Here is a 72,089-nt window from a genome sequence, read left to right on the forward strand (position 1 = left end):
TTTACCACAGGAAAAAATAAATATGTTAACCTTAGGCTTGAAAATGCTGCACGAGGCCTGCCTCGGGCAGGATTTTAAAGACCTCGGTCGCCGTTTTTCACAACACGGACCTCCCAACCGGCAAATAACATATATGTACTGAGCACGTAAACATAGTATACAAGTTAAAGGAAGCTTTGACAAAACAGGAATAGTGAAACAATAAAATAGTGATACATGTCAATAGCACGACTCAACAACAACGACAACAACAACAACAACAAGAATGATCACTATATTCTCATTAACATTTTCATTGAGCATAGATCTGTCTGTCACGGTCGGTCTGGCAATCTCGTTTGATTTTGCGAATACTGCAATTTTAAGCGCTCTCTCAAAGACGACAGACTAATTTCCCCAGAACAAAAATCACATCAGTTAAAAGCCAATCCCTAAAGGAGTTTGATCTCTAAATTTCGTTTAATTTGTAATAAAGGTAGTAGGGAAAATGTTTTTTTTTTCAAGTTAGGTAGCGATTTTCATAGAGAAACATGGGGATTTCTTTCAAATCTCGCACAATGTCAGAATATCATAGAAATTACATTATAAAACTTGGAAAAGTTGTAGAATAAGCTGATTGCATGTGGATATCTTCTGGATTTATACTTAAGACATGCAGTTTTGCGGTTTTAAGGCGAAAAAAAATCAAGAAAACCGAAAAGCTTAAAGACGTAGGTGACTTTCTCGTAATTTTGATTTCTACGCATGCTCGAGCAAAAATGTCGTACTGAAACGCGATGCTAGTGGAAAGAAAGGCATGCTGACATGTTGCAAATGCCTTTTCGAGTAGCTTGCAGCTTATTATTTGGCCCCATATCCAGGCTGAAAATGTCCAAAATGTCCAAAACCTGCATTTTTGGCTAAAAGGTCCGGGAGTCAATGGGTTAATTCACAAAAAAATAACTCTTGCACGCTTAGCGTGCCTACGTTTGTTTCATGTGTTTCGCTTTAGCAGATATGTAGATGAAAGCTGAGAAAGGTATTTATGATTGTGATCGTGTATCAGTCACAACAGCGCGACCGGCGAGGACAAAGCATTGATACAAGACAAAGTTAGAAAGTGAGATCGTGTTTAGCAGACGTCGATATTAGGCTCATAGCTTTTTTTTGGCTAGAGAATTTGATGGTTTCCACTCGCTTTCTCCATGCTTTTTGTAGAGTCCAAGGCAAGCCTAAGTTCTTGTTAAGATTTGGCTTCATTGCTTCTGTATTGTATTGTTTTTTATTTACACATTGAAATTCGGCGGTGCTCATATCGGAAGTTCGAAACCCGTGATTTAATTTGTATTTTAAAGCTAACTTCAAGCCGCAAAAAATTCCAATTGTTTTATCTTTCAATTTTGTTGCTCACACTACAGTTCTTCTCTATTCTATGCAGTTCGACCAGAGTGACCATTTATTCACGGATGGTATAGAAGTCAGCATCCATGATCGAGTAAATATACTCTAAAATTTGAATGATGGATATTGACAAGTTAACATCCAAAAGACTGTGTATACCTACTTTTTGCGAGAGAGAATTACTGTCCAGTCATGTCAAACACAAGCCATGTCAAACACGCATGGTGGCTGATGTATGTAGAGTTTTATTTTGTTTCTAGAAACGAGATACTGAATAATTTGAATCAAAACTTGAAATAAATATGAATTGTACCTGTCAACAATCCTTTTGAATATTTCTACATTGCTTGTGAATTAACACAGTCAAATGCCAAGATAGGAATAAAATACTGCGACTTCCATTTCCAAGAAAGAATATTATTGTTATCTTTGTTGTCTACATTACAATCTGCAATACCCTTTTTATTTTGTTATAGTTGACTAAAGGTGCACTTTTTATCAGGCAGGAGGTATGATAAAAAGGCGGGGATTTCGAACATAAATAAATTGCAAATTTGTCCATGAGAAGAGATGTAGGTATCCAGCAAATGTAACAATGGCCGCCGTTACTCGAAAACAATCATGTGAAATACTATCCAGTCTACCTCTCAGACTTCTCATGTTCACAAAGATCTGTCACGTGACATCCTGTCCTCTAACCCTCGAGATAGTCGCCGGCTATATGGGATTATGTAATATATTGCATAATCCCATTACCGTACATCTTTTCGCACCAAATGTAAGTTATTCTGCTTTTTATCCCAACTCAAAATATGAAATCATATTATTGGTTGCTATAATATTTTTTCATTGCTTAGTGTTGCCATCGAAATGGTATCTCTAGTTTATAAACTTTATTCTATTTACTTCTTAAAAGTATTAGTAGTAATGGACGCTTATATGAGCCGTAACCAATCAGGAGCCGAGAAAGACAATAGGCTATTGTTTGGAGAACAATGGATTCTGTTGTTCTCCAAATCCAGGATGGCCGCCACAAATTTCAGCCAATCAGGAGCCGAATTAATAATTCAAGATGGCGGAGCCCACGAAAGTCGGCCATGTTGGAAAACAGCCCACCAGCCTCGACGGAGGACTGGGATCAATCTCACGGATTTCCATGGCGACACAAATCACGCCAGGGTCACGCAAAAATTGTCGTGCAACTTCAAACTCGATACTGACAGTGTCCTGTGGCCCTAAACGACAGAGGTCCGCCTGGTAAGCGGCCAGACTGAGAGACTTGGGTCCGACTGCAGCTTAGATAGGGTGGTGCAAAGGATCCTGGGACGGTGACCTCATCGGGAACCAATCAGAACAAATTAAAGTACTTACAGTGGTTGGCTTCCCCTGTCCCCCTCTGTCAAGGAGTGTATTAAACCAAATATCACACAATGTCAAATGTCACGAACTTTAATATCAAACTTTTTGGCTAACATTAAAAGATATGACGTCATTGCCATTTTGATCGAGTAAAAAGACCGGTTTCTATCGTCATCACACAATTTTTCAAATGAACTTTAATAATAAGCGAACACAAAAATTTATAGGCTAAAAGGTGAGAAGAAAAAAAATACAATTGAAATACTTCAAGTGCAAATGAATTGCTAATGGCAGTTTGCAATAAAATCTAAACTCCTTGATCTCGACTGTTCCCTTGAGAAAAGCATCATTCAAAGGAATCTTGAACAAGCAAAAGGCATTTTGAGCGACCATTGAAGAATTAACATAATTAGTCAGAGACGAAACATGGAATAAATTAAAACCGAAAAGCACATGTTTAGAAGCTGAAATCATGATAGACTGTATCTTAACCCTTGAGAATAAAATCAAAGGAATTTCAAACAAACACTGCAAATCGCTCCTAATTCAACAATTATAGTTGTCTAAGCGGGTTTCCAATAGCGCCAAAATAAATCACGTACATCAAACATAGTCCTTTCCTCCAAAGCGTCACATAACTAGCAATCGCTCAACTCCATAGCCACGAAGACAGGAAAGAATATTACGCTTAGAAAAGAAGACGTGTGCTGAACGTTGTCACAAGTAAAATGAATTCTATCAAGACCGATTGACTTATAAACGGGTATTCACAAAACAATAGACAATGTCACGTGGTTAACAACCAATGAGTGGATGGGGTATAGGGGGTACGCGATATCACGTGGTCAACAATCAATGAGAAGACGGGGGGATAATGGGTTATACCGCACAGTAATGTCATTAAATTGTTATAAGCAAAAAAGAAGTCTGAGTCTTTATAACGTTTATTGAATAATAACTCAAAAGAAAGAATTGATCATAATTTTAACTCTTAAAGTCTTGACCGTCGGTATTCCACAAAGTGTTGGGAACTAAACTCGTTTCCAGTGTTTCAGATTCTTGGTCCCACCTCTTCCTCCTTCTTCACCTCCTCCTCCTCCACCACCACCACCACCACCTCCTCCTCCTCCTCCTCCTCCTCCACCTCCTCCACCTCATGCTCCTCCTCCTCCTCCTCCTCCACCTCCTCACCTCATGCTCCTCCTCCACCTCCTCCTCCTCCTCGTTCTCCAGCTCCTCCGTCTCCTCTTCCTCCTCCTCCAACTCCTCCTCCTCCTTCTTCTCCACCTTTTCCTCCTCCTCCTCTAACCCTTGAAGTATTTCAATTGTATTTTTTTTCTTCTCACCTTTTAGCCTATAAATTTTTGTCTTCGCTTATTATTCGTTACCCGTCAAAGATTGCATTCACGCTGGATGAAATTATTTCGGTTCCATTTCTTTTGATAGTGTTATCTTATTTGAGACACAATGACCAGCTTTCTGTAATTTTAGCGCAAACGTTTTGGACATTAAAGTTCATTTGAAAAATTGTGTGATGACGATAGAAACCGGTCTTTTTACTCGATCAACATGGCAATGACGTCATATCTTTTAATGTTAGCGCAAAAGTTTTGATATTAAAGTTCGTGACATTTGACAATGTGTGATATTTGGTTTAATACACTCCTTAACAGAGGGGGACTGGGGAAGCCAACCACTGTAAGTACTTTAATTTATTCTGATTGGTTCCCGATGAGGTCACCGTCCCAGGATCCTTTGCACCACCCTATCTAAGCTGCAGTCGGACCCAAGTCTCTCAGTCTGGCCGCTTGTCAGACGGACCTCTGTCGTTTAGGACCACAGGACACTGTAAGTATCGAGTTTGAAGTTGCATGACAATTTTTGCGTGACCCTGGCGTGATTTGTGTCGCCATGGAAATCCGTGAGACCGATCCCAAGTCCTCCGTCGAGGCTGGTGGGCTGTTTTCCAACATGGCCGACTTTCGTGGGCGCCGCCACCTTGAATTATTAATTCGGCTCCTGATTGGCTGAAATTTGTGGCGGCCATCCTGGATTTGGAGAACAATAGAATCCATTGTTCACCAAACAATAGCCTATTGTCTTTCTCGGCTCCTGATTGGTTACGGCTCATATAAGCGTCCATTACTACTAGTATTAACATTGAGAGGAAAAATTGGATGCTGACGTTCATGACGTACCATTACTAACAGAACCCACTCTTGTTAAGCTCTAATTTGATACTTGCAGTAATCAAGAGAGGATGAAAGGTATAGCCCTTATTCCTTCCAGAATTATTTTTACACATGATACCCATTCTTCTGAAGATAATGTTACCATGCGCGTTGCATGGATGTATTTGTGGAGGATAAAATGCCTTTAAAGCTTCTTGGGGTCCACGGTGCACGTGTGCTCAATCCGCGTCACACGATTGGTGATTTCTAGAACCTACCAAGATTATCAAAGTCGGGATTGATTTAAAAATGACTCGAAAGCAAGAGATTATTAAAGTAAGAGAGTGAATCCTCCATATAGGCCTTATATCCAAGGTAATCCCTTTTAAGCTATTTTCACACATTGTACCCAGTTCTTCGGCGGATATTACTCGCGCGTTGCGTGGATATTTTCATGGAGGATCTGTTTATGTTTCGCTTCGTATCATTTCAAAGGAAAGGAAAACCTCCAACGCTGTGGAGATGTCTTCTTTGATATTTTGATTACGAGCAAAGGAGCTTCGGTTCTCGGTATGTTTTAATACATTTCGAAACTTTAATAGGAGTTTAAGAGAAGAGAGAAGGATCTCTCCTGCACAAACAATAACAACTGAATGAACGGCAGAGAAATGTTTAGACTTTCGAGAGCAAAGCAAACAAACGCCCAAACACAAGCTAGGCAACCGAACAAACAGATGATCGGCAGACGCTCGTTACGCAAGTAGCAAAAAGCAAGCTAAAAGCAGTTTAAGCAGCAACGCAACAACGCCAAAGACAACGTCGATTAAAAAGCGACGTAATATTTAACCTACGAATCTCGCTAGAATTTAGATTCATTCAGTTTGTGTATACTGTCAGAAATATCCCAAACAGAATATGTAAGACAGCTTTAAAATTCGAAAGAGAAATTTTAAAAATTGGCCGTCGTATAGTTCACGTTCTCTCGAATATGCAGAATGTGGCTATTTCACGTTGTTGTTTTGTGGCCTTTTGTGAACAAAGAAATGAACAAAGAATCTGACGCACGCTTACACAGCCATTGTACTCGTTGCCGTTACCGTTGAAGTCTGTTTAATTAAACTTCCTAAAACCGAATAAAAGGCAATTGTAAACAACTGGCAAACAGTAAATTATGTTTCCCTCGTTAAATAAAGTCTTATTATTATTAACAAAACACAAACGAAAGCCCGGCTGAACAAAAAGGCGGCTGAGAGTGCAGAAAACATCTCTAGTATGAAACGAAACCAAAACGTATAAAATGACGTTCCCGCCATTTCGTCTGAGGTAGTTTCGAGAAAGTCGCTTCGGCTGTCCACGCATCGCCTGAGTAACATCCTCGGAAGAACTGGGTACCATGTCTAAAAATAACTGAAGAGGGATTACCTTGGGCAGAACGCCGATATGGGGGATTCACTCTCTTACCTTGATAATCTCTTGTTTGAGAGGGATTACCCTGGGAATAAAGAGTATATGGAGTTCAACATTCCTTTCTTTCATCCTCTCTTGCCGTAACGTAATTGTTTACCTTCCATAGTTGATATGAACGTTTTTCCTTTCCTGTCCTTATTTGTTGAAACTATCTGGAAAAACTCTCTTAACTTTTCATCTTTTAGGAATGTCTGTTTGTAGAAAATGAAAAGCACTCATAATGTACATAAAAATAATGCAAACGACGTTGACAATGGACATAGAAGTAGACGTGCCAATGTTCCCTGCCTATCCAGGAGCGTAACCAGGGGAGGGCCCTGGGGTGCCCGTGACCCTCCCTTTTGTAAGACTTTTTTAAAGCAGAAGGTCACTTCAGAAATCGTATATTTTTGTCAACGCTAATAAAAACCTCACACTAATTTTAGTCACGCACCGAAGTTTCAGCTTCTAAAGCGAAGGTTTTCCTTATGAAATTCGTCTCCAAAGAAGCCCAAAATTCGACATCGTTGCGTCATTTTGAACAGTACTCAGCAGCCAGGCCGCGTTTTCGTGACGTCATTCTGTCCAAGACATTTTGTGCAAATGGCTTCCGACAAGCTTTTCAGCTACCACTCTGGGCTATGGCTGCTCTGAAGCCGTGGTATTTGTGACCAAACATGCTCCACACTCTGAAGATGAAAGCAGCGAAGATAGGGAAGTGGATAATAGCTTGGAAAAAATAATACATTTTGCTGACCTTGTGAGGAATGCAAAGTCAGTTGCAGGTTTTTCTCCTTCCCGACAATTTCGAGTCGTACGGAATTACGTCACATAAACACGGCCTGGCTGCCAAATACAGTTCAAAATGGCGGCCTCCGAAGTCGTCTCTTTCGAGAAGAATTTCTTCAGGATAGCAGGCACTTTAGCGGCTGGAACTTCGGTGAGTGAAAAAGCTGAATGTTTATTTGCCACAGGCGAAGACAAAAAAGTTAGCTTTTTGGAGTGACCTTTTCCTTTAAGTAAACAACCTACAACAGGTGGGGAAAACGACATGACAATCTGGTGAGTACCCTCACTTTGACACAGTGTGCCCCCCCCCCCCCTTTGAGAAATCCTGCCTACGCCCCTGCTATCTCATTACTTCTTAGTTTACGAGTCAGTTACCCAGACCTCAGTGTCAAGTAACCAAAAGTTACCGAATTTGATGAGAGATACTGAGACAATTTGCTACCTCAATTCATTGCGGACTCACACAATTCTTAGATAGTCTGATTTCTACTACAGACTAACGCCAGTGGATGTTTGTGTCATACTATTAGTAATAAGTACAAATAACTTACCTCTGGTGTGATTCCTCTGAAATGATTATTATAGCTGATGTCTTCCTCTCTTAAATACTTAATAATGTGATTAGGGGCAGACCCTAACAATTTAGTTGACTCATAGTCTGAAAAAGGTAAAGAGGCGTGGTCAAAAGCTAAACAAGCTAAATCTGATCAACGCAGTCGCTTTTTACCTAGAAATTCGCTTTTAGATCTATATTTTAAAGTTATTTTACCCTCGGTTACATATGCGCTACCAATTTGGTGGTGTTGTACAAATAAGAACGAATTTAACGCTTTGAAACCCATACATTGTAGGGCTGCTAGAGTTATATATAACCTCCCGCGCGACATGCCCTCTTACTTAGTGGGACTCTTTATTCGACACTTATAAGGTTAAAATAGCCACCTTAATTTATAACATTTATAATCACATACTCCATCCTGCTTGGAACATTTAATGCAAAGGAAATCCACCTCCGTCATCAACATTGTGTTAGCGTACAACGTTTTGAAACTTATTATACATAAAAACTACATAGCATACAGAGGATCCATTGTTTGGAATCTTTTAGAACCATCCACTGTCAGCGCCCGAGATTATGCTTAAAGGGCAAAAAAGTCTCCTGCCCTCAGAAACTTGAACTATAGTTAAGAGTCACCGCAAATGGGTCCCCAAATTGACGGTAATTTAGTCTTTATTGATTTTATTCATATCTTTTTTGCATTTTTCATTTGTTTTATTATCCTATTAACATTTTTTACACGGCCCCATAAGTTATCGTAGCTTATGTGTTTAAATTAAAGACGTTGTCGTTGTTGTCACTTCAAATTGTTAATGCCTCTTTCTCTGAGGACACATACAACGTTACGTACCATACCTACGGTCCATTTATTTTCATTATTTAAAGTCTTATTTAACTATAGTATGGGAATTAAATGGTTCATTACCTGGAGGCAGATCAAGCTTCAAGCTTATGTTCCTTGCATCTGTAATGCTGAGAAAAGACTGGTCGTACTGGCCAAGACTTAAGTCCCTACCACTGACTATCATGGCAATTAATTCAAGTCCGAGACACTCACCCCAAATAGGGAACACTTCTCCTGTCTCATCATATGCCTGGTAGAATATGACAGCAAGCGACAGCGGTTAATTCTCCCGTTACCGGTTTCTGTACATTTATGAACACATGTTAAGAACTAATCACTCGGAGCACACCGCCTTCTTCCGCACATTACAACTGTAGTATTTGTTAATACAAACTAATCGCGAGCTGTCCCCCTGGAGATTTTCCGCCCCGGCACACACTTTGTTATCCTTACTATACTATCTTCAGTGTCTAAATCATACAGTTACAGTGTCCTGATTTTTTTTTTAAAATAACCCTTTATTTTATTTATTCACTGAAAAAGGTAACATACAACACAATTTCAAAAGAAAAAAAAATTACAGAAAATTAAAATGTAACAACTTACAAAAAAAAATTACAACTAGTTAAAATAGCTAACTGAAAAAATCTACGAATTACAGTCTTACAAACGCTCACAAGAATCGAACAACACAAAAGTGCTTTAAAGAGTAACAAGGTCTCGAATCTTATTTTTGTCTGTCCCGGGCTTTTTTTGTTTTTCAAAACTTTGAGATAGGAAGTAAAACAGAAGGGGTCTACATTTTTTGCAGAAATATAGACGTAATTTCTGGCCACAAGCAAACAGTAGTCAATGCCTAAAAAAGACTGTTTTCCGGGATGAAAAGCAAATAAAATATCACGCTGTTTGAGTTTGATTTGCATGTTTAAAATCGATCCAAAATACTTAACTAAAATCACATTCAACAAAGAGATGGTTCAGTGTTTGACTGCCACTGCAAGGGTAACATCTGTCGTTCTCCGCTATCTTATCTCTTAAGAGTCTTCTTTTTGTGTACAGAATGTTGTGGTTAATCTTAAATCGACAAACGGACATGTGAAATTTCATCCGCAGAAAAACCTGCCTTTTCAAGCTTTCCCACTTAGGTGGGCTTCTCAAAAATCTTTTTTGTCAGCGCAGTATTTGTCTAAGCGTCCGCCGGCTTACTTGAAATATTTTGTGAATCAGTAATCTTATTTTGGCAGTCGTTAGTTTTATTTTCCTCGTAGCTATTCTTTAGTTTCTTTTTCCAGCTCGCGGGAATAGCGTTTAAAAGCCCTAAATACTGGAAAAAATTTGTTGTAATGCCGAAGGTATGCTGGAAAACATGAAGTGTCATAAAATTTCTATCCTCAGTTAACAGATCTTTTACGTATTTAACTCCGGCTTCATACCACGATCGATAGAATACTGACTTTCCTGCAATTGTAACAAATTTATTGTTCCAAATAACCCCATTTTCCACCTCATTCTTGCTTAAGGGAGTGTTAGCCACTATCCTTTGCCATGCATTGAGCACGTGTTTGTAAAATAATGGTAAATCAGATAGATGCGGGAGAGTTTTAAGTGAGAAATTGCAGTTGAAAATAAGTTCTCCTCCAACGTCTCTTAGATACTCAAGTGGCGGTGATTTCCATATAGCGCATTCAGGAGTGGATAATCTTTTAACCCTAGCTGCTTTAAGCGATTTGTTAATTATGTCAAAATCGGGTATACCTGATCCCCCTCCTTTTTTCACCAATCATCGTTTTTTTCAATCTTTGGAATCTTGTTGTTCCAAATAAAATCACGATTTGTTTATTAACACTTTTTATAAAATCTTCGGGAATTGGAAGAACGGCTGCGACAAAGGTCAATTTAGAGAGTGCTAGAGATTTTACTATGTTGATTTTCCCATACAGAGTCAAGTCCCTAGAAGACCAGACGTTAAGACATTTCTCCAAGGAAAGCAATCTTGATTCTTGATTTGGTCTGTTGTAAAGCATATGCGAAGTACATTGACATAATCTTTGGGCCAGCCAATACCAAAGGGAGTATCGGTTCTTAAATTAAAGATGTTGTTGTCGTTGTTGTCACTTCAAATTGTTAATGCCTCTTTCTCTGAGGACACATACAACGTACCGTACCATACCTATGGTCCATTTATTTTCATTATTTAAAGTCTTATTTAACTATAGTATGGGAATTAAATGGTTCATTACCTGGAGGCAGATCAAGCTTCAAGCTGAACCTAACCATAATGCCTCTGTTTTGGACCTATTAAGCTCGAGCCCCGAACACAATCTAAACAAATCCAGCTTTTTAAATAGATTGCTGGCCGATGAAGTATCTTCAACCAGGCAAGTAGTGTCATCAGCATACTGCGATAATTTAAATTCTTTAGAGTTAAGCGATAGACCTTTTATCGATGTGTCGCTTCTAATAGCGCTTGCTTGGAACTCCACACCTATAACAAAAAGGATTCCGGAAATGGGGCACTTCTGTCTTACTCCACGCACCAGAGGAAAAAAAAGGTGTTGCAAAGCCATTGTTAGTAACACAACTTTGTGGTAAAAGGTTTGAATCCAATTTTTAACATAACCCGTTTGGTCACTGTGAATGATGTCCGGTAGTATTTTAAACATTCTAGAGGCTATTGCTCTTGTAGCAATTTTATAGTCAGTATTTAAAAGCGGGATCGGTCTCCAGTTGTCCAGTAGCGTTTTATCTTTATTCTTCTTTACAATAAGAGTGATTATTCCTCTTCTTTGAGAAATAGTTAATTCTCCGCATTCGAAACCATGATTCAGACTATCATCTAGTTCTTACCCCAAACTTTCCCAGAACGCTAAGTAAAACTCCACCGAGAGACCATCCGAGCCAGGAGATTTCAGTACCTTTTGCCATTTACTTCAGAGACGTAAGGCACTCATCTTTTGTTAATAAGTCTTCACAGGATTGCCTTTAATCCGCAGATATTTCAGGCAAAGCCGGGTTGTTGTTAGTCTCCTCCGCAGCCGTTTTTTTGGGTTGTCACGCAACGCGTTGCGGGACATTCAAAAAACGGCTGCGGAGGAGACTAGGTTGTTGTAAAAGGCGTCAAAACGGTTGTCATCTGGACAAGCACCAGTGGAGGTGTAAAGCTCTTTGTAGAAACGATACTCTCCATTTAAAATCTCTTTGGGTTTAGAAGTAGTCGTTTTATCTGAGAGTTTCATGTACTTATATTAATTAGTACTGCGATTTCTTCTCTCCAGGAGGTAGAAGTACAGTGTTCTGATAGTATAGAGTCTGGTACAAAGATTTAGCCCTAGAGCACACTAGGAAACACATGAGTTGATTTTCTCATGGTTATCATGGCTAGCGGTATTGCCCGTGGGCGCGTACGCACGACGACGGCGACGACGACGTCGCGCAACATGGCGGCCAAACTCCAGCTAATAGGTTGACAGAGACATGTATCTTTGCCTTATAGCGTACTTCTTTGATATCGGACATCCATGTTATGGTCAAATGACACCTGTCAAAACAAGATATCCGCTGACCAGTATCACGTGACAATATTGCGGGCTAGTAGTATGAGAAATAGCGGTTTAATGACATGAGACCTAAAAAATGGCCTTTTAGACCCTCTAGAATCCAAAAAAATACCCTCGCCGGGCCCCAACTCGAAAGATGCATTTTCAAGCTCTTAGAGCATGTCCGCTCGTGAGCAAATTTCATGTCTTCCGCCCCTCTAGAAATCAAAAAATGGCCCGCCATTTGAAAATGTATTTTTCAATAATTTTTTTTTCAAAAAAACAGCCTTCGAATTCACACCCCTCCAGAAATCAAAAAATGGCTCACCATTCATAAATCATGGCTTTTCATTTTAACCTACGTTTTTACCTTTTTCATCTTAAAATCAAAATTTGCTTCACCATTTGCTCAACATGAAGTGATATTATCATCCGTCAACCCTCAGTCACAAGTCTTAAAAAACCATATATAAAATTACCCCTCCAAATCATACTTAAAGAAAAATCGACACATACACATTGGTAGTAATAAGTATGAATAAGAAAAATAGTATAAAAATATATAACTATAATATAGTAATGATGAATAAATCAGAATTAAAGAAATTATCAAAATCTCAACTTATTGAGTTATTAATTGAAAAGCAAAAACCAATCCCAAAACCTCGCATTAAATCTAAAAAACCAGTGCCAGCACCACGTAAAAGTGTTAAACAAATGGTTCAAGAGTATGAAGAGAATATAATTTCCCCTCCTCCTGAATTTCAAGATAATTACAAACCAGTTCCAAAACAAAGAACTATTAAATCAAACCCTGTTCCTGCACCAAGAACCAAAATTACATCTGTTAACAAAGCTTTAAAAGAGGCTGTTGAAACTTATGACATTGATTTGAGAACTAAAAATGATCCATTAATTCAATTACAAACTACTAGACAGTCAATTAAAAATTATTTTAAAAGTAAAAATGATCCATTAATTCAATTACAAACTACTAGACAGTCAATTAAAAATTATTTTAATAAATCCCACTTGGAAAACAATAAAAAAATCAAATTTTATGAATCTTAAAGAGTAACTTTTATCAAAGAAGCTCCTGATAATGAAAAAAATGATAACATGTTGAAATCGATATTGATAATTTTGGTGGAAAACACCATGTGAAAAGAAAAACAGCTTATTTCAATAGTAAAGCTCAGACCATCATAAATATTACTGGTTTAAATCAACAACTAAAAATGGCTAAAGAAGAGATTCGTAAAAAAATTGAGGCATGGTTGAGTGAAGGATCAGGATGGATGGTTGATAAAATTAATGATCATTATTTGAATATCATTAAATACAAACCTCTTAAAGGTAAATCATATTTTCAACTTCCAAAAGAAATAAGACATCCTATGAAAGGCCTTATCAATGTACAAAATAAAGATAACGAACGTTTTAGATGGTGTCGTATCAGGTATATCGAGATCGGGCGACATCGGACACGTAAGAAAAACTACGAACCGGCGAGGGGTTTGGAAAGAATTGTCGTGTCAAAAATTAAAAAAGCATGTGTGGGAGAGGGAGGGAAGTGCGAGGGCGCGTTGGATGACACGTTTGGGATTAGGTAACGGTACGATCACGTTGCGAAAAGCGATTTGAGAAAATACTTCGCAAAAGAAGCTAAAATTCTCCGACTGTCGAAAACAAGTTCGGCCAAGTTGAAAAAAAATCTTACGAGTTCGTTTTGGCTGGTAGCTGGGAAATTTAGAGACCAGGCGAATTTTTGGATTGCGTTCAAAATGTCTGGAGTGGCTCACTTGCCTCCTTTGTCAATACAGTCCAAAAGTATTGTCAGTAAAATACTGTAAATAAAACCCCTATCGACCAGTTACCTCTATTAAGCGGGCGCGGCCACATTTGGTCGTACCGATAAGGGTTTCTCTATTGTCTTTACCCCTATTAAGCGGCCACTTAAAATTTAAAAACTTTGTTTTGGAAAGGGCGATGGCAGATATAGTCTGAAATTGAAGGGGACGAGTGATAATTCAAACGCACGTCTCTCATGATTGTCTTGAATTGACTCCATGTTCACTAAGAAATTTATAACCCGATTCAAGGTAAACCAAACTCTATTAAGCGGCCACCTCTCATTTTCCCGAGGGTAGCCCACTGTATTATATGTAAACCAAAAATAATTGTACCGCGCGAAAAGACCTAGGTACGAGTTTAGTGTTACAGTATTACGCAGGGCATGTAGGTACCGGTGGTCGAGTAAAAGATCAATCTCGTTCCCAGAGTCCCCTTGACCAGCGGTCGGAAAACGAGAGCTCTGGGAGCAACGATTTCAGGCGTGCGACATAGATGCAGACTGCGCAGTGGAACCGGATGGGCAGAAAATGGTTGCTCCCAGAGCTCTCGTTTTCCGACCGCTGGTCAAGGGGAACGAAGACTCTAGGAACGAGTTTGGTAAAAGATGGCAACGGGGGCAATGGTAAACTATTCATTCTTTTCATTTCTTAATTCAATCTCTTCCTACTCAACAAGATTGTGTGCTCCCTGTGGTTCCAAGCCTTACGGAGCCTTACGTATTAGGATAGAAATTATCCAAACCCTACCCCCTAAAATGGGATGACAGCATTGCGTGACGAACAAACAAGGAACCGCTGCAAGCAAGGATTCAAGCAGCAATGGATCAAACGATGATCAAACGTAATATTTTGGTTTAGTGCAAAGCAAGTAACTACCTACAAATGACTTAGCTGTTTTTGACTTAGATGCAGTAGTGATCATATGAGTCGAAAGAGGCTCATAGATTCATGGTATTCGACCATTAAATAAGTTGACAGTTGGCGATGTACATCGGACGTTGTGTAAATAAAGGCAAACGTTTGCTTTATGTGCGACCAATGGTGAGAGAAACACGTCAAATCTTTGGACCTGCCTTTTACAGAAAATAAGATAAGAACATTTCGAAATTATCGGCTCTGATCTATTTCAGCTTAATATAAGTCAAGTCGTGTGGCGCATGCTAAAATATATGTCTAACCCTTCAATTGAAATTTGACAACGGATGGTCAAATATTTGCATTTTTAACGTACTTTGAAAAGCTCTCGCGTCGCTCACAATCATTTGCCAAGAGATATTTTTACAGGAATCTGTAGACCATCCTTCTGCGATTCAGCCACCAGAAGCTTAATCCATTTGAAGGTTTCGCACACGGTGAAAATCAATTATTTTTACTAAGTACTTTTAAGTGAATGAAATACATGTCTTCGAAATTTAATTATTTTGCACCCAAAAGACAACGCAACATTCCCTAAAATCAACCTAGTACACATTTAAACATTGCAAAAAAATATTGAGTGTTCTAAAGACGGAAGAATGATGTGGTTTTGCATGCGAGGCTCGCAAACTTGTTTAACAAAATGGTGCGTCAAATGACAAAATCAACTGAATTTGTTAATTTGCATATTTCTTTGAAATAAAAGGATACTTTGCCAAGAAAAACTATCCAGTTGTCTTTGTCATGTCCTAGCCTATCTACCATAAGAATATGAGCGAAACTGAATTTTCGACCCTTGCCGATTTCCCATATTTGTGGACAGGGACTCTTAACAACTTTGACATTCAACGATTTTTGAGTTTTGTTTTTTTGTAAAAAGGAAACACATTATAGTCGGCATGACAGGTGTATGTTGGCTTCTGGTTGGACAGATGTATGTATCTCAGACCAATTAGATTGAAGCTTGTATGAGCAACTAGTCCAATTACTGCTTGCAACAGTTGCAGTCAGCAAGTATGTGCCGATTCTTGCGACATCAGCTAAACACTGCTTCGGCAATCTCGAGGAGAAACCATCATCATTTGATGGTGTTTCCCGTAATATTATGATGACGGGAATTGAAAATATGAACTTATATATGTTGTTTTGGAGAAAAGGTGTTTTCGAAAGAGGATTCCTACTGTGAGTGCTGTGGAAATACCAACAGAAGTCACTGAAACCAGCGAAAACGTTAGCGTGAGTCGTTCCGCTTTGTTTTACGCTGGATTATGATCCAGGGAACTGGAACTATGATCCAATATTTTTCTGGAGGAAAGGCGTATATAAATAATTTGTGTGTATTATCCGCCGTTTCTCCGATGTTCAAAGTTGAATTGTGCGAAATCCTGCAGTTGAAGTTAAAGCTTAATGCTTTTTGCGGGCGGTCACAATGTAAGCTACCACTTCGTTTATAATTTTTTTATTTTCTACACTGTCTAATCTTAAACTCTGCGAAGTCTCAGAGCGGTACAGAGGTTTCGAACTTTTTTAAGTCTAATGACAACAGCTAGTTATGAATAAGACCACTGAGTTTTAAAACTTGTTTTTATTGCTAGCAAATGTAACGAGATCATTTTATTTTTAGGTAAGCCTACAAACAATAACTTGACACTTATTTTTCAGGGATGAATCCTGAGCATAGAACTGATGAATCAGTAATTCTTCTTGTTATTTGTGTTTCTCGGGGAATTTTGATATAAAATTTGTCGCAAATATTTTAAGTATTCCAATAAAGGGAATTTCAAAACAATCATATTTGTCATATTTGTCAGAGTTTTTCTTAAGGTTTTGAATTTTAGTATAGAAAGACTCCATGGCGGTAAGTTGAACCGCAAATTAATTAAATCAGACTTGAAGGCCAGCCAATTGGAAACGTAACATGGCTCCTTGCGCAACCTCTGGGGCATGGGACATTTTGAATTCTCAAATCATCTTGGATGCAAAATTAGCCTGTTTAAGGATCTCAATGGAAGGGGAGGGAGGCGAGCATGTTGATGCGTATTACATGTGGTTCTCTACTAACTGAACTTATGGCATGGGTGTGACCAAAACTGGTGTTGAAATGCTCCACTTAGGGTCATATTTATAGGCTATCTTATCTCAAAAGTTGTAAATAGTGATAACTCAGTGCCAAATTGAAAACGATGTTTGTAGCAGACGTTTCGGGCCTAGCCCTTCCTCACTGCTAAGTTGAGTTTTGAATGGGACACGTTATTGAATAAATAAACAGTTGTACGCGCGACTCTAACGGATAGCGGATAGGATAGCGACGACATGAAATGTGGTAGACCACATTGCTGGATTTATAGGTGAAATGCTCCCTTGCGGTGATGTTGTGTCGTGGTAGGGCTGCCCGGCCCTATTCATTGGGGAAACCGGGCGCATGCTCAGAGAACACACTGGTGAACACCTTCGAGCCATTACGAGAAACTCGACCGATTTCCCTGTTGCGGAACATTTCAACAAGCCTGGACACGGACTAGACGACATGGAGGTACGCTGCGTGAAACAATGCAGGGGACACCGTGACGAAATGCGCTTAATTTTTCATCTTGGCACCCTTAAGGTCCGGTAATACGAGCAACATTTTTCTTCAACTTGTCGCGCATCATTGTGGCATTGCAAGTTGAAACACATTGTTGCGCGTATTACTACGTTTGTGACCAACTTGTCTCGCAGCAAAATACTGGCACGGAAAATTAAGAAGAAAATGACGGCCAGAAGTTGAAGTGGAACTTCGTCGAAACGTTAAATTATATCAAAGAAGGGGCCATCTTTATTTACACATTTATAACTGTACATACCTTTATACCCTTACACATTTATACATTTATACCTGTAGAATTCGTCAGACTTGCAACACTGTATTTTGCTGCGAGACAAGTTGGTCACAAACGTGGTAATACGCGCAACAATGTGTTTCAACTTGCAATGCAATGTTCTTGTCTGGGTAGGGAGTGTGGAGAGAATGTCACGAGATACAAGTCCTTTATATCTCATGTGCATCTAGTGATGACTCTCTGATACCCCTGGCCCCCTAGTTCAATGTTGTGTAGGTGCTGTGATCTGCGTAATCTTAGAAATAGGAAAATCAACATTGTTTGAGAGGAAGGGGAATGTTTTCAGGGCGATCGAAAACCAATCACACTGGAGATTTTATTGAAGAACCAACCAAATTATCGGTTAGAAAATGGGAAGGTATGTTGTGAAAACAGATTGCACAATTAAGGTAATTCCTCTGAAACAAAAGTGACAATAGATTTTTGTTCAAACTTTGTCCACTGAATATTTGTCATATGATAACTTCAATTTTGAAATAAAAAAGGGGGGTGCCCATGCTCATTAAGGAGCATTGAGGCATTGAAAATGCCCCATTTTGGCATTATTTAATGCTTATTATAAAAACGTGCCTATGTTTATTTTTGATAATGATGTTGGATACATCGAAACGTCGAATAACTTTACTCCTTGTATTTCTTGTATAATGCTAAGTTTGTCATACTATAAGATATAAGGAGCTTAAATGTACTCTATTTATTGAGTGGAATTCCTGTGAATAGTTGGGCACTCCAATAAGCTTTCTTTGTTATGAGACGTTGATCAACTCGCATGCTAGGCAGTGTGACTAATTTAGTCAATGCATTGATGAGAAAAATATTGTAGCGGATTTTAGATACTTTTAAAGTGAACGGCGACTTCAAGAGATTTCTTATTTGCGACTGTGAATTTCACTAATAGTTTGTCAAGTTTAAACAAAGGAAATCATGGACTAGACTTTCTAAAAGTATTTTCCAATAATTGAATAAGCGAAGGATTAAGCAAAGTTCGACTTGTGGCAAGTTTCAGAGCGGAAACACGTACTGCACAGCTTTCTGTGCATCCCTAGCCCTACTTGCGGGCTCAGGTAATGATGCAGGCTGCAATGGTGGAAGGAACGGCGGATTGCTAATAAGGTACGCGAGGATATCGGGGTCTACTCCAACAACGTGAGCCAACAGCAAGTCATCTTGACCCTCTGGTGAGTCCACTTCGACATTAAACGATTCACCAATTTCTGTGGCGATCGTTTTGTTGCTAAATTAGTTCTGACAGTTAAATTCTTGAAAGCGGCAACATTTTTCAGTTCAATTGAAACTTAACTCAATTTTTTTGTGAATGCTCTTAAAGTTTGAGCTCTGATTTCCAAAAAAACTAATCACAGGTCTTATTTGACTTCAACTTCACTGTAATATGTGATTTATAAATATATTCCATGTTGCCGTACGTCTGTTTAGTAATACATTACAGATGACATCAAAATGTGGTAAGAACAAAAAAGTGGCACACGAGGCGATAGCCGAGTGTCACTGATGTTCTTACCATATTTTGACGTCTTCTGTGATCTATTACTGAACAGGCATACGCAAACATGGAATCAATTTGCTTTACATAATAAAGAAATAAACTATACAGGAAAGCTTTTTTAATTTCAAAATCTTTCAACATAACTGGAAAGCCGGGCCTATGTCCACTTTGGCATTCACGAAAATAGCAATTTGACGTAATCTATTGTCTATACGAAATGGAGCAAATTCATTGGTTCGTTGCTATGCGTAGCAAAGAATTGTGATTGGTTCAGGGAAATCACGTCACTGTCATACTTGAATCAAACGTTGCTTGACTTGGAAAAGAAAACTTACAGCGAAAAACGAATCGAGCTGCGAAATCAACAAATCTTATACAAAATGCTCGCAAAGGTAAGTCAGTTTTTTGCCATCAGCACGCTTGTGAACCGGAGAAACCTGGATGCTTCTCTTGAATATTGCAGGAGTTTAAAAGGACGCTCGGAAAAATTGCCGTTGCGATCAACATGGACCCGATGGAGACCATTCGATTCGAGCTTTGAATGAAAGGAACGTTAGTGACGGTAGCTTTTTACTTGTGTAGTTGGGGACACTTTCAGGCTGCGATACAGACGGCCGCGAGCTGTAGTGAGCTATATCTTGCTGGCTGCTGTGCCCTGAAACGAACTGCAACATTCTCGTCGGAAAGCAAGGTTGTATGCTTATTTTAGGAAGTGGTGCCGTGATATTTCTTGAGTAAACAACTGATTTTTTTGTGACAGAGAAAAGTTGAATTTTTTAAACTAATCCCATAAACATTTTGCTAATTGGGTTTGTTAAATTCGAGGCAAATTTCAAGACCAACTTTGTGGTTCGTTTAGTCTCGCTCGACTGCCGACTGAGACAGCTCGGGTATTTTTTCGACTTAGTTTATAAAAAAGAAACGGCTTTTTCTTTCTTCTTCCTGCTTCTCGTACTGTTCGTAGCCTCGACAAGACGCTTTCTACCTTATCCTTCGCCCAGTCACGTAACATATTATCTAAATTCCCTAAGATTTCCGCCATTTTAATAAAGGGAATAAAATGTTTCTTATATTGACGTCATCTATGCGTCTGTTCTCTTATAGATCATGGGTGAGAACCAATCAAAATGAGAGAATAATCTGACTTACTATATAATTAACAAATTGAAGTCAGTTTTTTATACGTCTACCCTGTTATTGATGATAAATTGCGTCATAACATTGTCAAAGTGGCTGTGGAACCACTCGCCTGCGGCTCGTGGTTCCGAAGTAAACAATAACAAGATCCCAAAATAGTCAAATGCCGGGAATAAATGAGGGGAAAAGACGCCATAAACAAAATGACGCGAACATTGTCGATAGCTTTTCTCACTTTTGATTGGCAACTTAAAAAAGTCCATAAATCTCATTGGTTAAAAAGTTGACAGTTTGACAGCTGAAAATTGAACTTGAAAGCTTGCATAAATAAAAGTTTTATCCGTCTGTACTCTTATTGATGATAAAAATGGGGCAATCAGCGCGCGAGAAATTAGACACTTATTGTAAAATTAGAAATAGCAGTATCAGTGTTGTCAATGTCTATTTGGTTATCAACAACCAGAGTTCTGTTCTAAATCTGCAATGAGATTAATATAATTAGCTGCTTCCACTGCTGCTACCTGTCTGGGTCGGAACGAGACGTAATGAACTTAATGTTCTTAACCGCTACTGCTACTGCTGCTGCTTTTCTTGGTCTGCTGCTTGTCTCTTCCTGGATTTCGTGGCTTATCGCATGACAACGCCAACGTCTGTCAAATAGAGCTTGTTGGTTGAAAGAGCTTAGTGACAGATCGACGGAACAACATAAAATGGAAGAAAACGGACAAGGACACAAAAAGGGCGCGCTCTGCGTTCACAAGATAACCCTTTAGGTTTTCCGACAAAGTTTCTGAGCAACCATCTAGAGAGAAAGCCGGAAATCGAACTGTAAGTCTTGAAACGTTTGTTCAGAAACGGAAGAAGAATTTTTTAACCGAACTGTTTTGCCTGCTTTTATCAAATCGCGCTCTACTGTGACCCTTCATACAGTTAAATATAGATGGCAAATCCTCACAGCTAATTTAAAGTACCGGAGAAAGGTTTCATAGGCATGGTTCACGTCCTTCTACTGTTCAAAGTTCAATGGGAGGGAATATGGGATGTAAATCTTTACGACTTTTGCACGATGGAGTTCGAAAACAAGAGCAATTAACTGCGTCGTGAAAGGCTTGTCTCGACGGTTTGATCAAGTCTATCCCGATCAAGGTCACTGAAGCGGGGGGATAGTTGACAACTGGATGGGATGACAGCTGCGCCTTAGCCGGTAGACTCTATCGCATAATCGTCAGCTATGTAAAAGATAACATTGGTAGTAGCAGTAAAGGAAAAGATAGGGTATTGTCAACGAGGAGATAGCGAAAGAGCTTCATATGGTTTACTATAGCTGCCAAAGTACTGTTCTATCTTTCTTTCTGTCGAGGGAAAACCTCACCTGACATGCTTCCTATTTGAAACGCTTTTTGAAGAAACTGTTATTCTTAGGCCATTTCAACTTTAACAGAAATAACATACACATTGCGGTTATAAATATGACAAAACAACGTCTGTTGTAAAAAACTTTGAGTGATGACTTGACGTTTCGTATGCTTTAAGACACATCCTCAGAAGTGACGGTTGGATAGAATACAATTCAATTTAAATGCTGCGGAGAAAGACTGGAACCTAATTTTAATAGAAATGACAACGACGAGAAACCTTTGTTTTGTTGGCATAAGAGAGTTTGGCTATTATAATTTATTCGGAGCATGTCGAAGCGAAGGAAATCACCGTGAAACTACTAAAGATATTCAGAGATACTTTCAAGAACACAACTTACAGTAAAGCAATAAGATTTCGCGTCACCATGCAATATCAATAATTTCGATGGCATCGAAAATGGCGGAGGCTGACCACGGTTCCTCAAAGCCTACTGGAAAGAAAACGTTTCTCACTACCCAGATTTTCAGTTAAAGTTGGTTTTCAATCCCTAATTAATAATGTCTCATTAATTCTACAATTAATATTTGATGACCCGGTTGTTAAAATTTCAGAATGATCCCATTTGATATTGTGGCTCGTTGAAGTCATATGGTCTGCAATGGCTGATGCGTGACAATTCTTCGTGAGTGCTTTAAAATGTTCAGTTTTACTATCATATAAACTACGCTTCGTTTCCCTTAAATAAAAATCGTCAGTCCCAGCAGCTTGCCTTCGGTACAAGAGGCCGTCAAAACCGATCGAGCTGTCCCTCCGAAACGACACGATAATAGTCTTTTTCTTCGCAGCTAACAAAAATAAAGATAGTGCTTAAGTTTCTTCGGCCTCTTTCAATGCTTAACTCGAAAATTCTGTGTTTAATTTGAGGAGGAGCAACTGCATATTTTGTTTAAAATAACACAGCTTTTATCCTACCTGGCGACCCGACGAGCGACGAGCGAGTTTCCGGATGCAAGTGACCCTATATTTGGTGCCAAATTAAAAGCTTGGAGACACACAAAATGTTTCATACTTTTCACTTTTTACAATCTAATACGTGTTTTTGAATTATAAATCTCTTTTCGTGAATATTCAATGTCGCCTCTAGTGAGAATCGTTGCCCGACTTCAATGACTTTCTGTACAGTTGTTCCCGCCGGATTGGTCAATTCCAGATTCAGAGTCACCGGCCGTATGTAAGGTTATACACGCACCTTGGACATGAGAGAGTGGCCTGAAGTCTGTCCTTGTATGGGGAAAAAGACGAGTGTTTTGAAAAACAATTTTTGGATTAAAGCAGCCATATAACTTTTAGATACAGGATTTAAGTTGCTGTGCGATGACACTAAAATACTATTCTTGGAAACCCGGGCGCTGGTCACCAGGACCTGCAGACGTCCCGCCCTGTAACTAAGTCTTCTTTGGGATAAATTTCCTTGTCGCCTGTTGTTTGAGAAATTCTGTCTTGCGTGACTTATTGCGTGACTTTTCTGGTTTGATCTGCACGCATGTATAATTTTGTGCTCATTAACCTACAGTCACGTCATATTCACGTCACGCTATTGCAAATTAGACATGTGACCTGAATGCAGCTCCCTGATTGGTTAAGCGGATTGGCTACGGACCAAATCTCTCCTTTTTACTACTAACAATAAATAATTCCAAAAGTGTGAAACATAAATCATATTTGCTACTTTTGAAAATGATGTAGAGCATGGACATTTTGTAATTAGAGCTTGTCATTTCCAAATTTTAAAGGCGTTTATGAGGATGATGCAAATATCAGACTGAATTTTTAGTACAGTCGAACCTAGATTATCCGGACCTCGGTTATCCGGATTTTTTTTCTCTTGTCCCAACATAAGAAAGGCGAGCGGGCAGTGAATCGGAAATTTATTATCTAGGTTTTTAAATTTACTTTTTCAAAAAGAAGGCCACTTGAGCGACGGGAAACAAAACATCTAATTATTGAGATGGCCTACATGCAAAATCTAAAAACTAGCGGTTAACCATAACGGAAAAAAGCAATGAACAAACCTTAATGGCGAGCTGAAGTAACTTCTTTCCAATCTGTGTATATCCAGAATGATTTAGCTTTACATGACCTCCAGGAAGTATTACCCTAGTTACACATAAAAAAATTGTTAGAGTTTTTGCTGGAATTAGCAAAGACTGCATATTTCTCAACTTCTACGTTTACAGATATTAAGAACAAATGTCGCCAAAAATCGAGAAAAATTTAAAGTTTCCCCTATTCCCTTGTCACTTGTTAAATAGAGAAGCTGACTACAGGACAGGGTACGACTGCTGCACTAGATGACGGACTGTAGTGCCTAGCCCAGCGTCCTGTGAGCAACAGACCACTTTCGTCAGGGTTATTGCAACCAAAAGATACATACCGTAAATCCTCGAATTAGCGCCTGGGGCGCTTATTTCAAATTTAGGAGAAGATTGGGGGCGCTTATTCGAGGGAGGTGCTTATTTAATTTTTTCCAAATCGTGGCCTGACACGATCATTTTTTTGAAACATCAGCTGCGCGTAAACAACAACATAAGCTGTTTATCGACACAAAAAGCTGATCCTTAAGTTTAAATCGCGGCACCGTTAGTACTTAACGTGTTCAACGTGTTCACTTAACGTGTTCTCAAACTGAAACAATGTACAAATCTAATACCACACGACGAAAACTATGCATCTTTTGTTGGCTCAGTACTCGTCTAAAAAATGGGCGAAGGTAAGGGGGGCGCTTATTCGAAGGGGGGGGGGGTGCGCTTATTGGGGTGCTTATTCGAGAGGTGGGTGGGTGGCGGTGGGGTGCTAATTCGAGGATTTACGGTATGTGAAATTACACTATCAGAAGTCCATCATCATCATCTTCATTTAAAAAACACGGTAAATACATCAGGCATTAACAATTTAATATAAAAGTTACAACTTGTATAATAAGATAATAATAACGTGCCTGCTGCCCGTCAAACTGACAGGACCACTGGAATCCCAGGTACGTTCGATTGCTTTGTAAAATTTAGAACGTCTCCAGAATCAAGCAATGCATGCGTATTATTTTGTCAGCTCATCGTAAATCCTGTACTCAGGACATGCGCAGTAAGCTAGGTCTTTTATCATGAAGAAGTCGATGTCGTTTCTTAAGGACGTTCGCGCGAAAATTTTCCAGTCGATAGATTTTTTTAAGATTCTTACTGCAGTCAGATGATGAGTTACTTGTGTTAAAAATGCAAAAAAAAATTGGGGGTAACCGACTTCGTTTCAGAGATAAAGCGCGTGGAAAACTACCCTGATTTTGAAAAATTAGCGAACGTAATTCAGCATGGTCTACAGGGGTTTATAGCTAAAAATATCGAAGGCGAGACAACGGAGGCAGACGATCTTAGTCATATTTTGTTGAAGTGGGTCTGTAGCGTAAATAATTCCAAATTTTACCAGCGTTTTCACAAAACTTAACCCTTCAAGAGGCATTTGAGACCGTCGCACAGATAAACGAAGAGCTAAAAAAACGGAATTCGATGGTGCATTTTGCAAAAAAATTGAAACTTCTAGTCGATAGATTTTCTTCATTTTTTCGCTAAACGTAGAAAATCGGTAGAGAAAATGATCCACCAAAAGAAAAATAGGGGTCACCGAACGTCCAAGATCGTTAAATCCAGCCAAAGCTATAGCAATGGCCATCTGCCCTATCATTGTTCATTTTATTACTTAGCGCGCGCACTCATGCATGACGTGGCAAGTGAATTTCCGTGCGCAGTAAGGATGCGCAGAAACAATTAGCGGGAACGTCCTTAAGGCTTCAATTAGTTCATAAAATTGTTAATAACAAAAATTGTCCACACCAGTTAAAGAAGTATTTAGTTAAGTGATCTGAGTCACATAAAAGATCTTTAAATGATACTACCTTATTAGATTTAGGGGGAGCTATGTCTTCAGCAATGGGGCAGTCTTCATTTAAGTATGCTGCTACGAAGGACTGAAATGATATTCCCAAAGCGTTAAGGGAACTCAGCTCTGCTCGTTAGTTTTTTCTGATTTTTAATATTTTCCTGACATTATTGCGTGGATGTATTTTTAGATGAATATATTTGATGTTGTTGATCACCGGTTTATACCAGCTGCTCCCTTAGTGTTAAGCTGATCGGTTTTTTATTAGGATCAATAAAGATTTTATTATTATTATCATTATCATCATCATCATCATCATCATCATTATTATTATTATTATTATTATTATTATTATTGCGTTCGACGAAGTGGAACGCTTCAGAGTTGGTTTCCCTGTGCACGGTTATAGGCCGAAAAAACCACATTCCTGTAAGGACACCAAAATGCATATGGCCACCCCGCTTGATTTTTGCAGGGGCATGTCACGGCCAGTAAACTGGTACCGTTTAATGCTAAGACATGTGATAAGACATGTGGCGAACATGTGAGTATGTGAGCAGGCCATGTGAGCTCGTCTTTCCGATGGATCTTTCTTTGACTTCTTTCCATTCAGTCGCCCTACGCTTCGCTATTACGTGCTCTCAGCGTTAGATTTGGCGAATTTTTAACGCTTCGACGGTAGCATTTATCGAAATCTGAGGGAATTGTCCTTGTTTATTGACACGACTTAGCTTTGGGATGATAACCGTGGAACAGCTACATTTTGATTGCTTTTGTTGATTAGTTCCAGTCGCGACAGATAGCTCAGTCTTTATCCAGCCGAAATTTTATTGTTTGGAATCGGTGGAAAAGTGCTCTGAAGGCAAGATCCATAAGACTACTTTATTCATCAGGGGAATTACTCCAATTAGTCGCACGGAGTTTGTTTACGATAAACGACCACGCGAAACGTGCACGCGATTGCAAATGTCAGCTTAGAATAATGTATGTAATTTAGATATTCTATGAAACTTGAGAGTCTACAGAAACTGGCAGCGTCACGCAACGTATCAACAAATCGTGACCTCTTCACTAGCATGGACTTTGACACTATGCATATCTGACTCGCACTCTCACAATCTCTGATTACTACTAGTCACTAGTAGTAATCAGAGATTGTCCGTTTTCACACTAGTGACGTATAATCCGTCTAGACGGATTATATATATATATAAAAGAGGCTTATTGGAGTGCTCAGCTGTTCTCTTTGGCACCCCATGGCTTAAATAAAAGAAAGGAATTTCATTCGAAAAATAGAATTTGTTATAGTTAATTAAGAATGGCTGACTGTTAGGATCGAGAAACGCCGGTCAACGTCCCATTTGACAAATCGCTCATATTTTGCCCAAAGATACCCTTAGGTGACCTAATTCTAAAAATCATATTTAAAGGTTCCAGCGAATTTTTATTTTTCAGAAATTCGCGAAAATTTGAAAGCGCGGTCAAAGTGCGGTTTTTCGTGTAATAAAATGACCGAAATAAGGTGCGAGGACGAAGCGCTGCTAAAGTCTTAAAATAAACTCAATTGACTTCAAACTTCACACAAATTTGGAACAACCACTCTAATTTATTCCTCGCTTTAAACTAATCTCAGATATGTTGATATAGTGGTTTTCCGAACCATTTTAAAAACAGCTATGAAGCGTGTGAAAAATAACGGCAAAATATAGGTCATGTTTAACAGCATAAAAATGCATCTGGTACCTCACTTTCCGATTATTTTACTTTACAGCCTTAAAATATCATTATTAAAGATATACCATGCCAAGTTTCATGCTCGAACTCGCAGTATTTCCCTTTGTGAAAAACGAAAATCTATGTCAATGTGTTGGGCGTAAATAACACAATAATTATGCACGAACCAGAGACAAATCAATTTCAATGGCGAAAGTAAAAGGCTACCATTAATTAGAATCCCGTCAATTCACTGCTATCAGTAGAAACATAATGTCCACTGCATAAAAACTGTTTTTAGACGTTTTCGAACCATTGCGCGTTAACTTTGTTTAATTTCGTGTCCGCCGTCATGTCTAGTTTGTCATCGCGTGTATTTCCTTAATGTCAACAACACGTGAATGGTTGTCATAACAAACGCAAGAGATTTCCTGGAACCTTAATGTTTTCGATTCACCAAAACGCTTTAAGTTCGTTAAGACACAATAATGTGTCAACTTGGTATGCTTTTTAGCATCAAGGACGTTAAAGGACTGTAAATTAATCGAGTTGAAATATCTTGAAGCAAATCCGGCAAAATCGCGCCCTTATTCTAATTTGGTAAACAGCCGATCTCCGCTCAAGTTCAAGAAGTCGAGAGGTTAATCCGGCAATGTATTACCGGTACAACAACAAAATCAAACCGAGGTCATAAAAAGTGTAAGTTTAAAAGTGTAGTGGCAAGTTCCAAATAAATTTCGCCTATATAAATTGGAAACAAGATGTGAAACGGTCTGACCCGAAACAAATAAACAAAATATTAATACGACTAATTTAACCCGAAAATGTTACAGAAAACATACCTAAAAGCCGTCGATTCCCCTCGATACCACTCCGCATTGCCTTAAAGAGCCCAAGCTTTCTGCTGTAAGAATCAGGGGCCACATGAATCTGTATTTATTATATCGGCAACCATGCTGCGTGGCTGATATTCGAGACTCAGTAAAAGTTGTCACACAACCGTACGAGCAGCCAGGTCACGCTTTCACTGCTCTTGCACAAATGTTCAACATTTCGCAATTTACATAAACCAACTACAAGTTTAAAGTAGTGACAGTAGATTGAAATGCGTCTTTTAAAGCTGTCCTATCGAGGAACAATTATTTCTTGTTTTTGAATGGTTCTTAGTTGTAGCTACAGTCGGGGAGGGGGGGGGGGGGGGAGAGGGTATTCCCGGAAATTTCGGATATCTGTATGCCGTGGAAGATTAAGTGGTCTCCAGCTCTTAACGCCAACACTGAAACACTAGATACTTCTCGAAGTATCACAGGGGTCACTAAGCTAAATAATTTTGAGTGTAGCACCGCTGAGTCAATTAACCGTTGGCGCGCATATTGCATTGACCGTAGACAGGTGGAAAAACAGTTAAACCGGAAAAGCCTGTTGCACATTGTAATTTAGCGTTGTCCAACACGCAGTCGGTCTGGTTGTAATGTTAATCGTATTTGAGAGAATCTCAAGTTTTCTTTCGACACATACTGGGGTGACATACTACTAGATGGGCGTGGCCGGGAGCCACGAGTCAAGTCAGTCAACTCGCCGTGCTTAACCGAGAAGAGTGATAGTGAGCCACTAGTGGAAGGACTGCAGATTGTCCCTACGCTTTACCCTAATAGGCCTCTGTGTTATTCTAATGAACTGATTCTGAGCTCGCTCCAGGGGGGTGGTGAGATGAGAGACCCTGGGAACGAGGTTGAGACGATTCGGCCGTTAGTTTTTCCTCTTAAGTGTCTTCCTCCTCTACTCCCTCCCCTTCTCTACAAAAATTTAGCGATCCTCTCCCCCCCTCCCGCTAGAGGTGCCGGTGTTTTGCCAAACACTGGCAGTTCCTAAGAATACTTCCGCCAAGTGCAGTTGTTAGTAAAATACTTCAGAAGCGCCGAGTTTGGAGCTTTTCCGCGCACGAGTGGGAGAGGTATATCTAGTCCCATGTCTTCGCACCCGCACGGTAGCATACACAGTTTTAGGTTCTTTAGGTCACCCTCCATCGCCAAGGCATAGGAGTCTTGCTGGTCGTGTACCAAAGGATGCTGGAGCTGGAGTATTTCTACAACTTCCTTTGCCTGACTAAAATTTCTCTCCTCTTCAGATGCCTGAACATGCATCTCATCAGGATCACTTTGGCGCATTGCGGCACTTAGATGAGAGAAAAAATAGCACCTGAAAAAGACGAAAATTATAAGGATCCCTGGCACTGCGCATTCCCGCGCCACCAGTTCGGCGTCAACCTTTCGGCCTGTCGTTTGACCAACGCGCAATTTTGCCATAAGATACGATTGCTGCTTGTCACTGACTGCCCTGAGAGCCCAAACCTTTTTTAAAACAACGAGGGCTTCCTGGTGACCTATTGTGGCTTTGAGTTAAGCGCCAACGCCTGCTCCAAGCAAGGTTTGTAGCACATTTTGGCTAAGTCCATAAGGGAATAGCTTTCCAGGGACTGAGTACATTTCTCCAGCGACAAGCGCCTCTCTAAAGTAGACAGCCTATGAAAGACACGAATGCAGCGGCCTTGAAGACATCAGTACACCCCTACCGTGCATGGTTACTATCTATGGAAACCTCAGCAGACGCTTCCTCGGTCACACCCGTTGATAATGGCACTGATGTTAAGGTCGCAGTCACTCCTCTCGATTAAGCACGGCGAGTTGACTGACTTGACTCGTGGCTCCCGGCCACGCCCATCTAGTAGTATGTCACCCCAGTATGTGTCGAAAGAAAACTTGAGATTCTCTCAAATACGATTAACATTACAACCAGACCGACTGCGTGTTGGACAACGCTAAATTACAATGTGCAACAGGCTTTTCCGGTTTAACTGTTTTTCCACCTGTCTACGGTCAATGCAATATGCGCGCCAACGGTTAATTGACTCAGCGGTGCTACACTCAAAATTATTTAGCTTAGTGACCCCTGTGATACTTCGAGAAGTATCTAGTGTTTCAGTGTTGGCGTTAAGAGCTGGAGACCACTTAATCTTCCACGGCATACAGATATCCGAAATTTCCGGGAATACCCTCTCCCCCCCCCCCCCCCCCCCCCTCCCCGACTGTAGCTACAACTAAGAACCATTCAAAAACAAGAAATAATTGTTCCTCGATAGGACAGCTTTAAAAGACGCATTTCAATCTACTGTCACTACTTTAAACTTGTAGTTGGTTTATGTAAATTGCGAAATGTTGAACATTTGTGCAAGAGCAGTGAAAGCGTGACCTGGCTGCTCGTACGGTTGTGTGACAACTTTTACTGAGTCTCGAATATCAGCCACGCAGCATGGTTGCCGATATAATAAATACAGATTCATGTGGCCCCTGATTCTTACAGCAGAAAGCTTGGGCTCTTTAAGGCAATGCGGAGTGGTATCGAGGGGAATCGACGGCTTTTAGGTATGTTTTCTGTAACATTTTCGGGTTAAATTAGTCGTATTAATATTTTGTTTATTTGTTTCGGGTCAGACCGTTTCACATCTTGTTTCCAATTTATATAGGCGAAATTTATTTGGAACTTGCCACTACACTTTTAAACTTACACTTTTTATGACCTCGGTTTGATTTTGTTGTTGTACCGGTAATACATTGCCGGATTAACCTCTCGACTTCTTGAACTTGAGCGGAGATCGGCTGTTTACCAAATTAGAATAAGGGCGCGATTTTGCCGGATTTGCTTCAAGATATTTCAACTCGATTAATTTACAGTCCTTTAACGTCCTTGATGCTAAAAAGCATACCAAGTTGACACATTATTGTGTCTTAACGAACTTAAAGCGTTTTGGTGAATCGAAAACATTAAGGTTCCAGGAAATCTCTTGCGTTTGTTATGACAACCATTCACGTGTTGTTGACATTAAGGAAATACACGCGATGACAAACTAGACATGACGGCGGACACGAAATTAAACAAAGTTAACGCGCAATGGTTCGAAAACGTCTAAAAACAGTTTTTATGCAGTGGACATTATGTTTCTACTGATAGCAGTGAATTGACGGGATTCTAATTAATGGTAGCCTTTTACTTTCGCCATTGAAATTGATTTGTCTCTGGTTCGTGCATAATTATTGTGTTATTTACGCCCAACACATTGACATAGATTTTCGTTTTTCACAAAGGGAAATACTGCGAGTTCGAGCATGAAACTTGGCATGGTATATCTTTAATAATGATATTTTAAGGCTGTAAAGTAAAATAATCGGAAAGTGAGGTACCAGATGCATTTTTATGCTGTTAAACATGACCTATATTTTGCCGTTATTTTTCACACGCTTCATAGCTGTTTTTAAAATGGTTCGGAAAACCACTATATCAACATATCTGAGATTAGTGTAAAGCGAGGAATAAATTAGAGTGGTTGTTCCAAATTTGTGTGAAGTTTGAAGTCAATTGAGTTTATTTTAAGACTTTAGCAGCGCTTCGTCCTCGCACCTTATTTCGGTCATTTTATTACACGAAAAACCGCACTTTGACCGCGCTTTCAAATTTTCGCGAATTTCTGAAAAATAAAAATTCGCTGGAACCTTTAAATATGATTTTTAGAATTAGGTCACCTAAGGGTATCTTTGGGCAAAATATACTTTTTTCCAATGCTTGCCGCGTTGCCTCTTCGGTTATTTTATTTGTTTTAGCCAGTTTGGACTTTTAGTTTTTAGCTTTTGTCTCTCAGACTCTGGCGATTATTTTCATAATAGTTTGTTTTTGACTTATTCAATATTTTTCCGCTTTGTTGATTTTGTTTTTTGTGTTTTGTTAATTAACACCACTTTTTGCACTTTCACGTGATTTTGTACTTTTATTAATTGTCACTTGTAATTACGTAATCACTAGCACCTTAATCTTATTTAAAGCTCGTTTTTATTCAAAAGTTGTAATAACTGAAGAAGGTCTCTGACCGAAACGTTTTTTTATTAAATTTTTTAATCTTTTTTACGTCAGAAGTTGTCCGTCCTGACAATTTTTTAACTTTCTACGTTCGTTTATGCTTCGAGGTTTGGACTGGGAATCTTTACTGATCCTCCTGACGCTGTGACACCTTTGTTGGCCTGAGAGTTCTGGTAACGATTTTATATATATATATAATAAACAATGGTAGCAAGACTTCAATTCATCGTTTTATTGCGACAACGCTGTTTCGTATGGTCAAAGGATGACCACACTCATCAGGCAATATCAACGAATGACCGTTAAATTTCACAAACTGGCAATTAAAAGCTAACTTCAGGTTGCTATGAGATATAAAAACAGTTGCTATGATATGGAAAAACAGATGCTATATAACATTGAAAAACTGGCAATAAAAAAAATAAAAAAATAATAATAATAAAAAGTAAAATAAGAATAAAAAAATAAAAAAAAATGAAGCGGTTGCCATGGGATTTAAAATCTGAAATCTCGTGTTGCTAAAAGATTGCGTTACTTGCTCACAAAGTTCTTGAGTAGGTATCTGTTTCTGTGGGGGCACGCACTTGCTAGTTCGTTTCGCTTGTTCAAAGTACACAAACTCTTCTTACAGATGATCACGAATTTTTCAAAAAGACATAAATTACATTTGTTAGTAATGTTGCTATAAGGTCTGCACTGCTTAATGATTCTCCACTTGATGGTAAAAGGTTTGTTGTTGTCTTTGAGTGTCCAAATATGTTTAGATAGCTCAGTTTCGTTTCTCTTGTTTTGGTGTCGAAAGGATGTTGTGTGATTCCTGTAGCGCCAGTTTGTGAAATTTAACGGTCATTCGTTGATATTGCCTGATGAGTGTGATCATCCTTTGACCATACGAAACAGCGTTGTCGCAATAAAACGATGAATTGAAGTCTTGCTACCATTGTTTATTATCTATATATATATATATATATATATAGAGAGAGAGAGAGAGAGAGAGAGAGAGAGAGAGAGAGAGAGAGAGAGAGAGAGAGAGAGAGAGAGAGAGAGAGAGAGAGAGAGAGAGAGAGAGAGAGAGAGAGAGAGAGAGAGAGAGAGACGGCCCTGGATACCAACCATCGATTCTTGAAAAATTGAACCAAAAGTACCTCAAGATATATACTACACCTTTAAGGGAACCATACCTTAATACATATATTGACAGATTAAGGCAAGAAATCACTGATGAGACTTTGCACAATCTACGATTTCAACGTAACAACCTAACCAAACGTGAGAGAGCAACTTTGAATAGACTAAGCAATAACACCGACATAATCATCAAGCCCGCAGACAAAGGCGGAGCTACGGTCATTATGAATACAAAGGACTACGTAAAGGAGGCTAAACGCCAACTAGACAATGAAGTATATTACAAGAGAGTAGAGAGAGATTTTACTCCTGAACACGAACAGCTCATAAACCAGTGCGTAGATACACTTATAGCTGACGGAGAATTAGAAGAAGAAGTAGCTAAACTCTTAAGGCCAGCACAATCAAGAACTCCTGTATTCTATATGCTCCCCAAAATACACAAAGTTAACAATCCAGGTAGACCAGTAGTATCCTCCGTAAACAGCCACACAGAGAAGTTATCAGCGTATGTGGACGAATTTTTGAGACCTATAGCGGAAAAGCTACCGTCATACATACAAGACACCACACACTTCATTAAACGAATACGGGCTTTGGGCAAGCTACCAGAAAAGTGTCATTTAGCAACACTGGACGTATCAAGCCTATACACGAATATAGACACAGACGAAGGGCTCACTGTTGTGGAGGAAGAGCCAGGCAAAACAAACCAGAATAAGCCATCATCGAAAACATTATCATGTCTCCTCGAGAAAGTTCTCAAACTCAACAATTTCACCTTTGGTAATGAACATTACATTCAAATCAAAGGAACAGCTATGGGAACTAGAGTCGCACCCAACTTTGCAAACGTATACATGGGAAGACTTGAAGAAAGATTCGTGTACCAAACAGAGTGGGCAAACCATATCATAATCTGGGTACGCTTTATAGATGATATATTTCTTATCTGGAAAAGTGATCAAGACTCTTTGATTAATTTCATAAATTACCTTAACAATGTAGTACCCTCAGTCAAGTTTACACACGAGATCTCGGCACATTCAGTGAATTTCCTTGATACTACCGTCCTAAAGGACGATCAAGGCAACATCAGTACAGATGTTTATCAGAAACCAACTGACACACATCCATACCTTCGGCACATCCACCTCATCTGAAACGGAGCATCCCATACAGTCAAGTCTTGAGGTTGAGGCGAATACGCTCTTCAACGGATACATTGAAGAAACGAATCATAGAATATGCGGATTTCTTTGTAGCGTGTGATTATGCACAGCGGAAAGTTCTCCACGAAATGCAGAAAGTGCTTAAATTGACTCAAGAGGAATGCTTGCAGACCAAAGAACGTGAACCAACAGACCGAATTCCTCTGGTCACCACATTTAACCCCCACGCCCCATTCATTGCAGAAATTGCTGAACGAAATTGGAACTTTCTCCAATCAAAAGAAAGACTATCGCTCATATTCAACAAATCATCTTTAGTCGCCTACCGACGACCGAAAAGTTTACGAGACAGACTTGTGCGTTCAAGATTTGTAAGTGAAACACCTCAAAATCTGATACCAAAGGGGTGTAGAGCAAGTGAAAGAACGAAGTGTAGTTGGTGCAATAAGATCAACCAGACCACAACTTTCACCAGTCCCAACAACAGGAAGACTTTTACCATATTTCATGCAGTGGACTGCCATTCGTCATGGATCATTTACATAATCGAGTGCAACATTTGCAAACTTCAATACATTGGCGAAAGTGAAACAGCATTTAACCTACGGTTAAACAATCACAGAAACCATATCAAAAAGGGAGTGAGTAGCTGCGAACTCACTGAACACTTTTTACATAACACACGAACTCACGACTTTGACAATGTTACCATTACTATCATAGAACAAATCAAAAAAGATCATTTAGAGACTGACAAAAAGAGAGAAGTCCTTCGAGAAAGAGAGATTTTCTGGCAAAGAACATTAAACTCCATTCAGCCGAATGGACTTAACAAAAGAACTGGATAAAGTTTTTACACAAGAGCCTTTATAAAGTTTTGGGTACATAAATTGTTTAAAACATACGTTATAAAGGTTGTAAAACTCTTTGCCTATTAGAAATACTAATTGTTTACAAAACATTCTACCCAACATCTAATTAAGGAACACGCATTGTACTACGTCACATAATTAACCAATTATGACTCTGTAACAACTACATGTGAAGACCCCTGAGGAAGGCAAATGCCGAAACGCGTCGGGTCTTGAATAAAGCGTTGAAAACGGAAGCCCATTCTCCATTGTGCGAGTTATATATATATATATATATTATAAAACGGTTATAAAATGCCTCAAGCCAACAAAGAATGCCACTGCGTCAGGAGGATCAATGAAGATTCACAGTCCAAGCCTCACCGCAAAAATGAATTTAAAAACGTTTGATAAAGCAAGGACGGACAACTTCTGACGGTAAAAAAAGTTAAAAAGTTAAAAATTTAATAGAAAAACGTTTCGGTCTTAGACCTTCATCAGTTACAAGAGAAAAAGGACGAAAACTAAGTTTAAATACGGTTACAGTGTGGGAGATTACGTAACGAAATGAAAAATACAATATTGTGCTATTAATACATCGTGATTAATACAATACAGGAAGAAAATGCAAAACGAGAAATACAATGCTGTACTATAAATTGCGTCATACAGGGTGATAATTAATAGACCAAACGAAAAGAATACAATACTGTGCATAAATTACATTATAGAGCGTGATAATTGCAGAACTAGGTTAAATTCAACCTAAAAACTAAAAGAGTTAAAATAGATAAATAAAAAAATAGTTTGCAAAGATAAGCAGTTGAAAAAAAAAAGAAGAAACCTACGTTTACGCTGGACAAGGTTAATAACAAAATCCCAAATCGAGGCCTTTGGAGCATTAAAGGGTTGACAAACAACAAAATCCCTGGAGGGGCCCTTAAACAATAAGCTGTAATAAGATCCCAGGCAGGGCCTTTGAGCATACCTAACACCCAAAAAGCTGACAAAATCCAAGGAAGGGCCTTTGAACTGCCTTATGGCGCGAACGCAGATTTACACAAAAGAAAGTTAATTATAACAAATTCTGTTTTTGGAGTGAAATTCTTTTCTTTTATTTAAGCCATGGGGAGCCAAAGAGAACAGTTGAGCACTCCAATAAGCCTCTTTGGTAATTAAAAACCTATCGATCTCGTCTGAGTCATTAGGGGCCTGCACCTGATCAATGCATTGGAATTCAAAATCATCCAAGGAATGTGGAATTTTATTGAAATGTACTGCTACCTCACAAGTGGTTTTGTTTGTGAGCATAGCAGACTTGTGGTTACGAAACCTAACCCGAAAATCGGTGGTAGTTGATCCTATGTACTGTAAACGACATTTCTTGCAGGAAACTAAATAGATCACGTTTTTAGAATCACAAGAAAGCCTTGAATGAATGGTGTATTTTCTGCCCGTTTTAAAACTTAGAAATGATTTAGATTCAACAAAGAAATTTCGACAGAGATCGCATCTATTTCTTTCACATTTAAAGCAGCCATTGTTTGGCTGAATTGTTTGTCCCTCATCGGCGGTTTTAAAACGAGATGGTGCTAATAATTCTTTCAGGTTTTTTGTTCTACGAAAAGATGGTATGATAGAGCCTTGAGGGAAAAGTTCTTTCAATTTAGGGTTGGATTGCAAAATCAACAAATGCTTTCTAATTATGCTACTCACATTAGGCAAATTAGGATTAAATGTGAGAACAAATGGAAATAATTTCTTCGATTGTTTTCCGCGTTGCCGTAGTAAATCATTCCTAGAAATGGTGGAGGCTTTGGAGAATTGATCGTCAACTAATTTGGAGGGATAACCCTGATTAACAAGATAACCCTTGTACTCAACTGTTCTCTCGGCAAGGAAAGTTTCTTCAGAGCAATTTCTCTTCAATCTAGTCGCTACTCCAAAAGGAATAGCCTTGAAGACATGCTTGGGATGGCAGCTAGAAGGTGGAAGATATAAATGACTATCTGTAGGTTTAGAATAAAGATCAGTTCTAATAAACCCATCCACAAGATGTAAAGTAAGATCAAGTACGTGAAGCTCACGTTCAGAAAAAACTAACTCGAATTTAATAGTAGGGTATAGAGAATTAATGTAATCAGTAAATTGATGTAAGGCAGGAAGGCCTTGCTGCCAAAGATCAAAGACATCGTCACGATAACGCCACCACAAGGACGGCTTTATCGGACCGGAAAACTTAGCTTTAAGATCAATTTCACCCATGGCTAGATCGGCATAACTACATGCATTTTTTGGACCCATGGCCGTGCCATGAATCTGAAGAAAGAAATTCTCCTTAAAAACAGAATAGTTGCTTTTCAAACAGATTTTTACGGCTTCTAATATGCAAGATGTAGACGGAATTTTGTTTTCCCTAGCATTCAAAGCTTTCCTAACTGCAGTAAGACCAAGTTTGTTATCGATGTTGGGGAACATTGAAACCACATCCCACGAAACCAGTAAGGTGCCAGTTGGAAAAGGGCCACTCGTGTTAAGATCTCCTATTTTGTTAAGCAAATCCGTGGTGTCCTTAATAAATGATGGTAATTTACGAGCAAGTGGTTGCAAATAGAATTCGGTAAAGGCCGACAAGTTCTCAATTGCCGTACCACAACAAGAGGTAATGAGTCTTAACGGGTTGCCCGTTTTGTGCGTTTTAATGTTCCCAAAGGCAACTCCTGGTTTCGCTTCCTTATTTAAAACCCACTTAGCTATTTCGGGGGAAATCTCACCCTTTCCAAGCCATTTGGAACACCAACTACTTACTAACGCTAAATGCTTCGAGGTAGGATCTGATTGCAAAGATTTGTAGTGCAGCTGATTGTTGAGCTGACCAAGCATTTTTTCTTCGTACTCTTTATCATCAATTAAAACAAAACGGGAACCTTTGTCCTGTATCCGAATCACTACATTAGAGTTTCTAAGTTCCTTAAGGGCAACACGTTCTTTTCGTGAAAGATTATCTCTAGGTTGCTTAATGTTCTCAGGATTGATAAGATCACGCCTTACATTAGCTAAAAAAAGTTCAAGTTCAGGGTACCTGGACGTAGGAGGTCTCCATTTCTTTTCTTTCGGAACACGAGGTAGATGGCTAGGGGTTGGAAGGTCGTCATCAGGATTGGTATCCATAAAGAAAGCTGTCGTCCGTAATCGGGCTTCAAAGATCTCCAAATCGTCATACACGCTCTGCCAGTTGATATCTTTGGGCGTGGGGCAAAAGGAAGGTCCCTTCCGGAGCAAGTTAACCTGATCTGCTCCAACAGGCAGACTAGAGGAAGGAATATTCGAGGATATTAGAGGAAGGAATATTCCTCTTGATCCTGGATTGGATTCACCCATCGCCACTGACAATCCATCTACAGTCAGACGCATTCGACGGTACAATAAAGGTGCTAGGATTTCTAGGAAGCGCCAGCGTTTTCGTCAAAGGCGCAGATTGCCAAACCCCGTCAATACAGAGCATCTACACCAGCTAGACCCCGTTAACCTTTCTAGTCTGATCTTATCAATCCTGAGAACATTAAGCAACCTAGAGATAATCTTTCACGAAAAGAACGTGTTGCCCTTAAGGAACTTAGAAACTCTAATGTAGTGATTCGGATACAGGACAAAGGTTCCCGTTTTGTTTTAATTGATGATAAAGAGTACGAAGAAAAAATGCTTGGTCAGCTCAACAATCAGCTGCACTACAAATCTTTGCAATCAGATCCTACCTCGAAGCATTTAGCGTTAGTAAGTAGTTGGTGTTCCAAATGGCTTGGAAAGGGTGAGATTTCCCCCGAAATAGCTAAGTGGGTTTTAAATAAGGAAGCGAAACCAGGAGTTGCCTTTGGGAACATTAAAACGCACAAAACGGGCAACCCGTTAAGACTCATTACCTCTTGTTGTGGTACGGCAATTGAGAACTTGTCGGCCTTTACCGAATTCTATTTGCAACCACTTGCTCGTAAATTACCATCATTTATTAAGGACACCACGGATTTGCTTAACAAAATAGGAGATCTTAACACGAGTGGCCCTTTTCCAACTGGCACCTTACTGGTTTCGTGGGATGTGGTTTCAATGTTCCCCAACATCGATAACAAACTTGGTCTTACTGCAGTTAGGAAAGCTTTGAATGCTAGGGAAAACAAAATTCCGTCTACATCTTGCATATTAGAAGCCGTAAAAATCTGTTTGAAAAGCAACTATTCTGTTTTTAAGGAGAATTTCTTTCTTCAGATTCATGGCACGGCCATGGGTCCAAAAAATGCATGTAGTTATGCCGATCTAGCCATGGGTGAAATTGATCTTAAAGCTAAGTTTTCCGGTCCGATAAAGCCGTCCTTGTGGTGGCGTTATCGTGACGATGTCTTTGATCTTTGGCAGCAAGGCCTTCCTGCCTTACATCAATTTACTGATTACATTAATTCTCTATACCCTACTATTAAATTCGAGTTAGTTTTTTCTGAACGTGAGCTTCACGTACTTGATCTTACTTTACATCTTGTGGATGGGTTTATTAGAACTGATCTTTATTCTAAACCTACAGATAGTCATTTATATCTTCCACCTTCTAGCTGCCATCCCAAGCATGTCTTCAAGGCTATTCCTTTTGGAGTAGCGACTAGATTGAAGAGAAATTGCTCTGAAGAAACTTTCCTTGCCGAGAGAACAGTTGAGTACAAGGGTTATCTTGTTAATCAGGGTTATCCCTCCAAATTAGTTGACGATCAATTCTCCAAAGCCTCCACCATTTCTAGGAATGATTTACTACGGCAACGCGGAAAACAATCGAAGAAATTATTTCCATTTGTTCTCACATTTAATCCTAATTTGCCTAATGTGAGTAGCATAATTAGAAAGCATTTGTTGATTTTGCAATCCAACCCTAAATTGAAAGAACTTTTCCCTCAAGGCTCTATCATACCATCTTTTCGTAGAACAAAAAACCTGAAAGAATTATTAGCACCATCTCGTTTTAAAACCGCCGATGAGGGACAAACAATTCAGCCAAACAATGGCTGCTTTAAATGTGAAAGAAATAGATGCGATCTCTGTCGAAATTTCTTTGTTGAATCTAAATCATTTCTAAGTTTTAAAACGGGCAGAAAATACACCATTCATTCAAGGCTTTCTTGTGATTCTAAAAACGTGATCTATTTAGTTTCCTGCAAGAAATGTCGTTTACAGTACATAGGATCAACTACCACCGATTTTCGGGTTAGGTTTCGTAACCACAAGTCTGCTATGCTCACAAACAAAACCACTTGTGAGGTAGCAGTACATTTCAATAAAATTCCACATTCCTTGGATGATTTTGAATTCCAATGCATTGATCAGGTGCAGGCCCCTAATGACTCAGACGAGATCGATAGGTTTTTAATTACCAAAGAGGCTTATTGGAGTGCTCAACTGTTCTCTTTGGCTCCCCATGGCTTAAATAAAAGAAAAGAATTTCACTCCAAAAACAGAATTTGTTATAATTAACTTTCTTTTGTGTAAATCTGCGTTCGCGCCATAAGGCAGTTCAAAGGCCCTTCCTTGGATTTTGTCAGCTTTTTGGGTGTTAGGTATGCTCAAAGGCCCTGCCTGGGATCTTATTACAGCTTATTGTTTAAGGGCCCCTCCAGGGATTTTGTTGTTTGTCAACCCTTTAATGCTCCAAAGGCCTCGATTTGGGATTTTGTTATTAACCTTGTCCAGCGTAAACGTAGGTTTCTTCTTTTTTTTTTTCAACTGCTTATCTTTGCAAACTATTTTTCCCGTTATATTTACCGCATTGCAAGAGTCCGTTTTATCTATTTTAACTCTTTTAGTTTTTAGGTTGAATTTAACCTAGTTCTGCAATTATCACGCTCTATAATGTAATTTATGCACAGTATTGTATTCTTTTCGTTTGGTCTATTAATTATCACCCTGTATGACGCAATTTATAGTACAGCATTGTATTTCTCGTTTTGCATTTTCTTCCTGTATTGTATTAATCACGATGTATTAATAGCACAATATTGTATTTTTCATTTCGTTACGTAATCTCCCACACTGTAACCGTATTTAAACTTAGTTTTCGTCCTTTTTCTCTTGTAACTGATGAAGGTCTAAGACCGAAACGTTTTTCTATTAAATTTTTAACTTTTTAACTTTTATATATATATATCGTAAATAAATGATTTCACTAGTTGACTGTTAACCCTTGTGTATTGGTAAAATCAATTTTTTTAGCAGCAACCGAGGTTTTACAGTCAGATACATGTATGCATAGTTTCAAAGTCCATGCTAGTGAAGAGGTCACGATTTGTTGATAGGTTGCGTGACGCTGCCAGTTTCTGTAGACTCTCAAGTTTCATAGAATATTTAGATTACGTACATTATTCTAAGCTGGCATTTGCAATCGCGTGCACGTTTCGCGTGGTCGTTTATCGTAAAACAAACTCCGTGCGACTAATTCGAGTATTTCCCCTGGTGAATGAAGTAGTCTTATGGATCTTGCCTTCAGAGCACTTTTCCACCGATTCCAAACAATAACGTTTCGGCTGGATAAAGACTGAGCTATCTGTCGCGACTGGAATTAATCAACAAAAGCAATCAAAATGTAGCTGTTCCCACGGTTATCATCCCAAAGCTAAGTCGTGTTAATAAACAAGGACAATTCCCTCAGATTTCGATAAATGCTACCGTCGAAGCGTTAAAAATTCGCCAAAATCTAACGCTGAGAGCACATAATAACGAAGTGTAGGGCGACTGAACGGAAAGAAGTCAAAGAAAGATCCATCGGAAAGACGAGCTCACATGGCCTGCTCACATACTCACATGTTCGCCACATGTCTTATCATATGTCTTAGCATTAAACGGTACGAGTTTACTGGCCGTGACATGCCCCTGCAAAAATCAAGCGGGGTGGCCATTTTGGTGTCCTTACAGGAATGTGGTGTTTCAACCTATAACCGTGCACAGGAAAACCAACTCTGGAAAGCCACAGGTCAAAATTAGGTTTGCGTTCCACTTCGTCGAACGCAATTATTATTAATGTGGTAATAAGCACTCTTGGACCTCTTGATATCAAGTGCATACAGGTAATAACATTTTCCTAGTAGTTCCTGGGCTATAGATATGTCCTCACATTAAAATTTTATACTTGAAAAGGTGGGAGTTAACATGTCGTAAATCAAGTACCAAACATCTTTTTCCATCGAAATACACACCGAAATACACTAGTCTACACTGGGTGGCTAAGAGTGTGTAATGGTAATTTATAACCCTCTCTAATTACACTCAGAACCACTTCAGTGGGCTCTAGTTCTTTCCACGCTAAAATATGTGTTTTAAGCCTCCCTCGAACGCTGTCTTAACGGCATTCCCGCTCTAGAAATCATCCCTTTTCCTGAAGTTCTCTGGCCGCAGGAGACAGTATCCAAGAGAAGTCTGGAAGTGGATTTTACACGTTTTAATGAACACAACTGAGGTTACAAGATCTTCGGAGGATCGCGAGTTAGGTTAACTGAACTAACAACGCTTCGAATTGTATTTCCGGACACTTTTACATACTTCTGTGGTCAAAGCTTAGATGACATGGTTGCGTAATGTGAGTCCCAATCCCCGACACCCTCCCCCATGTATGTTCCTGGAACGGACGTATAATGTTTCTTCTTGAACTGGGCGCAAAGCTAAAAGCGAAATATAAAACTAGGGTAAATGTTCGTTCTTCGAAACATACACAATTCAAGACTAGAGTGCTAAACCCATACCTTAAAACCAGACCCTATTTAAGACCAAAATGGCCTAACCCTAACCCTAACCCTCTTTATGACCCAACGGCTGTAAACCCCTGCCCTTTGGGGCCGCATACCTATATAGCCCATATAAGAGAGTACTCCCCCCAACCGGAGCGGATCGGACCCACGAAATCTACACCTACTACTTGAAAGGGTCTGGAACCTTGTGTTCTGCTTTTGGGTAGATTTCCTGGTGGTGGTGCTTGGCATGCTCTTGCTCGAGACCTTTTACACCCGTGGCAGCTACCTCTCAACTTCTTGACGAGGCATCGTAGTCGGGGTACCCAGTTTTTCTCGGGTACCTTCGCCATGGAGGGCCCGACACCTCCATATATAGAGTAAACAAGCCAGCATTGAATACCAACGCGAGAAAAACTGGGTCGCCGGTGAGCTGATTTTTGAGCCCTTGTGATGCCCCATGCTCTAGGTGCTGTATTCCTTCAGTGCTGATTGGACCCGTTGTTCTGTTTCTTGCCTGATTTCTGCAGTTATGAATAAACCGCCACACCCACGCTCCAATTCGAAGAACTCTTAGTAAGGCTTGATCTAAGGCGTCGTGTTTGGGAATGGCGACGGAAAAAATTTTTTGGTTTACTTTGGCTTCTGCCATGGTTTCAGCTGTAGTCTCTAGTATAATGTATGGTGGCCAATTTGAAGGATCACTAAGCCAAGTTGGCCCTTGTTTCCAAAGGTGGCTATCCACTGAATTTCCTCCTCTACTCCCCCGGTCGGCGGGATTATCTTCAGTTGGGACATGATGCCACTTGACTTGGTCGTGTTCATGGATCTTGTGCACTCTGTTTGAAGCGAATTGTCGATACTCCCTTGATCCAGTAGAGCGCTACGGTTGAGTCCAGCCAGCAGTGAGTTTCGTGTGGTAGGAAGTTTAAGGCTGCTTGTACGTTTGTTACGAGGTTCACGGTCATGTGACCAGCGACCAGCTCAAGTCTTGGTATTGTAAGTCTTGACTTTGCGCAAACGAGTTGCTGAGTGACTCCTTGATCTTGATGGACAATGACGTAGACTGCAGCACGGACTCCCTTTGCACTGGCGTCGCCAAATGCATGCAATGAAAGGCTCGAAATCGGTTGATAGTAAGGAGCGAGTGTTAGTGGTGCTGTTGGGTTCTCAGTCAGTGCGCTGTTCCAGTCATTCCATCGTTCCAGTAGCGTCCCTGAGAGTTGAGTGTCCCACGGAATCTTGTCGTCACACATGTAGCGATAAAGCTAGCTGTTTCCCGATGAGTGTTACTGGTGATACAAGACCAAGAGGGTCGTAGATCTTCGCAAGATGGGACAGCACGCCTCTCTTGGTTGTTTCGGTCTGTGTGATTTGAAGAATAACGCTGATCACGTCTTGTTCTTTGTCCCAAGCAACACCTGATATCTTTCTTTCAGACGGTTTGGCTCCTCCGAGTTGCTGTTTAGCGTATGCTAATTCTTTTTCGCAAGGTGAGCTACTGATTGCTTCTAGGTCTGGTAAATTTGAGTGCCATTTGTGAATAGTGAACGAGGCGTCCTTGAACACTTCTGTGGTGATGACTTTCTTTTCTTCAATGATTTCCGTGTTCTCCCCACCAGTCATTAGGTCATCAACGTACAGGCCATTGCGGATTTCCTTTATTAGCTCAGGGTATTGCAATTGGCTTTCCCATTTGTCGAAATTCTGGTTAATCACTCCGACCGAGAGGGAAAGGTAAGCAAGTCATTCCGAAAAGAGCTTGGGTGGAACGTATAGGAAAGAGGTTTTTCTGCTGTTTGGGGGTCTCCAATGGAAGCGGAGGGAATCTCTCTCTTCTTTCTTTATTCGGACTTGAAGAAACGCCTTCTTGAGGTCACCAGTGAGCAGTACAGGGTAGAATCTGGACCTTATAAGGATGTCCCACAAGACGGTTAGTAAGAGGGGGCCCTGGGTTTAGGCAGTCGTTCAGGGATGGCTGGTTTTCTTTCTCTCTAGCTGAGGAATCATACACGATTCGAAGCTTCGTACTTTCGGCATTTTCTCTAGTCAACGCCTTATGTGGGATATAGAACTCTATTCCAGTTGCAACCTCAGGTGCTGGCTCTACAACTCCTTCTTGTAGTTGCTCCTGGATTATACTGTCGTACTCTTTGTATTGGCCATATCGTTGTAACTTTCGGATTAGTTGTTCCAATCTTCTCTTACTTCAGGCTTCGTTAGTCGACAGCGTAGGGTGATTCACTTCTTCTGGCTGTCAGCCTAGCTGTCAGCGAGGCCAAGACCATCTAGAGTCGATTGCTGATTGCGTTAGCAGCACGGAACTTCCAACATCCTCTCTTAACGGTGACATTTAAGTCCATCCAAGGAGGGTTTTCTCAGCTACGGGTTGTCCTGCTTTTCCTACTTTTTGCACAGTCCTTGTTTCAATTGTGACATATTCGCTTGCTCCTAAGACTACATGTATGGAAATTTGAGGTCTTGTATCGTTGTCTTCAATCTTCACTCCTTTGAGATAACTGTATTTAATGCCTTCAGACCGTTTAACAGCACTAAAACAGACTCTAATTCGATATGCGTACCATCTGATGGAAGCAAAATAGAAAAGAACTCGAAACTGTTGTGTAGCTTACAAAGACGACCACTTTGATTTAGAAATCTTAAGAAAAGAGCAAGTACAGGATGCCCTTAAAAGCATCAACCCCAAGACGAGCTGTGCCTGGGACCCAGGAGCATCCCCGAAGCATCTCAAAAAGGTGGCTTGAGGAGTAGCGCCGTCTCTAACAAGTTTCTACAATAACTGTATCAAACTGAGCCAGTGGCCTACTGCTTGGAAGATGGTAGAATGGACTCCGATTTTCAAAAAGGGTGACCGCCAAAAGAAGAAAAGAATTACCGTCCAATCACATCTCTTGTCTGTGTAGACAAAATATTTGAACACTTACTTAGTAAGCAGATAGTAGGTCACTTCGACTCAACCTTGTATCAACAAATGACGGCCTACAGAAGACAGCATAGTTGCGAAACAACTCCGCTAACATTACCGGAGGAGTGGAAGCAGGCTGTGGATAGAAAGGAGATCGTGACAATCCTATCAACCGACATGGTAAGGCGTTCGATTCCTTGTGCCATTCTCTTACTATAAAGAAGCCAGATGCTTGCGGATTCGGTACCAGCTCGTTAGATTTAATTAGATCTATCTTCCATAAGAGGCTCAACAGAGTGAAGATTAACGACCACATTAGTGAATGGAAAACAATAGAACTCGGCTGTCCCCAGGGTAAGGCACTTGGGCCCCTATTGTGGTATGTGTCAAAACGACATGTCTTATCACGCAAATGAGTCAAATCTGACAATGCACGCAGACGATCATCAACTGTACGCAACTGGAGGCTGTTGATTCAGATCTGATGAGTCAAGGTTGGCAAGCATCAGCGTGGTACAAGAATAATTTTCTCCTTTTTTAAATTTTTTTTTTCCCCGTGATCTAGAACTAGATCACGGAGGGTCGTGGGTTCAAATCCCAACTGGGACTCGGATTTTTTCCGAGTATACGTTTCTCCCAGAATTTACACTTAATATAATAATTTTAATTTACAAACACAATTCTACAGACATTACTTACAATGCAGGTCTCATTACGCTACTCTACCTACAGTACAATACTTACGTTACTTACAATACGGGTTACTTATGTTGGCAATACAATACTGAATGCAGTTACTTACAGAAAATACAATTACTTGCAATACGGGCTCCTTAAACTACTAACGATATAACACTCTACTTACATTACTTGCTGAACATACAGTTACTTACAATACGTTATACTGTATATTGACTTTGAGGAGGGAGGACTACTTCGCAATAAACAGTTAATTAAGACAAATTTTCAAGATTGTATTTAATGAGTAGTTTACTGATAAAATCCTGCATGGAGATGGCCAGGCTATTTAACTTCCTTGAATAAATATAATGACGCATAAATAAGGCAGTGTAGTTGAATTTCCGTTTTATTGTTGTGTCGTGGGAGCCTGCAGTAATGCCGAACAAGGTCTCCTCTGTGGTAGGGGAAGTTTGGCACGCATTCATTCGGTTGAACCAGTTCAAGAACTTTTGGGTAAACAATTTGGTAAATATACAATACATTGGATAAAAGAGTGCTCAATTGAATCTTTAACTCCGCAATGTAGGAATTCATCGTCTTCCGCAATACCAAATCTGAATAGTTCTTTCTTAGTTACTATCGTTCTATGGATTAATTTAAATTGAAACTCTTTTAGTTTAGTTTCCTTACAAATGTTTTTCAGTGGTCAAAAGATCTTAGTCCACACGTCTTTCTTTAAAGAGAGTTTGTTGCTCCAACGATTAGAGCCCTTTTGATCTTCAGTGTGAATCTTGACGTTAAACAAATTATATAAGTCCTTTGACTTAGCCTTGCCAGTTTAATTTGTGTCGATTCGTTGAGGGAAAAGATATTATCATTTCCGGTAAAAAGTGATTTGTTCATGGTGTCGGAGCACTTGGATAGAGACCTTAAGCGTTCCGGAATAGCGCTAACAACTTGATAATACTGTAGAAAATTGGATTCGCAGGAATATTTATCACAGAACTCGTGGAATGTTAAAAAATTGCCACTTTCATTCAATACGTCATTAATCGATAGAATACCCTTTTTAAACCAATTATTAAGGAAGATGGGTTTCCCGTCCACCAATATATCTTTGTTATTAAACAATACTAGCTCCTACTTTTGATCGTACAAGTAATGAGTTTTTAATTCGTTGAAGAAGTCTAGCATCTTCTTATAGAGGAGCGGGAGGTCGTTAAAGTAAATTCGTGTCGTAGTTGCACCTTAGTAGAAAGTTTAATCTCCCTTTCTTCTAAAATAATACTTTGGAATAACACACCAATTACTATTGTCCGAAGTCCGCAACAGTCTCGGGATCCAGGCGAGTTTTAACATAATATCAAAATCGGTCATGCATATTCCACCGTGGTCTAGATCTTGGTAAAGGCCTGATCTTTTTATTTTATTTTTTTTGTTTTTCCAGAGGAACTTAAAAGATTTTGTTCTTACAATTTCCACAATTCCTTTGGGAACAACCAGATTAGAGGCCGAATAGATAAGTTGCGATATGCCCATGGTTTTAATCAACATGGCTCTTCCAAATATCGCGAAGTCCCGTGAACTCCACATATCCAGCTTAGTTTGCAACTTTTGGATCTTTTTGTGGAAGTTGAGCTCGTTATTCTCCTTAATATCATACGAAAAATATATCCCCAATATCTTAACAGGGCTGTGGAACCATTTTAAATCCAGAGGCTTATTTCTATTTCTTTTCTATTTCCCCAACCAAAGCGCTTTCGTTTTCTTTACATTTAGGGACAGACCAGCAATTCGTTCGAAATCCCCAAGAACTTTCAAGGCCATTTCTAAAGATTCTATGTCCGCATTGAATAGAGTAGTATCATCAGCGAATTGTGACAGCTTGATTTCCTTACCGAAGACTTTGATTCCTCTCACGTTGGAATCCTGACGTATCTTATTTGAGAGTACCTCCGCAGAAAGAATAAACAAATAAAGGGAGAGGGGTAACCTTGCCGAACTCCTTTTGATGGTTTAAACCAACTGGTTATAAAACCATTGTTTTGTACCGCACTTTCTGCGTTCGTGTAGGATATCTTAATCCAGCGCTTGATGTCACTACCAAAATTAAAATGGTCTAGCGTCTTCATCATAAAGGGCCATTCAATCGAATCAAAAGCTTTACGGAAGTCTAGTGACGTTAGAATGCCAGGCAGGTTTTGTAGACTCGTATATTCCACTTACGTCACTTATAAGTCGGATATTTTCCCCAATGTATCTCCCTTTTGAGGGGAGCGCATGCGTGGACGTAGCGCGAGGCACGCGTTTTAATGCAGCAGTCTACGTGCCCAATATTTTTCCCTTCAATGTGAAAGTAATCAATCTTTTTAGCATCAAGGTGGCCGAACACAGTTTTCGCGCGCGCTTTTGCTGATGCAATTCAGCGCGCGCACAAGGATTGCAAAAAACAAACATGCCGTCAATAGAGCGATCATTTTATTTACTCAACACCCGCACTATCTGTGCTACTTTTCTCTATAATTGAACGCAGAGTATTGATGGTTTTAGTCTTTTATCACAAAGGTATGTTTGAAAAGGTAATGACGCAAAGAACCCAGCAATTCTCAGCTTTTTCTTTGTTACCGAAAGAACCCAGTTAAATGCAGCGTATGCGTAGTAAGTCAAAAAATTTCGATTGAATGAAAATTTTCACTCTCGGAAATACGCCTATTTCTCGAAAACCACTCATTAGAATTTCACGAAATTTAGCACGAAATTTTTTTAGGAAATAAGTAGCCGGAGTATTGAAAATAATTGAACTTTAACAAAGGAAATTCTAGATATTCCAGTGAACCTTCAAGAAGAGATAATTAAAGATCCCGCTGTTAAATTATTAGCAAAATGGTGTTAACTTGTGAGAATCATGACAAGCTTGTTGCATGCAAATTCTAAAGAAAAACTAATGACTAGATTTTCTACAAATAAACAAAACCGATTTTAGGCCTGTTTATTTTTATTTATGTTGCCATGGCAACGGCACATACGTCAGCTCAACCATCAAAAAACCAAAGTTTGTGTTGTTAACTTGCTTGCTGCCATTTTTGGCGACCGAGGGATCGAGAGTTTTAGAGAAAAAGGTGAATGAAACACAGGTATCAAAAACTGTGTTCAACCACCTTAACGAGCAGGGAATGACCCACGATACAATCATTTGACTGGAAGAGGTCGAAAGCACAAACGTGGTGAACGCGGCTCCATGGAAAAAGGGCAGTCAGATTCCAAGCGAACCAACATGGCGGCTGTCGAAGGCGAAACCTTCGCAACAGAACCTCCAACCACCGAAGACCACCACAAAGAACCCAGTCTAACGGACTTAAGAGAGATGTTGCTGGATATACAAATCACAGTCAATAATATTCTATTGGAAAACAAGAAAATCAGCGAAGACGTAAAAGAACTAAAATCCACTGTGAAAAAACAACAAACTGAGATTGTGGGCCTCAGGAAACAACTTACCAAATCCAGGACACAGTTTACAGCTACGGATTTTCTCCTTTTAACCCAGAGGAGTTTCAATCCTTATCCATCAATCCCAAAAATATTGTTGGATAAGGACCGGAAGGATTGAAATATTGATGCCGCGAATAATGACAGAGCTTTGCATATTGACAACCAGGAAATCAAGAAAACGGAACAAATAAAATTGCTAGGCGTCTACATCGACGAAAATCTTAACTTTACTTGTCATAGAGGTCACTAGAGTTAGCCAGAAAGTGGGAGCACTGGTACGTCTGCGCGATCTAATTCCATGTAACGCCAACTTAACATTGTACAAGAGTGGTATATTACCACATCTAACTTATTGCAATCTTGTATGGACCTTTTGTATGTCATCCGATAGTCCGTAGAAAGATTGAGCGAGTACAGGAACGCGCACTACGGGCAATATATAAATAAAAAGCGGAAACGTATGAGATAGTCTTCGCTCGTGCCAGGCTACCAACTCTATACAACAGACGTCTACAAGATACTGCCACTCTGATGTATAAGGTTAAAAACAATCTTGTTTCAAGCTATCTCGACCATTCAAAACTAAGAACTCTCAATACTACCTCAGAAACTGTGACTTTGAAATACTTCGTTTTAATACCACAGTCAATCAATCAATCAATCAATCAATCAATCAATCAATCAATCAATCAATCAATCAATCAGCCAGCTTTATTTAGAGAGGGTGACACATGACAGTATAAGCCGATAGACTAGTGGCCATCTGTGCTAAAAATGTATCAATAAGATACCAGGGTCCATATATCTGTCAAAATTTAGCAAGGAATCAAGGACGTCACCGACCCTCGCGACATTTATGACGAGAATAAGAAAGATTGACCTTTCAGACCTCATTGAAAACAACAGCAGTTGCTGCAAACTATGTAAATCGTGAACAGAATCATTTTTATGTAATTTTATAGTATTTATTATTATGCTGTAAATAAGTATTTATCAACTTCAACATTTATTTATTAATTTTGTAAACTAGTTATTAGCTGTTGACTTTAGTTAGGTGTCCCCAATTAGCTAATCTATAGCTAAATATACTGACAAGTTGATAAAGTTTTCATTCGTTCATTCACTCACTCACTCACTCTCACTCACTCACTCACTCACTCACTCACTCACTCACTCACTCACTCACTCACTCACTCACTCACTCACTCACTCACTCACTCACTCACTCACTCACTCACTCACTCACTCACTCACTCACTCACTCACTCACTCACTCACTCACTCACTCACTCACTCACTCACTCACTCACTCACTCACTCTCACTCACTCACTCACTCACTCACTCACTCACTCGCTCGCTCACTCATTCTTAGCAAAAAAGCCATCAAAGTTCTCTCGATAATAAATCGATCCTTCTCTAACACGGATGATACAGCAACAATTACGATTAAGAGCAAACTCTTTAATGCCCTGGTTAAACCAGTGTTACTTTACGCATGCGAAATTTAGGGACCGGAACTATACTATACAAAACACCTTTTGATAAAAGTACAATTGAAAAAGTTCATATTAAGTTCAGTAAACAGTCATTAAACGTTCCATGGTATACAGAAAATATTGCTTGCAGAGCAGAGCTTGGACGGTACCCTTTAAGTATCGACATAAAAGCATCAATCTTCAGCTACTGGCAAAGATTGAAGCATTCCACTAACAACGTTTTGCCGCGAGAAGCTTTTCAATGTGCAACAAAACATACAACTTTCTTTGACATTCAACAGAATGAAGAAATCACTAAAAAGTATAAAACCAGTAACCCAGCAACACACCAAGAATGTACGATTAGTTATAAAGAAAACACTCAAGAATCAGTATTTACAGAACTGGCTTGAAACCCAGAATGGGTCATCAACAAGTTCAAGAGAGAAATTTACACAAAAGGAAGTTAAAAATAATAATCAATTTGAAAACTACCTGACATTAATTACAAAGCCAGCACACAGAATTAGCCTGACAAGGCTTAGATTAGGATGTCATGCATTTCGAATACAAACTGGCAAATATGAAAATAGAGGAGCATTAATCTCAGCAGAAGAGCGAGCATGTTTAGTATGCAGAGAAAATTGCATAGAACATGAACAGCATTTCTTGATGTATTGTCGGGGGTATACCACATTAAGACGTGAGCTGCACTCACATATTTCAAACGCTGATACCCAGTACCCCAGTTTAAGTGATAACGAGAAGACGAAGTATTTACTTAGAGCAGGAAACACGGTTACATCTAAAATAATAGGTAAATATATCCATTTAATGTTTCAAAAAAGAAAAGAGATTCTCAATTCACAAAAGTAATTAGCACTATGAGTTTCCCAATTTATTGTATACGGATATGGTAAATATTATTTTGTATTGTTTTTAGTTAACGTTGAAACCTTTATTGTAACTAGACCAATACCTCCCTTTGGAGAGTAAGGCGCAATAAAGATATACTATTACTATTGTAGCGACTAGAACTTTCTTTGCTTTTGGGTGTCACGTTTTTCCGTGACCCCTAGGAATTATGCAATCCACTCTGTAATACTTAAGGTTACAGTATACCTTCGGGTCGGCAATTTTTTTCAAATTTGGATTTTTGGGTCAAAATAGTGGTCGAAGAATAATCTCTAATTTCTGAAAAAAAAAAATTGAAAAAGGCTAAATATTGGCGGAGAAATGGCGGTTTTATGTTTTCACCGGAAGTAAAAGTTTACCTCTTGATTGACAGCCCTATGGCGCGTATGCAATCAACCGAGACGATTTTCGCGGGAATTACCTATATGGATGTCACGAATTGACTACTCAGTTGATCAGCATTGTTGTTCTGACTACCCAGCATTTTTGGTATTAGGCGTGTCTCTATTAAGTTATAAGTAAACATAGACCACGTTTAAACCATGGACCAGTTCGAAAAAGCGAAAACAGCGAAGAACGAATGAAAATACATCAATGAGTGAAGAAGCGAAAGTTCGCCACGCGGACGAAGCTATAGTTATCGTATAAGGCGGGCAAATATTTGTGGTAAGAGAAAAGAAAGGTTCTGTAAAAATTTCGGAACTTGACAGCAATAACAGGGATGCTGAGTCCGATATCGACGAATCGTCGGACTCATTGAGACCATTTGAAATATTATCCATGCACAGTTGCCCACACACAGTTGCTCTCTGCGCTTTCTTTTGTTTGTTTCCTTCGCTCAGCCACTCTAGCGTTCGTATCCTTTTTAATCTTCCCCATTTTGCCAGACCAGCTTCAAGAAAAACCGAGCTACAGAAAAATTATCTCTCTGCCTTCGGTTCCTTGAGCGCATTGCTAAACACAAGAGTTTTTTGGCGATTCGCGCGTAAATTTCACCAGGAGGTTAACGGTAGTAAACTTTCCCTGCACTGATTGGCGTAGTTATCTGAGAACCTAGTTGAAGGCGTTTGTGGGCGGAATTTGTTTGCGAAGCATAAAATTTTTCTTAGCGCTGTTTTCTCGAATAAATTTTTTCACTTGAAGTAGACACTTTAAAGAGCTATAACTCAAAGGGATTTTGTTCAATTGCTCTTAAATTTGGACAGTGGCTAGTTTAACATATAGTCTACAAAAGCGTGTCTGGGAATTGTTAATTTCGAGATACTTTTTCTTCGAGAGCGATTTTTGTACGATCATTCCACATTTTTTAAATCCTATTTCGAAAATGTTCTGTAACTTTTTACTGCAATTGAATATGCCAAAACGCAGACACGCTTTTTAAGCGCTTTGGGCCCTGAAACCGAGGAAAAAATTAAATTGGCGAAAAACGAAATTCGCTTTGACTTGTAGCTTTCGAAAGGTGATTCGGGCGCTCGCATTTAGTGGTCGTGAAAAATTCGACAATTCATTTTCTCTCAAAATTCATGGTATAGTTTGATAGCCAGCTCCATAAGCTTTAATTTGATATAGGGGTTTAGGTATCTACAGCTTAAACTGCACGCGCTACATCGCTTGCGCGCGAGACACCCCTGAAGGTATACTGTAACCTTAAGCGTTCTTCATTATGCGTAGTTTTGTGTTTTTCATTTTTAGCCAGTGCTTGTTAGCCCTGAAAGTTCAATCAGCTGGTTTCTACCGCGTTTTTTCCTTAACTGCTTCACTGCTGTGTGAGCTCAGAAGTACAAATTCTCGAATTCGAGTCGCCACAGTTTTGTAAGTTTATTTTGTTCCGTTGTCAGTTTTTTGTGTCGTTATATTTTGTACTTAAATATTTTGTCTTCTTTATTTTTCAGTTGAAGCACACACACACACACACACCACCACCCACTATCACTTTTGTTTCTCTCGTTTTACGCCCAGTATGATTAAACTTGTGCATTCAAACTGTGACGTCTGTAGCGCTTACTAGACCTACAACTATTACTATTCATTCATTCATTCATTCATTTTTCGGCTTTTTCCAGTGACAGATCAGTTCAGCGAAAACCCATTTTAGTACCCAATTGTGATAAGCGTGTTAATCCTCGAATTAGCGCACGGGGCGCTTATTTCAAATTTAGGAGAAGATGAGTGGCGCGGGAGGCGCTTAATCGAGGGTGGGGCTTATACAATTTTTCCCAAATCGTGGTCAAATAAGATCGGTTTTTTTTGTAATATAGGTATGTGTCAATCCCTCAGAAGTCTCAAGCACTGCGACAGTCAATTCGCAGTGCTCGAATGAGTCGATAATCTCTTGCTTGTCAGTTGAACACGACCAAAACTATACATTCTTTGTTATCTCAGTACTCTTCCATAAAACAGGGGGAGGGGAGGGGGGGCGCTTATTCGAGGGGGGGAGCTTATTTTAAATTTGGGCCGATAGGACGGGCCTTTTTTCGAAGGGGCGCTTATTTGAGGGCAGGCGCCAATTCGAGGATTTGCGGTAGTAGGCAATGCCATCCCGGAAACTTGAAATAGCCACAAAATGTCACAATTAAGGGGGTCTTACACCCTCAGATATAATTTTTTCTCCAAAAAACCATTTTTTACGAAACATGAAGATTCACCATCTCTGATCATTTGAAAAACGGGTTTTAAATAGAACATTTATATAAAACCTTTCGATATACAGTCGAATCTCCGGTTGCGATAACCTCTCGTAAGCGACCACCTCTCCTCAGCGACCAGTTTTCCAAAATACCAAAAGTTTCCCAGTGAAATCAATATATTTGGAACCTCTAGTAAGCGACCACCTCTTGTAAGCGACCGCGACCACTTATTAGAGCTATGAGTTTAAAATTTTCTTTTGTTTTTAACCTCTCGTAAGCGACCACTCGACAGATAATAAAAAGGTAAATTGAATAATAAGGTGTTGTAACATTATCGTATTCCTGGGTAGTACAAGAGACGGAAATTTTTCTACGAGAAAAACCGTTCTTAGAAATGGACTTTTTAAATGAATAAAACATTGCATCGGCATTGACGCATGGGGCAAGTCTATGCAGTTACCGTATTCTAATGAGGCAAAATATTGGCCCAATATGGGCTAAACTCTCGTAAGCGACCACCTATCGTAAGCGACCACCGAGGTTTGACATTTTCGGTGGTCGCTTACGGGATGTTCGGCTATACCCCCTCCCCTGCCTCTACCTCTGATTTTTAATTTAAAGCTTAATAAAAGAAAAAACCCATTGTTATATAGCTGGCGTTTTTCCCGCTGCTGCGCGCCCATTCATTGGCTAGTTCATGGTCACATGACATCTAACAATGAAACTGTTTCCCGCCAAATGCCATGAGCGGGCAACATTACGAAAACTATGACGTCAAACGGGAAACAGTTCACTGTTATCCGCTAAATGTTGACCGCTATTGAACGTCATTTGTCAATAAAGTGATCATTTTTTTCCCACCTGTTTGACCCATTTGTTTTGCTATAAAACAAATCTCTTAATAACTAGCTTAGTGGGGAACAGTGAATTTTGTTTTCCCCAAATCTCAATGTTTCCCTCGACTTCGTCTCTGGAAACATTTAGATTCTTGCGAAAAAACATTCACTGTTCCCCTCGGGACCAATCATTAAGTGTTAAGTATAATTATGAAAAATGTATTTCGATCAACACTACTGTAGCACATTTCGCGACGGTTTTCATATTCCGCTGATGTAAGCCCCTCCGTTTATAGACCCATCCAAAACCCCTTACAAACCAGGGCTTATAAGCGGCAGTTTGCGGAAACATTTTTATCGTGTCCAAGTTGTAACTAGGAGGAAAGGGCCCAGGCGTAAAAATTCTGCTCAAAATCTGGCTGTTCCAAGGAACTGGCCGAACTAAAAAACAGCGTACTCACTAATTGTAACGCGGCCAATAAGTCCAGTTTTAGCAATTTTGTCCCTTCGTGTTATAAAAGAAAATGACAATTATGATGATAATTGCAGTATTTCCGCGCGTGATGTCAGTTTCCTTAATTAAAACAAAACTTTGAATGGGGCAGCGTAAAGATTGTCCAAACCGTGTATCGGGATAGTTAGAACATGACATAGGTGAGTGAGAGGTTCACATAGGGAAAATTCTTTCGAAATCGTCCGTTCAAATAAGCAGTTATTGGCATTAAGCATCAGTGCGGAATGTAATCCACATGCGCTAAATGGAAACTGGTGAAAAGCAACCTTACGTTGCTGGAGTTTCTCGATCACAAATTGGCTAAGTTGTACTTACCCGTTTAGAGAATGAAACATCCTTTCCACTTGTTCCATGCTGGAGTTCACGCTGTGTTCAGTCAAGGAATTTAATGTGAGTTTTTTTTTTGAACTTATGCTTATGTTTATGCAGATTTTTACCCAAGCTTTGCCCCAGCTACAAGGTTGATTACATGACGAATTTTAGCCCCGGCTGAAATTTCAGCTCGGTAAGGGGCCGGGCCGGGGGATGAAATCTTGTTGCGATTAGATGACGAATTTCGGCCCGGGATGAAATATTACCTTGAGTGCCAAAGTCAGCCGAGGATCAAAATGGTATCACGGACACGAATTGAGAAAATGGGCCCATCGCGTCTCTCGCAATGTAGCCTTTTGTTAGCGGTCAATTTTGGCAGCTTATAAGATGATGGAGCACAAAAGAAACCTGTTTTTGGTCACATACATGTCAGCCAGAGAGAGTTACTTGCATAGAAATGCTGTTCGTCTTCATACATCCGATCCATGGCTTACTGAACAGCTTCATACTGCTTTACCTTATCTGTACTGAAGTCATAGTTCTTGTATTCCAATTAAGCTTTGAAATTAGCTGGAAATCGCAAAAGATTCTCGATTTTATCACCTTCATTCCATGGAAACGTTTTATCCTTTCCAGCGAGTTTGTTTCCTGGTAAACAAAATCACTGTGCAACCCCGGCCAATATCAGCTTTCATCCCGGGAAAAAAAATTCATTTCGATTACAAGGGCTTCTTGGAGCTTTTTCAGCTTTTCAGTTCAAGAAAGGAGAAAGAACAGCATAAGAACAACTAATTATAACTTAATTAGGCAAAAACTCAGAATAGTAAGGCCTAGTTCACCCTAGCGTCATAAACGACATGAACATAACGACATAAGGAACATGTCTATATGTCCTTATGACGTTATGTTACTGTTTAAACGAGTGTGAGCATCATCGACATAACAACATAACAAAGAACCAAACAGAGCAGCGCAAGAATTGCCGAACCCAGTCCGCCACCAGCACTATTTTCAAAATGGCGGCGACTGAGCAAGAATTGACTGTTGCCGAGCAAGAAATATTGACGGCTCGGATAGATGAAAAAGCATTTGCCGATGCCGTTCGAAAAAAGTATAAAAGAATTTAAAGACAAAAAAAAAGAAAGAAAACGTGTGGAAGAAGGTTGCAGACAGTGTAGCAGGAATATTAAACATCAGGTAGGCGAATAAGATTAAGGTTTCTTCCCACCTTCGCGGGTGTCCTTCGGGAAAAAATTCGTACCCGCGCAAGTTTCAATAAAAGCTATAATCAGAAGAAAGCTTAATAAATGTAGTTTACGATAAAACTAGTTTACCTAAATGGTACAAAATGCTGCCGAAGGGAAGGAGGATGTAAGGAGTGTCAATGCAGAGCAGGGTTGTTCTCATACAGAACTCAGGATCGTGGGTAATAATATCAAATTGGTTTATATAACTTTTTGGATTACAGCACACAGCAGTACTAACTCACGCTCTTATACAAGCACACCTGGAGTTTCCAGAAACCTCTCTAAGGCTCAATTTATAAGGTCGCGGGTACCCGAGATAACCCTCCCCTTGAGTTACCCCGGCCGAGGTAACTTTTAGCTTATTTCTTTGCAAAATTTAACCAACCGTTTACATTAGGATCGCGAACAAGTCTTGGGGGGCGAGACAACTCGGGTGGGCGAGTTGTCTCGCCACGGCAGGTAGGGCAACCCTGTATGGGGGACAACTTTTCTTCATATAAACGCTTAGACTCGCCTAATCAGGACAACCTTGGGAATGGCGATTGTCATGTAATGCCTAGATTTAGGATTTAAAGGAGAGATTCGTATCAAAGAAGTGAAAATTAACTCGGCAAAACCCACTGTGATCGAATGACCAAGGGAAACTCAAAGAAAGAGGGATATTTGCACATTTGATTATTCAATATGGGTTATGAATAATCATGCAGGATCAACTTCGACTCGGCCTACATGGACTACGTTTTCACATATAAACGCTCGCTAAAGTTGCCTCGGGAGTAGGGTTGTCTCGGCTACCCGGTCGAGACCATATAACTGGCCTAAAGAATTCAATAGCATTGTTGAAAGGTTTTTAAATTCGAATAATAATATTACATGAGAAATAGAACATTCTAGAAGGTTGCAGGTCACGACTGAATGACTTCCGGTTCGAGATTGTTTTATGTCAAGTGAGGTTTTAACAAAAATAACAAGCTGTAATTTTTGCGAGGGATTTATTTAAAGGACAGTATCATGAGCTGCGCATGTGCGAGCTTTCGATCTAGAGTTTGAAAATGTCCGACGACGATTTCAATCTCATGTGCGAAATTCAAGATGGCGTCGACAAGTGTTGACAAGTGAAGAGTAGGCAGTGAATGTACCTTGGCCAGTTCACCTACTTAGTGCATCTTGACCACCAAATCATAATTTTCTCAATAATCTACTTTCACTTAGCTTTCTACTGACGTTTTAAACCGGTAGAATTCTGCACAGATATGCTGGAGAAAACAAGTTATTTATAACATAATAGAAAGATGCATGGATCGTGTTTCAATTTGATAGACAGTTTGGTGAAAAACGACATGATTTTTTGGCTATTTAACACATCGTGGCCTCTAAATCATTACGTGCTGCGGAATCTATATTCACTTAGCTTTCAAATGGCGTATTTAACTTAGAAAACGCAAGTTGTACCCATATGAAACTACCCGTCGAAAGTGCTCCGCACTTAAGCACAAAAGGAATCAAAGTAAATAAACTCTAGAAATACTACAAGACGAAATAACTAAAGAGCACTTGTCTGAAAGAACAAATATGTCTTAACCCTGAATAGCTGAAAAGTGCTTCTTGCGATGATGGCAATAGTAGAAACGGGCCGCGTGTACGAGATAACCAACGTTTTGTACATAACTGGGATACGCGCCCATTTTTCCGGCATTGGTCAGAAGACTTCTATTGTTGCCAGATTAGAACACAACCCGCAAACTGATAAGAGTTGGGGAATGCCTCGCGATAAAATAACATTATGCTTTCGGTTTTCGACATAATAGGCACCTTAAGATACCAGGACGGGAAGAGCTAGGACGGCTACCGGAAGTAAATTTACTCAACGGGGCATGCGCACGAGAACTCTCCACTAATCTCTCTGCCGTCCTCGTCTCGTCGAGGACGTCATTTCGCCCGACTAGCCGTCGCATAGAAAACGTGAGTATTTTGCGCTTGTTTTGCCCCGATAAATGTTCTTATCGACTTTATTTTTAGTTATATTGATAGGAATGTTTATAAGGTTCGCATTTTGGTGATTGTAGTGTAGAATACCACGCTGACATGCGAAAATGTGAATAAAAATATTCCTCGTCTGTTCGTTTGTGTTTCAGTCACTGTTCAGTCGCTGTCACGAGTGTGCAAGCTTAATACAAACTGTATGCATTGAGAATACATCAGTGTAAGTACAGTCGATAAAATGTTGTAAGAATGAATGCCATGGAGCGTCTATCGAGCAAATAGAATACACATTTTCAAACTGATGTTTAGTTGGTGTTTTTTTATACTACCCGGAACTTGATGCAACGTTTGTTTTATTTTCATAATGCTTGTTACAATTACAGATGGGAATTGAAATGTTCACCAAAAGTCAGGATTCTTCGGCGACAGAATTCTCAAACGCTCCAGTGGTAAAAAGCCATCTGGAGCAGGTCGATCAGATTGTTCGTTTAATGGATCGTTTTCACGTGACGTCGTCACTTTTTAAAATCCAAAAGTAAAGAGCCACCAAAGTTTTTATCCTCGTCAGGCATAAGAGGCGGTATATTTATATCTGTTTACAATTTTACAGCTCAATAGCGCGCTTCGTTTGAAATCCAGAGCATTTTGAATTTCAGGATTATGGAGGTGCGTGACACAAGGCTTACGACCGAGTTTGTCGAAAAATATATACTTATCTCATGATTTTGAGCCTTTTTAGAAGTTAGAGCATTATGAAAAGTGCTTATGTAAATGCTTGTTTGATCAGTACTGATAATCAGTCACTTAGACAGCCAAAGTAAGTTCCAGATGTTTACACTATTTTCCGGCTGCCATATTGGTGTACCACGGAGGTACACCAACATGGCGTTTTCATACTGGGCTCTGCAAATATCTGCGAAACAGGAAACGCACATGCCTAAAACTTGGAGAAGTGTCTTATTTAGTTATCTTCTATAACATCATAATTTCATAGCTTTTTCCACTGGATGGTTTTCGATTTATTTTTTTGTTGCGTGACAGTGAAAACGATCTATTTTTTCATACGGAAATTCAGGTTTCTCTATTGAAATATTGACAGATGTTTGCTTCGCTTATAAAGAAAAATAAATTCAGCATCGCTGTTCACTATCGTTTAAGCTTAATAGGATAAGATTTCTACCATCTCTTTTATAGTCTAAAGGATGTTTGAATTATTGACGTCGCCGTCCTTTGCAAAAATACACATCTTAAGCATTTTGTTTTTGGTGACAGGACGGGACCTGCGAAAGTTTCCCGCGTCCACTGCCGTTCCCGTCCTGGCCTTCCCGTCCTCGTATCTTAAGGTCCTTAATGTTTGTTTTTGACGTGAGTCGGTTAGCCCTGTGAAGTTGAATGATAAATGGATCGTGTTGCAATTCGACGGTTAGAGAAGTGAAATATAGCATGATGTCATTAGCAGTAATTAACTTAGAAATCTGAAGGGATATACTAGAGAAAAAAAATATTACACGAAACAAGTTACTCGTCTTGACCACGCTGCGAACCCACAAGCCGGAAAGACGGCACGAATAATAGACTCAAACAGACCTCAAACCCGGCCTCAAAATAACTTACTTTTGAGAAATCTGCATTTCCTTAGCTATAAAATAACATATTTCGTTAAAAATTCCCTTTAAAAAACAAATATTTTAGCCAATATGAAAAGGCAGTTTCACGCATGCGCAACACATGATACTGTCCCTTTAAATTAAGTATATTCTTCCGACGTGTGATTTCCAAAAAGTTGTGTAAAGTTGTTGAGATAAAAAATATAAATAAACTGTACCTTAGATAATAATATTTGCGAAGCTACGAAAGTCTGTAATTTTTTTAAATAGTATTAACTTCAACAGATCGCAAACTGATAGCACTTGATGAGAGGGAACTCTGCTTAAAACTTTAAAACAGATGCCAGGTTAAAATTTTTGTTGCTGTTGTATCAATTTACACAGATAAACATCATCAATAGCACAACACAACGTTGAACCTTTTTCACGAGTGATTACAACTGGTTTACCTCTACTCATCTGGCCGTTAAGAGCTTAAATAGTTAAGGTAATAACACGATAAAATTTTGAAAGCTGACTTAGTTCTCTAGCACGGCGAGCGCCTTCGAGGACCTTTGACCTACTGACTTCTTCGTTTCTGTAATTTTCCAAATGACCGCTGTTAGCAAAAGATGAGTCTTCTAACTGTTTTTCTTATTGCTTCGCCACAAGAGTGTTTTGGTTGGATATTATGGACTGATAAGTTGTGCCCCTGTTGTTCCCGATAGCTTTCATCCCTGCTCTCGTCAAAAGAAGAGAGCACATGGAAAACAGCGCATCTTAATTCTTCTATTCGCGCATAACCACAGTTCCTTGCGTCTATGATCTTACTGCCAACCACAATTCCTTTCGTTTTGCAAAAAAGTGGGTACGTTTTGTGTTTTGCAAAAAATTGAGAGGTCACAACTAATCGTCCAGATTTACAAACTTTCACAAGAGCAAGAGTTGTGAAAGTCGAGCACGATCTCCTTCACACCGTTTTATAGGTAAATCAGAGCAAAACATAACTACTATTAAACCTTTCTCACTGGAATCCACGCGAAAAGACGGTGTGACATCCTCGTGTTGTTCGTGGCCCAATGCAGTCTGGTAAAAAGTGGCGCAGTGCACTCTGGTTAAATGCAATGCATTCTGGTAAAAAGTGATGAATTCGAGAATTCGTACTCCTTTTATATATTCTCCTTAAATCCTGATGATGTTGCTGCTCGCTCGCAACGCTCGCTCCGCAGCAATTAGTTTGCTGTCTCGTCCGCTCGCTTCAGGCTCACTCACTGTGGCAGCAACTAGAGACACTAGAGGTAACAGAAATCTTTTTTGTTGTGTTTTCACTGGGACAACTTTGGCTTGATAAAGCCGGAAAGTCCGAAAATACAGTGAAAACACTTCGTCTTGGGTTTAGCGAGTTAAAAATGCAAGCTGTTTCCACAAGGAAAAACAAGGGAATATCTCGCGCTTATGATCGAAAATTCACGAAAAGTTATATAACCTCGCGAGATGGTATAACTTGTCGTGATAAATACCGCAGGCAATCACATTGCGAGTGTTAGCAGGTGCCTGCCAAGGAATCTGGTAATATTATTTGCCAGACGCTCGCTTCGTGATTCAGTTTACTTCGTGGTTCAATTTGCGAAACAGAACTTTTAAATAGGCGAAAAAAGTTCACGACTTCTCCTTTATTTCGCTCTACCAGTCCTACCGCCCTGTTAGATTCTCCAGGACCCCATCTATCTCACGGGACTTCTGTGCAGAACAAGTTCCCGCATCACAGCATTTCGTCGCATCTTCCTCATCACTAGGGACAGGAAGAAACGGCTTCTGCTTCGCGTAAATATAGCGGGAATCTCTTCTCTCAGCCATTTTCGAAAGTTGCGCGCTTTTGTAATTGAATTGTCTGAGAAATTTCACATTTAAAACAGTAGTCATGTTTGACTTGTAAATGTCGGTCTGTAAACAAACACTTAGAAAAAATCCCGGGGGTATCCCATATAAAAAGGACGGGGCTGCTCGTCGTACCTTTTAGGGGTTAAAAACGCTGTTTTGGTACCTGTTAGGATGTTCAGCCTCAAAAGGTTCACAGTGTGAGCTTTTTTCTTTTAGGGTATTGAATTTGTTTTTTCAAATTTTAATTGAAACTCGGCCATCGCACTGAGACATATACAGCAGATTAACTTATCAGTGCGTCATGAAGTAGAAACAGTTTGCTGCATCTAACTATAGCTTTCCCGCTAACCACTGACAAAACGGTCTAGCTATGAAAAACCCACCCATGCGGCAGTAACGTAGATTAAAACTGGAACGGAGCATTGTGTCTCATGCTTTAAGGGCCCATTAACCGATCTTTTCGAGCCGTTGCTAGGGAAAATTTATTCTCTTATAACCTCGTCATTTTTAGTCACTTCGGAGTTATTTCATGTGTTTTAACTTTTTCATGATCGGCAACATTGGTGATGACGTCATTAGGCCACGTCCATGGTCATGTGACTAATACTGAAAAAACGCAAAGGCTCCCAGGCAAATTACTTTATCGGAATTTTTTTCATCGATTTAATATTTTAATTTGAATCTTCATTACGCTATGCATAGATTTTGTTTCATTTCTAAAAGGTCAGATTTTGAGAGAATTTCAAAATATTAAAAAGTTCGTAATTTTCTGAAAAAAGCATGATTTTGAAAAAGAAATGGATAGCTATGTTCCCAACGTTGGTTTTAATGGAAATCCGTCAAAAAAGGCTGGATTTAAGGAAAAACCGCGTTTCCTTTAGCATTTAAAGAAACCGGAAGTGCGCCCGATATATATTGGAAGTTACCCTATCAGCGCGTGCGCAAGTTACACTTCCAGCACACTTCGGTAAGATCAAACAAAGCCACACAGAGTTAGTTTTTCTCTTTCTATTGCTCTTGTTTCTCTGTCTTTCTCTTTTTTTGTCTTTGCTTGTACATTTTTTACTTTGCAATTTGTGAAACACGAAGAAAAACATCTAACAATTGAGCGAATTGAAGTTATTGAGTTATTTTTATTTTCGGCGCTCAGGCGAAGTAAGTAACCGGAAGTGGCTGTGAGGCTTTGTTTGATCTTACCGAAGTGAGCTGGAAGGGTAAATTGCGCACGCGCTGATAGAGTAACTTCCAATATATATCGGGCGCACTTCCGGTTTCTTTAAATGCTAAAGGAAACGAGGTTTTTCCTTAAATCCAGCCTTTTTTGACGGATTTCGATTAAAACCAACTTTGGAAACATAGCTATGCATTCCTTTTTCAAAATCATGCTTTTTTCAGAAAATTACGAACTTTTTAATATTTTGAAATTCTCTCAAAATCTGACCTTTTAGGAATGAAACAAAATCGATGCATAGCGTAGTGAGGATTTAAATTAAAATATTAAATCAATGAAAAAAATTCCGATAAAGTAATTTGCCTGGGAGCCTTTGCGTTTTTTCAGTATTAGTCACATGACCATGGGCGTGGCCTGATGACGTCATCACTAGTGTTACTGATCATGAAAAAGTTAAAACACATGAAATAACTCTGAAGTGACTAAAAATGACGAGGCTATATGAGAATAAATTTTCCCTAGCAACGGCTCGAAAAGATCGGTTAATGGGCCCTTAAGAACTGTTTTACGAATTTCGTCTTTTATGTCGTAAAAAGATCTCAGCCCTACCAACTTTATATAATGTTGTTTTGTCCCCGAAAGTAACGACCCCTCAAAAGTAAGAGCCCTAAAGGCTGCTAATTCCGAAGGTAACGAGGGTTGTTACCTTCGGAATTTTACGATACTCTGGGGGGAAAGGAGGGAGTACGTGCAAAGGCAACATTTGGGTGCAAATTAACCCCTGGCGTGTTTTTGACTTTTTTTCCCGACATATTCCCTACACAATCGTCTCTTAGAAAGTCCCTGATATGTTGCGTATGTAATTTTTACAATCTTGGGTACGCTTATTGGGTATAGTTTATTAAAATCTAATTGGAAAAAGCAGTTAAACCACAGTTTCTGTTGCAAGAAAAACAAATCCTCTTTTTCTTTTATGGTTAACCCTTTAAGGGTCAATCGTACGTTTTCGTACGCTGCCGGGTCATGCACTTTGTACCACTTGTGATGTCATCAATTTAGGCGTCAATAGATATTCTTGATTAGCAGATAACAGAGCTAGGATAGATTTATCCTCACAGCTGTCCGTTTTGGATATCAACCGCATTCTGACGTAGCTAATCGAAAAAAGCGTGAGCAGTTTTTGGCGCAAAATTGGTGGTAAAATGGCCCATCACACCTAAAATCGATCAAGGTTCCATTTCCAGGATTTAAACATAATTAACGCCGAACTTTTAAGGCTGGCAGAAAGGAAATGAAGAGCAAACGCTAAGCTAGCAAGAGTCCAATTTTTGGCTTATGCGCATGCTCCGAAGTAAAACATTGTACTTTTTGGTGCCTAATCCTGTGGAAAATCTTGCTGTTCGGTAAAAAAATCGCTTTTTCAACAAAGTTGAGGCCATGTCAGGGTCGTGGTAGCCAAAAAAACCGAGTTAACGGCAAAAAAACAGCATTTTTTTAAAATTAAATTTGGCCGTTAAAGGCTTAATTATTACAGTCAGGGGCTCCGCTTTTAAGCTTGGATAAATCTGTATTACTTTGTTTACAACCCACAACGTTTGTTTTTCTCTCGATTCGTTAAAGGGTTAATTATTACAGTCGGGGGCTCCGCTTTTAAGCTTGGCTAAATCTGTATTACTTTGTTTACAACCCACAAGATTTCGAATGGTGTGGCGTCATCGCCCATTTTGGAGACTGAGAAATTTAGAGTACCACGGATAAATCTTTGATGCAAACAAATAAATGACCCCCTAATAATCGTGGAGCTGGGCTTACAGATGACGAGGGAAGCAATTGCAAGTTTTGATCCTGAACAACTATATACCGAAGTTTCTGATTGTGCTTTGCACAATGTAAACATGATTATAATTTTGTAGAGGGCGCTGGTTACTAGGACAGCAGCAAACGTCCCTTTATGTACATTTAGGAAAATATAGCATAAAATTGTACCTTGTTGTATTAAAAAATCTGTGTCTTGTGCTGACGTGCTGACGTCATCTTTTTGGCTTAAAATTTGTTTTTATAACTTTGCTATGGCAGTGATGTCCATGAAATGACTAACTTGATTACCAGCGGTTGGTGATTTATTTTGTCTTCACTGTGGTGTCAACTAAAAAGAATGGCAGTACTAATCCATTAAAGTAGAAATGCTGGAAACTATGGCAACCCACCTTTAACTAAGCTTTATACTGAGAAAGGGCCTGCAATTACAGGTGAAATTAAGGGTCATTATCAAGTCAAATATCATACATTTGTCTTTTGTTAGCCCGAGTTAGACCTGCAACCGTCTTTTCCGCTTGTTTTCTTTTTCGCTAGCCGCTACAATAATGTTGCACTTCTTGCATTTACTTAGAGCGGTCCGACGGTAAATTTGTGAACGGGTGCAGATATCACCGGTTCCAGCCAAATTTATTTTAATATAAATCGACCATTTGATGTTAAAGTCAAAGTTCTGCCACACATTAAAACAAACGTCAATTTCAAAGGATACAAGATAGGTGCGGCTCGGGCTCCAGCGGACTCCACAAACTTGACGTAGACAGCAACAAGGTATTGGTCACCAAACTGTGAAAGAGCTCCATTGGTCTCTTGAGTCACGATACCTTATTTCGATTAAGTTGACACAATCAATGTACTCTTCAAGAATAAGATATTATCGCAGTTTGAAAGTAACCTGAGCTTTTAGCTTAACACTTAGAGGGACTACTGACCGTATAATCTTGGCTTTAGGCTCCTTCTTTCCTTCCCTCCTCCACCATTTCCCCTTGCAGGCCTATCAGTTATCTTCCTGTTTTGAACGCCCTCCTATCCCTCCGAGTTTCCCCATCTCTACGCTCACTCAGAATTTCTTACTTAATTATACTGGCCCAGGATTTACAACCTGGGCTTAACAGTATACGAAGCAAATCAAACTACTCCCATTTACACTAACATAAGCTTTGCAGTGACTTTTTAATCACCATTAGACTCTGCCTAATTTTCTCAATTTGAGATCGTCACATGACCACAACACCTAAAATGAAAGGCTGTCTATCGACGATCCGTTGGAATTAGCAACGTGTTGGGTGACCTCTGTCTTGGTAGGTTTTCATGTTAATCGCTTAAGTAACTGGAATATTTGGAATATTTGGCTATCAAAACTTTTTAACGGCCGACGATTAAGAACTCTTTCTAAATCTATCATATCATTCTTAAAATTCAGTGAAAGACCTTGATAAAATATAGATCGATCTATTCTCGTCAGCTTTGAAATTATTTTGTTAGAAGATGTAGATAACATGAAAAAGTTTGGTAAATAACTACTCTATACTGACCTATGATTGGACGATTCGTTTTTACCACGCGATCAGGGACCAAATAACGCTGCTTTCCTTCGCGATGTTCAGACGTTACAACATATTGAAAAGCAATTGCCATTAAAATTCCAGAAGTCATTATTAACTTCAAAGAAACTTGCTCACAGGGGGTAGCCATTTTCTGGAAGTAAAATGAAATTTCCGACAACTTTGTAGTGGCACCCGGAGACAGTTTATATTATCGTCACAGACCAAACGCACAACTTCAAGATAAGCAAGTTGTATGACAAAATTACTCCACCAAAAACACCAAACAGTCCCTTTTCTGAAAAACAACCTGTGTTTCTTCGCGGTTCCATTTGTTAACTCTCTGGTTTCTATCTTTGTTAATTAAGTCACCTGCCGTGTATTTTCTTGCAAACAGGTCTAACAATTTGTTTTATTGATGGTGCTAACTAGTCAGGGTGTTATTTTGATTCACTAGTAAACCTGGAGAAACGCTTGTATCAAATTCTCATTTAACGAGAAATTGTGTGACAACTGACAATGTTAAACGAGGAAACCCGAGACTGGAAAGGAATATATTTGGCTCATTATTGTCTAAGCGAAAAGTGAAATTTGACTGTGATAATAATAATACCATTTGAATTCAATTTTCTCCCCTTCTACGACCAGTGCAAGGATAGAAAGAAAATTCGTTCAGATATTGAAATTTTATGCAACAAGTAGAGAATTAACTGCAAAATAATTTGTAGGGCCGGAAATCAATCCAAGTATATCACTGCGTGAAAGCCAAAATATTCTAGAGTATTCTAGACTCGAATATGTGATTGTGACGCAATACAATCCTAGAGTATTCAAGCCGCACACAACACGTGACGTACACCTGGAATATTCGTATCGAATATGGTGGAATACGCTCCGTTCATAATCGTTCGTGGATTTTCGTTAAAGTATACCACACATCTGTCGTACTCCTAGAGTATGATGGCGAACCCTTTGTAACAGAATTTTATGAAAGAATATAACAGTTCGGGTGCACAGCATTCTCATGGAGGCAAAATTTAGACTATGGATTCGAAGTATGAGCAATCTGCGCGTGTATACGTTTATCCTTGAAGACGTGATCTTGACGCCAAAGCTATAGAATTCTAGAGTACTGATGGCGTGTACAACCGTGACGTAGACCTGGAAAATTCTTATTGAATATGGGCATATTGCGGAAGCACGACCGTGAATTCGTTCGCTGACCAGAACTTTTTTGTTTCATGTTGTCAGCGCAGCGTATGTGTTTTGTTAAGAAATTTACATACTTTGTTGTAACTTCGAAATTCCCTCATTCGGTTTTGACCGACGTTTTCGGGGTAATCACTACAAAGCGATTTCTTTTTGTGTTACGTACCCGCCATGTCTGAAGTGGTTAAGTGCTGTAAAGACGCCGTTAGGCTGTAATAAACTCTTTACGCAATTTTACCTCTTGGCGTAACGTTGACAAAAAAATTAATTTACGCAACTTTTTAACGTTAGCGTAGGCCCGTATACGCTTTGATGAACCTTTCTTATTTTGCTGTGGCTATAAGACCGGCAGCCGGTCAAGATGTTAAATAGACTAAATGACCGGCAGTCAGACTGCGAAATTTGTATGAAGTACGTTTGAATCCAATCTCAATTAAGAGTTTCGCGAAGTTTTCAAGATGCGCGCGCGATGGCGTCATCCGCCATGCTTGTCCTCTTATTGACAATGAAAATTGGCCAATAAACGCGCTAGAATACAATCTCTGCAGTTATTGTACAAATTATTGACCCCTGTTTGGCTCAAATGAACCAGTTGCATAAAACGACCTATTGGGATCAGTTGAATTTTGTATCTCAAATGGATGAGTTGCTCCAATCAAAAAATTGCCAGTGGTATGGGATGGTGGAAAAAAAGGAGCTTCATCCTACAATATTGTATAATTTTAGAAAAGACTGGGGACAAGTCAGCCATTATTTGGGTAAGACGAGCCAGTCGCTCTAAAATGAACTACTTGGTTTAAATTACCATGATAACTTGAGTCAGCTCAACTAAACCATTACTTTTTGGCAAGTTCCACTTGGTTCAAAATAATTATTTTCATTTAATCAATGCATTTGGAAACGGACTGTTGGGAGGACTACATGTACACGTAGGTTAGGAGATAATGAACGTACAAGGATTGTTTCAATTTTTAAGCAATACTATTGATAACTTTCATTTAACAATTTTTTCTTTACTTGCAGCTGTTTAACGCACGGTTAAAGGTTTCAAGTGACCAGGAAAAGGAAAACTTGTAGTCATTGAATTACGATTATGTCAGTGAGGAGGAGAACGGTGTCGGAGTGAACAAGGGAAAGTGGGTGGTCCGCCGTCCAATCTGGAGGTCAGAAAGGGCAAGTGTACTAATGGAACGGCTCCAGCAGCGGATAAACAATAGCCAGCGAGAGGACCTGAGGCCTCGTGTTCCAAGAATTGAGGGTGGCCATCAGAGAGGCAAATGCCCAGGCGTAATGTACCCTGGGCTATAGCAGACATCGAGCCTGCCACAGGAGGCGAACACTCAGTGGAGGACCTGGAGGAGGTGGAGGAGGATGAAAGGAGCAGCCACAACCCAACCTCCGAACAGCATTCAACACCAGTCTCTATTGTGCATAGAAGTGATAAAGGCAGGCGTAGAAGGGAACATAGACATGTACCACACTCTCCTAGGAGACAGAGGCATGCCATCCAAAGTGACTGACTAAAAAAAAAAAAAAAAAAAAAAAAAAACTGAAGAAAATAATTGATTTATTAATACTAACTACTTAATAACCGAGAGTGAGGGAAAATCCCAAACTGAGGCCTTGCCGTATTGACCGAGCGATAGCGAGGTCAATACGGTAGGCCGAGGTTTGAGATTTTCCCGTAACGACCGAACGGTCGAGGTTATTAAGTTGTTTATTATATGGCTCATCAATAAAGAAAAAAAAATTATTCAAGCGGAAGTCGTCAATTTACATCCGGCGATGCGCGCGTTTACCGATTCATTCATCGTCTCAAACCTAGGGCAAAACTACACAGTCAGTGAACTTCACCACTGTATTACGTATTCCGTTAAAAACACTCATTTCTTTACGGGAGAAGTGACTGTCACAGCCTCAAAAACGTATTTTAGTATCGTGGTACCACAAGTTGATGGGGGAGTTTTTCCGACTCTTGCGGCGAAACGTCAACGCATATAGAAAAGACAGCAAGTGCTTCAAAATTGTCTAAACCAACCGTCTTTCGGTGAAAGAAAATACTAATGCTTCAGAATGCACTGCTCAAAATAAGCTTAACTCGATCTTCGCATTCGCTTTCGACAGCATATCTTCGCCTTCTTCATTCTGGGATTTATGGATGAACTTTTCAAGCCTTGTGAACGTCTGCAGTTATCAGAAACACTGCTACCGACAGAAACCGCCCGATTGTTTACATCTGATGATCCTGGAAGCTGATTTACACTTGCTTATGTCAAAGCGAGGGAATCTATTTAATGAGAACTTTGACGGAGTTCAATACTTCGGTAATTGCTGTGACTAAGATGATAACTTACAAGTTTCTTCGTGGTGTTCTGCTCAGGATGCATGACAGATCTGCCGATGGTGTTTTTCACTTAGCGATTTTAGCTTTACTTAAGACTCGGCAAACTTTGATTGTTTTTCACTAGTGCCCGCCAAGGTTACCGGCTAGTAAGTCATCTCTATAAGTTTTATTAAAGAAATATCTCTAAACTGTTAGCTACTTACATTCTCGTACTGATTTTAATCGGCTTTCATCGCTTAAATGCGCTTGAATTTTCAGAACCGGGCTCTCCCTTATTTGCATAATCCGTAATCGGCCCGTGGGCATTACGGCTGCATAATGACCGCTGAGATCTCGCTCTTA

General features: G+C 39.6%; 5 protein-coding genes and 1 pseudogene across 6 annotated transcripts in view; 4 read left to right on the forward strand and 2 right to left on the reverse strand.

The window, feature by feature from the left end:
* The window catches only part of LOC110060101 (gamma-glutamyl hydrolase-like), a 20,754-nt gene extending 12,954 nt beyond the window's left edge, over positions 1-7,800 (reverse strand). Inside the window, exons 1-2 of one of the 2 annotated variants that reach the window (XM_089289670.1) lie at positions 7,697-7,800; positions 6,475-6,568 (exon numbers count right to left, since the gene is read on the reverse strand). In XM_089289670.1, coding sequence (XP_089145796.1) covers positions 6,475-6,481 — 7 coding nt within the window. In that variant the 5' untranslated portion in view covers positions 6,482-6,568; positions 7,697-7,800. Of the gene's footprint in view, positions 1-6,474; positions 6,569-6,810; positions 7,012-7,696 lie in introns of those variants that run through there. The other variant, XM_089289669.1, reaches the window with a different exon arrangement.
* A 25,834-nt stretch (positions 7,801-33,634) lies between these two features.
* LOC149112030 (uncharacterized) lies at positions 33,635-34,573 on the forward strand. The gene has a single exon (XM_089289283.1). The coding sequence runs from the start codon at positions 33,635-33,637 to the stop codon at positions 34,571-34,573; it is 939 nt and encodes a 312-aa protein (XP_089145409.1).
* A 70-nt stretch (positions 34,574-34,643) lies between these two features.
* LOC149112031 (uncharacterized) lies at positions 34,644-35,597 on the forward strand. The gene has a single exon (XM_089290316.1). It carries the CDS (start codon positions 34,711-34,713, stop codon positions 35,428-35,430), a length of 720 nt encoding a protein of 239 aa, XP_089146442.1. The 5' UTR covers positions 34,644-34,710; the 3' UTR covers positions 35,431-35,597.
* A 462-nt stretch (positions 35,598-36,059) lies between these two features.
* LOC149112032 (uncharacterized) lies at positions 36,060-38,973 on the reverse strand. Its single transcript, XM_089289671.1, has one exon. It carries the CDS (start codon positions 38,845-38,847, stop codon positions 36,505-36,507), a length of 2,343 nt encoding a protein of 780 aa, XP_089145797.1. The 5' UTR covers positions 38,848-38,973; the 3' UTR covers positions 36,060-36,504.
* Positions 38,974-38,989: 16 nt separating this feature from the next.
* Positions 38,990-41,617, forward strand: LOC149112033 (uncharacterized). Its single transcript, XM_089289673.1, has one exon. It carries the CDS (start codon positions 39,133-39,135, stop codon positions 40,942-40,944), a length of 1,812 nt encoding a protein of 603 aa, XP_089145799.1. The 5' UTR covers positions 38,990-39,132; the 3' UTR covers positions 40,945-41,617.
* Positions 41,618-50,068: 8,451 nt separating this feature from the next.
* Positions 50,069-52,783, forward strand: LOC149112034 (uncharacterized; annotated as a pseudogene).
* The last annotated feature ends 19,306 nt before the right edge of the window (positions 52,784-72,089 follow it).

This window comes from Orbicella faveolata, unplaced genomic scaffold, assembly GCF_042242905.1.
Source record: "Orbicella faveolata isolate gen_17 unplaced genomic scaffold, um_ofav_v1 contig_2, whole genome shotgun sequence".
Classification (NCBI taxonomy): Eukaryota; Metazoa; Cnidaria; class Anthozoa; order Scleractinia; family Merulinidae; genus Orbicella; species Orbicella faveolata.

Bases quoted from the DNA above. Each gene is read 5' to 3' on its own strand.
- LOC149112030 (XM_089289283.1), top strand. From the start codon at position 33,635: ATGAATACAAAGGACTACGTAAAGGAGGCTAAACGCCAACTAGACAAT.
- LOC149112031 (XM_089290316.1), top strand. From the start codon at position 34,711: ATGCAGAAAGTGCTTAAATTGACTCAAGAGGAATGCTTGCAGACCAAA.
- LOC149112032 (XM_089289671.1), bottom strand. From the start codon at position 38,847: ATGCGTCTGACTGTAGATGGATTGTCAGTGGCGATGGGTGAATCCAAT.
- LOC149112033 (XM_089289673.1), top strand. From the start codon at position 39,133: ATGCTTGGTCAGCTCAACAATCAGCTGCACTACAAATCTTTGCAATCA.